Genomic DNA, 72,089 nt, shown 5'->3' with positions numbered 1-72,089 from the left:
GAGAATAGACATGCTTAAAACGTCAACATAAAGTTGGTGAGATATAGGTTTAATGCCGGCAGCAATATATATATATAGACCACAAGATTTCATATGTAAACATTTTAATAAAAATATTCTAAGTGGTTGAGCACTTGGTAACCATACTTAACATTTAATCACGTCGCATATTCCCTTTATTATGAAATCTTACTACACCGTACCAAGTGTAGTCACGAAACGAAGTACTGTGCAACCGTTGAATACTGGTCGTCCAGTCCGGTTGGGGTTGTCAGGCCCGATAGATCTATCAACAGGATTCGCGTTTACAATACCGCTGTAAATAACAGTTACCAAGCTACAGGGAAGTATGCCAGTGGTACAACTCAACGTAGAATATATTTTTCAGTTACTTGTGTCCATATCGTAAAACATAAAATACATGTATTCTCATCCCGAAATACTTAGAGTTTAAAAGTGGGACTATATACTCACTTTCGTCTTGAAGATATATATAATTTGACTTGGTCTCCGGTTGATATCACGAACCTATCCATATATAATATATCAATACCTTTTCTTTTTAAACAACGTCACATATATATACTTGTTATACTTTTAATACTTTTAATAATTCCTTAGTCCGTAGTTAGCAGTTCGTTGTTAGTAATTCAATTTTAATGGTTCATTTTTAGATGTTTAATAAACCCCAAACGAAATAAATAAAACCCCCAACGTATATGTATTGGTCGAGATTAATCTTGACCCACGGTACCGGTGTTGTTAAATGACGTGTTGCGTACATAAAGTACCGGTGTTGTCAAATGACGTGTTGCGTACAAACATGGGATCTTATGATTAATCTTCTCGTATTGTTTACGGGTGATCCTGAACCATATAAAATTGAATTATGAGTACATATATATAAAATATCATGTTATCTTAGAAATATGTGATTTTATTTAATTTTTCCCAATTATTTTCGTGGCTAAACTAGTCTTGGATATCCGATTTTGTTTCGGTCATAGTTTCTTCGTTACAACTCTGTTTTCGTTGATTCAACTTGCCATCTCCTTGGATCGAGTCCCTCTTTAAGTCTATGAACTGTAAATACCTTAGTTTGTATTCAAAATCACACGGCATAGGTGAAACTTTAGTGAAACTTATGAAGTTAAACATTTTTGTTACAAAAATATCATTTAATGACCATTTTTCTAAAAATACTTATACTTTGAATTAAATCATGAAATTTTTATGTGTTATCATATTCATAGTAAAAATCATTTTTTCAGAACATAAACCTCCAATTCAAAGTTTAAGATGGTTTTTAATTATCCAACCCAAAACAGTCCCCGGTTACACTCCGACGTCGTAAAAACAGTTTTTAAGGTATTCTTTGAAAAACCAAGTTTTACCTTGTTAAGTTAGCATATATTTAAGTTATATTACAGGTCTTGAAGTATTTTAAAAGTTAAGTTAGAAGGATCTATTTAGTTTGCAAACAAGTTTGAAAACTTTCAAACTATGTTCTTGTTGTTAAACTTTTATACCACAAAATAAGATAGCTATATATATATGAATCGAATAAGGTTATGAACATAGATTCTACCTCAAGTTCCTTGGACAAGGTTGCTGTAAAAGAGGAGTAAGAACCTAGAACTAAAAGGGTGATGGAATTGGATGAAAGATTGGAAGTAAGTTTGTGTTCTTGGAAGGATTTCTTGAAGTGTTTTTGTAAGGTTTTCTTATGAGGTTTAAGTGTTGTTTTTGAAGCTAAATGATGGGGAAAATGCTTGGAGATGATCAAGTATGAAGTTAAGAGTATTTTGAGAGAGAAATAGAAGTGTAAGTATGAGAAAATGGGGTGAAGAAATGGTGTGCATGCATAAAAACGTTTTTAGGTTATAAAGGAAAAAAAAGATACCTAACTTTGTTTTCTTGCTAAATAATTCATGCTACTTGACAAATGGTTGGTTCCACATGTTTCTTAATCATTTAAGGCTGCTAAGGAGCAGATTTTTATTGGTATATACCAATAGTAAATACATCTAGAAGCTGCGTATGATACGGGTACATATACCCTAGGTATACGTATAGAAATCTTTGAGGAAACGGAACGAGGATTCAAATATAGCTATCTTTTGTAAATATACTTATATGGTTTTATGTATTTAAGTTCTTAAAAGTGATTAAATACATTACTTATACGATATATGTATAAACATTATAAGTCTTAAGTATTTATGTCAAATAACGTTACGTATGGTTATCGTTTTGAAAACTTAAGTTAGTAGTTTCAAAATATACTTATAACTTATTGTTATTAATACAAAATGAGATATTAAAACATTCATTAATCATGTTTAATATATATATATTCATATATATACACAAACGTATAATTATCATATATTGTATAGTTCGTGATATCATCGGTCAAACTAGACGGTCAAACGTTGTGTAAAACTCTTTTCGAAAACATAAGTCTCAACAATTTGGATTGCTTATCATGTTGGTAAGGTTTAATTTATGTAAATATTAATCTTATAAATATAGAACGATCGAAAAAGTGCGGGTCGTTACAGATTGGGATTTGAAAATATCCGAAAAAACCATCAAGAAAACAATAGTAACTATTTCCGGCTAATCTTTCCAACATTTGATCAATGAAAGGTAAGGGAAAGTGATCTTTTCTGGTGGCGTCATTTAATTTTCTATAATCAATACAAACACGCCATCCTGTTACAGTCCTAGTAGGAATAAGCTCATTTTTTTCATTTGTGATGACAGTCATGCCACCCTTCTTAGGTACGCATTGAACTGGGCTTACCCATGGACTATCAGAGATTAGATAAATTAAACCTGTCATCAAGCAGTTTAATAATTTCTTTCTTAACAACATCTTGCATATTAGGATTTAGTCTTCTTTGGCGTTGCACATACGTTTTATGACCTTCTTCCATAAGGATTTTATGTGTGCAATACGAAGGACTTATGCCTTTAATGTCATGAATCTTCCATGCAATAGCTGGTTTATGAGCTTTTAGCACAGAAATGAGTTGAGATTTTTCATTTTCAGTAAGAGAAGACGATATTATTACAGGTAATTCAGATTCACCATGTAAATAAGCGTGTTCCAAATGGTTTGGAAGTGGCTTTAACTCTAATGTTGGTGGTTCTTCTATCGATGATTTGTATCGATATCTGTCTTCCTCTTTTAGCATTTGAATTTCTTCTGTTGTTGGTTCATATCCATTAGTCATAAGTGTAGCTAACATTTCAGCTTCATCAATTGGTTCAGTTCCTTCTCCTAAAGAACATTCTCCTGTTCCTTGTAATTCTGGAAATTTTTCTAACAATTCTGCATGTGAATCTATAGTTTGAATATAATAACATGTATCATCTGTAGATTGCGGTTGTTGCATGGCTCTATCCACAGAAAAGGTAACACTCACGTCTATTATTGCTTTAGCCGTGTTTAAGAATGGTCTTCCTAATATGAGAGGAACTCGAGAATCTTCTTCCATGTCCAGAATAACAAAATCTACTGGAAATACTAAAGTACCAACTTTAACTAGCATGTTTTCCATTATCCCTCTAGGATATTTTACTGATCGATCGGCTAGTTGTATGCTTATTCTTGTTGGTTTCAATTCTCCAAGGTCTAGTTTAGCGTATAATGAATATGGCATTAAATTTATACTAGCACCTAAGTCTGGCAATGCTTCTATTGAACTAAGACTACCCAGAAAACATGGAATCGTGAAACTTCCTGGATCTGATAATTTTTCTGGTATCTTATTCAACAGCACTGCAGAACAATTAGCATTCATAGTAACAGTTGTAACGACCCGAAAATTTCCGACCAAATTTAAACCCTAATCTCTATATGTTTCCGACACGATAAGCAAAAACCCCATTTTTGAGTCTAGAAAGTCTGGAATACATATTTGAATAATTAGTTACCCTTTTGACCAAGCCTGATGATTCACGAACATCTATGTGTATATACGCAATATACTTATTAATTGATAACATTAACAAAGTATTAGATATGTAATAATTCAATTATATTTTGCATAGTTAGTAAACATTACATTAGTAGTAAATTGTAAAATTATTATATTAAATATAACTACAAGTTGAAATTATATTTGTATAATATTATGATTATTTTTTTTATTGTTAACATTAATATACTAGTATTATTAATATCATTATTCTAAAATATAAAAATAGAATTCATGTAATTTGTTATATTTTTTTTTGGAACTAATATCTTTATTAATTATTATCATTAAACTTATTAAACATTATTATCATTATTATTATTAACAACATCATATTATTATTGTTATTATATAATTATCATTAATAAGATTATTATTATTATCTTTATTATTATTATTATCATTATTAGAATTAGTATTATTAATAAACTTAATTATTTATAAATATTAATTATATTATATTTATGAATCATAAAAGGATCAGATATATAGGAGTGTAATTCGTTTCATGTCACAATCAAAGTTTTGATTTTTGATTCCCTTGTCTATAAATCAAATAAAGTTTACAGCAAGCCAACAAAGTTTGTTAGCTATTATTTTCAACTTTATTTTATATTACTGCTCCTCATTGATTTCATCTACCGAACACTTCAGCTATAAAACAATCAAATACCCAGGTTAAATGTTTAGAGTCATTCAGATATCTTCATCTTCAATTACAACAACCCAAACACTATCGATCCCTGTTTTGGTTGTCTATAAACACCACCACAATCAACAACTACAAAAACCGCCACACTTCACATCCACCATCTCTCTATCACCCTTAACCCTCATTTTAATGAACTCATTAATTATATCGATCACCACAACTTTATTTTGTTCATCACTACCTTGAAAATCACCATGATCTCCCTTGCAAAACCGTCTCAGGCTGCTGTATACTCAGCTTTCTGTTGATCGAGCATACACAAACCCATTTGAATCACCATCTTCACGAACCTGCAATTTCAAATACAACCACCATCATGACTACTATATTCTGATTTCCTTTTTATCAAAATTCATGGAAAACCCACTCTCTAGCAACTCAACACCACAATACACACTCAATAACCTACACCATCTATTTTCTACCTTTCCGGCTGTTGCAAGCAACCACCAAACCAAACACCCATGCTGCTATATTCGTTTCTGTTTCATACGATCATCAACTAGACCACCTCAAAGAAAATCAACCATCCTCCACCCGTTCTATATATCACTCTCTCTCTATTGCCATACACGACTACTGTTGTATCTTTTATCTCTGTTTCATCCACCACAGCACCACCTTGTAAACCATCGAAAGCTACTCAAACAGTGAGTTCACGATAAAGAAAATCTACAGTGCCTCCGTTTTCTATATTTATGCTTCTGGTTCACCGAAATTCAACCATGCTATCTTTGCTCTTCTTCTTCGGAACCCTATCTCTCTCCCTCACTTATTTTTTTTTCTCACCATAACAATCCGCCACCCAAGACCATCGTTACAATTGTCCTCATTCTTTTCTGCGTTATTCCTATTACAACAATGAGATTATATGATACAAGGATATGGGTGAAATAATAATGCATTAAAAGTGTTAACAACTCAAGGTGGGACTAGGTTTATGTTGTTGGCCGACAAATTTCAAAGTAAATAACCCCACTTGATTAGTAAAAGAATCGATTAATTGGTTTGGTGGACCACGTATACCTATTTGTTTGGCCAAGCACTTGTGGTGTTAGTAGATGACTTTTGCAAGTTCTATTTAGGAAAATGGTCGATGAATACAAAACATAGAGAAACAAAAATCTCAACCGAATCCTCCATCTGTTTTATGATGTACCGATGGTTAATGGACCGTAAGAATTGATAGTTTGTTGGGTTTGTATATTGTTATATGGGCCGTAAAAGTTGGACAGTTGGGCTCCTTGTTTCACTAAACTGAAATCCAACCAAATATTGTTTCAGTTGGGCCGAAGTGATTTGGGCCGTTGCTTGTTTTGCCCTGCTGTCTGCTCGAGAGTAAAAGCTGCTGTTGCAGCTGTACAAAAATTGATGATACATAAGGATGTGATAGGATGATAATAATAAGGATGATTGTATATGATATAAAATAGATTAGATGATGATATAAGTTAGGATTAAAAGGATGAGTATGAGGAGTGAAAACAATATAATGATAGGATCATGATATGCATCAATGGTTACTACTTGTTCTATGATGTTCGTTATTGTTGCTAGTAGAGAACACAATGATGATCGATAAAACGCACAATCATTTTCCTTGCTCGACTACTTGAATGGTTCGTGAATCTGAGGCCAACCCTATACTTGTTCAATGATGTTATATGTATTTTTACTACAAAATATATTAGGTGAGTATATAGTCCCACTTTTAAACTCTAAATATTTCGGGATGAGAATACATGTATTTTATGTTTTACGTTATGGACACAAGTAACTGAAAAATATATTCTACGTTGAGTTGTACCACTGGCATACTTCCCTGTAGCTTGGTAACTAATATTTACATCGGTATTGTAAACGCGAATCCTGTTGATAGATCTATCGGGCCTGACAACCCCAACCGGACTGGACGACCAGTATTCAACGGTTGCACAGTACTTCGTTTCGTGACTACACTTGGTACAGTGTAGTAAGATTTCATATTAAAGGGAATATGCGACGTGATTAATTGTTAAGTATGGTTACCAAGTGCTCAACCACTTAGAATATTTTTATTAAAATGTTTATATATGAAATCTTGTGGTCTATATTTATATCGCTGTCGACATTAAACCTATATCTCACCAACTTTATGTTGACATTTTAAAGCATGTTATTCTCAGGTTTGAATTAAGTCTTCCGCTGTGCATTATCTCGTACTAAGGATACTACTTGAGGCCATTAAGGACTTATATCATAAGGCGTTGCATTCGAGTCATTGAAGTTCATAGAGACTATTATTAAGTAAATGGCGGTTTAGGTCATTTGAATATTATGAAATGTCAGGCAAATATGTCAATTATGGATGTAACTATAGATTGCCTTATAAGAATAAATGCAACGTTTGTAAGATGTATCATATAGAGGGCAAGTACCTCGCAATGTTATCAACTATTGTAATTCGTTTGTAATCAATATGGACAACGACCGGATGATTAGTTTCGGATCCTTTCAGTTGGTATCAGAGCGTTGGTCTTAGTGAACCAGGCCTTGCATTAGTGTGTCTAACTGGTAGTTGTTAGGATACATTAGTGAGTCTGGACTTTGACTGTGTCTGCCTGTCAAAAGTTTTGCTTATCATTTCTAGTCGGAAATCATCTGCTTATTATCCTTAGGAAATTGCCTGCCTATCATTCTTAGGTCTAGACACGTTCTACTGCATCTAGTGCATCGATAGTGTATAGACGAAATTCATATCTTAGCGTATCTGATAATTTCTATCTTGGAGTATCTGTAGATTTGCCTGTCATATGCCGTAGGTTCCTCTGTAGGCTACGAAATCTTTTGTATTATATGTAGATATTCTATGAAGTTAGAATATCATCCGATATCTGAAAATCATTTCACATCGAAGATCCCTCCCAATCACCAAATTGCTCACTTGGCGATAAACCTGAAGCACTTACCGGCGAACCTGTTCGAGAAACCTTTTTCTTTGTCATTTCTAGATTTTCTCGTCACGATTATATACTATCCCATGTTTCGAATCTTATTCATCCGCTCGCTTCAATCGTCGATCATCCCGACATAATATAAGAAGTTAACAAACTACATGCTCGAGTAATGGCTTTGGAGAATCTAGTGCGGAGGTTACAAGCACCAACAGCATAATCCGTACCACCATCATCAACGCCGACAATACTCTTATCACCCTCAGCCACAACCGCGTCGTAAACTTCAACATCACAACCTGTACCTCGGATATCAACCTCACATGCCTCAATATCACCATCTGTACTTCGAGCGTGATCTCCGTTCTATATATCGTTCTACATCAATTATCTTCGCTCTAAGTATCGTTCTACCTCATTTATCTTCGTTCAACAAGGCGATTATATAATCTCTAATGTTTTAGAGAATATGTAATTTAGTATTAACGATAAATCAAATGAGTTTAATACCTTACTGACTCATTAAATTCATGATTGCATCCGATGAAATTGTAATTAAAAATTCTTTCGTACAAACTGTTAATGATGAAAATATTTTAACGGGTGGGTAGTACCCGAGGAATATTTAGAATTCACATTAATAAGTTACACTGTACATTCTTCGAATCTGATTCAACGATCATTTACTATCCTACTTACAACCACCAATACACGTATCCGTTCACCACAGAATAACCATTTCTATTCAAATTTTATATTCGGATTTTGACCTATCAGAATCCAACAAGTGGCATAAAGAAGAAAACATTGGACAAAATAAAATTTGTTAGAAACAGACGAGTTAAATAAATTGAAATATTGTTAGGAATCCACGCTAACTGTTCCTAGCTAACTGTTCCCGGCTAACATTTAATTTATTGCAATTTACATTCTCGCAATTTTATTTATCGTCATTTAATTTCTGTTATTTACTTTTACGCACTTTAAATAATGGGACACGTATACAAGGTTTCGACTTATCATATTGACCCATCTATATATATATTTCGGAACAACCATAGACACTCTATATGTGAAGGTGGGAGTTGGCTATACAGGGTCGGAGTTGATTCCAAAATATATATATATACTTTGAGTTGTGATCGACACTGAGACCGGTACACGGGTCACGATACGTATTAATTAATTATGTATATTAAATTATATGTGAATATATTGAACTGTTGAACTATTGAATCATTGGACAATCGGACTATTAGACTGCTAACCATGGACAAGTAAAATGAATTAAAATATTGACTATAACATATGAAACTAAACAATTCTTCAAGTTTGCCACTTGATTTCATCTCAAACCTCATTTGTACCTCGACAATTACAATCCATATTCAAACTGATCATGATTCTTGAAAACACCTCGATCGAGAAGTTGAACCCGCCGCACCTTGTCTACAGAAGAAAGATTTATGCATACAGTTATGCACCTGACAAACTTTCGAAACCGAGGATATAGTTAAAACATATCCGCGTCAAATTTCTTATCATTCATTAGTAAAAACAATCTTACGATTCCTTTCAAAGTAGCCAATTTTGTCACAGCTCCATTTCGACTTCTCAGCAAGACTACTCTCATTACAACCTCAATATATATATACACGTTGTTCTTCCGCCATCGTTACCAGAGAATATTTTATATTCCACGACATCATGTATCGGCAGCTCGTCATCCCTTTGGCAAAATCAATAATTAGTATTTTAAAAATCTCGTAGAACTTCTTCAGTTATACCTATAGCGTTTATCCCTAAGAATTTCATACTTCGAACGTGAAGTTTCTGAAAAACACCATGAACTGCGAACTAGTACTTGGAATGCTGATGAAGCAGCAAAAACTGTAAACGACTTTAACAGCCAAAAGTTTACGATGAAGTACAGCATGTTGGAAAAGCTCAGAAAAAGAGAAGGGTTGAAACTGGAAAACGGATTGAGCAAAGTATGAAGGAGACCGTGGACAAATTATGAAAACTAAACCCGACTTCAAAGGATTCAAATGATTCAGTGCCTGCTGAAATCGTTAGTAAGAACCCTACTCTTTATTCTAAACCTTTTCGGATGATATTTTTCATCAACATTTTATCTTAGAGATTATAAGATATTTTCATATCTTCCGTTATGCATATTCTTCAAATTTCTGGAGATATTATTCCCATCTGAAATGATTTATCACTTCGTAACATCTGCGTTACAACATAAAAGAAACTGTGTTAGTTTCTAAATTCTGAAATCTCAATAAGAATATTTTGAAGTAGTGTTGGGAACTGGTGCATGAATTAGTATAATATAATGAAACTTGATCAACTTCATTATATTACAGTAAGTCATGTTGAATTTCTAATGGAATGTGATGATTCACAGTACCATCATCATGTGCCATGATACACGGCTCTTACATTCTATCCAAATTCCAAACATATTAAGAACATATTATCTTGATAGTTCTATCTTTCCAGAATATTCTGGTAATTTGACAAATCAAAATCGTGCCATTACCATTCCTTTCTAAGAGCATTAGCTATGTTCATTCCAAATTTCATACCTACGAATTCCGGATCATTGCTCGCTTGACTCAAGGACGGGAAGAAGAAACGAAGGGAGTAGTTTTATAAGTGAGATATCCGACAAAGAAATCACAACAGATTTGCCGCATTAAATCAAAGGAGATCCTGTTTCCTAAATCACCGAAGAACCAAATCTTATTACGTAAGATTTTTCCATAAAATCCGGAAATCAATCCTAATCACGTCATCGGTTAAAACAATTTCATATTTACCCATTTCACTCTTTTGTGATAGCTTCACTCGTACGCTTCACATAATCGAATCGTTTTATCCATATCTTCCAATAATGATAAAACTCTATTATTACCTTATATTCGTCATGAAAACATTCCTATTGTTATTTATGACAACCTCTACCAAATTTCGGGGACGAAATTTCTTTAACGGGTGGGTACTGTAACGACCCGGAAATTTCCGACCAAATTTAAACCCTAATCTCTATATGTTTCCGACACGATAAGCAAAAACCCCATTTTTGAGTCTAGAAAGTCTGGAATACATATTTGAATAATTAGTTACCCTTTTGACCAAGCCTGATGATTCACGAACATCTATGTGTATATACGCAATATACTTATTAATTGATAACATTAACAAAGTATTAGATATGTAATAATTCAATTATATTTTGCATAGTTAGTAAACATTACATTAGTAGTAAATTGTAAAATTATTATATTAAATATAACTACAAGTTGAAATTATATTTGTATAATATTATGATTATTTTTTTTTATTGTTAACATTAATATACTAGTATTATTAATATCATTATTCTAAAATATAAAAATAGAATTCATGTAATTTGTTATATTTTTTTTTGGAACTAATATCTTTATTAATTATTATCATTAAACTTATTAAACATTATTATCATTATTATTATTAACAACATCATATTATTATTGTTATTATATAATTATCATTAATAAGATTATTATTATTATCTTTATTATTATTATTATCATTATTAGAATTAGTATTATTAATAAACTTAATTATTTATAAATATTAATTATATTATATTTATGAATCATAAAAGGATCAGATATATAGGAGTGTAATTCGTTTCATGTCACAATCAAAGTTTTGATTTTTGATTCCCTTGTCTATAAATCAAATAAAGTTTACAGCAAGCCAACAAAGTTTGTTAGCTATTATTTTCAACTTTATTTTATATTACTGCTCCTCATTGATTTCATCTACCGAACACTTCAGCTATAAAACAATCAAATACCCAGGTTAAATGTTTAGAGTCATTCAGATATCTTCATCTTCAATTACAACAACCCAAACACTATCGATCCCTGTTTTGGTTGTCTATAAACACCACCACAATCAACAACTACAAAAACCGCCACACTTCACATCCACCATCTCTCTATCACCCTTAACCCTCATTTTAATGAACTCATTAATTATATCGATCACCACAACTTTATTTTGTTCATCCACTACCTTGAAAATCACCATGATCTCCCTTGCAAAACCGTCTCAGGCTGCTGTATACTCAGCTTTCTGTTGATCGAGCATACACAAACCCATTTGAATCACCATCTTCACGAACCTGCAATTTCAAATACAACCACCATCATGACTACTATATTCTGATTTCCTTTTTATCAAAATTCATGGAAAACCCACTCTCTAGCAACTCAACACCACAATACACACTCAATAACCTACACCATCTATTTTCTACCTTTCCGGCTGTTGCAAGCAACCACCAAACCAAACACCCATGCTGCTATATTCGTTTCTGTTTCATACGATCATCAACTAGACCACCTCAAAGAAAATCAACCATCCTCCACCCGTTCTATATATCACTCTCTCTCTATTGCCATACACGACTACTGTTGTATCTTTTATCTCTGTTTCAGCCACCACAGCACCACCTTGTAAACCATCGAAAGCTACTCAAACAGTGAGTTCACGATAAAGAAAATCTACAGTGCCTCCGTTTTCTATATTTATGCTTCTGGTTCACCGAAATTCAACCATGCTATCTTTGCTCTTCTTCTTCGGAACCCTATCTCTCTCCCTCACTTATTTTTTTTTCTCACCATAACAATCCGCCACCCAAGACCATCGTTACAATTGTCCTCATTCTTTTCTGCGTTATTCCTATTACAACAATGAGATTATATGATACAAGGATATGGGTGAAATAATAATGCATTAAAAGTGTTAACAACTCAAGGTGGGACTAGGTTTATGTTGTTGGCCGACAAATTTCAAAGTAAATAACCCCACTTGATTAGTAAAAGAATCGATTAATTGGTTTGGTGGACCACGTATACCTATTTGTTTGGCCAAGCACTTGTGGTGTTAGTAGATGACTTTTGCAAGTTCTATTTAGGAAAATGGTCGATGAATACAAAACAGAGAGAAACAAAAATCTCAACCGAATCCTCCATCTGTTTTATGATGTACCGATGGTTAATGGACCGTAAGAATTGATAGTTTGTTGGGTTTGTATATTGTTATATGGGCCGTAAAAGTTGGACAGTTGGGCTCCTTGTTTCACTAAACTGAAATCCAACCAAATATTGTTTCGGTTGGGCCGAAGTGATTTGGGCCGTTGCTTGTTTTGCCCTGCTGTCTGCTCGAGAGTAAAAGCTGCTGTTGCAGCTGTACAAAAATTGATGATACATAAGGATGTGATAGGATGATAATAATAAGGATGATGGTATATGATATAAAATAGATTAGATGATGATATAAGTTAGGATTAAAAGGATGAGTATGAGGAGTGAAAACAATATAATGATAGGATCATGATATGCATCAATGGTTACTACTTGTTCTATGATGTTCGTTATTGTTGCTAGTAGAGAACACAATGATGATCGATAAAACGCACAATCATTTTCCTTGCTCGACTACTTGAATGGTTCGTGAATCTGAGGCCAACCCTATACTTGTTCAATGATGTTATATGTATTTTTACTACAAAATACATTAGGTGAGTATATAGTCCCACTTTTAAACTCTAAATATTTCGGGATGAGAATACATGTATTTTATGTTTTACGTTATGGACACAAGTAACTGAAAAATATATTCTACGTTGAGTTGTACCACTGGCATACTTCCCTGTAGCTTGGTAACTAATATTTACAGCGGTATTGTAAACGCGAATCCTGTTGATAGATCTATCGGGCCTGACAACCCCAACCGGACTGGACGACCAGTATTCAACGGTTGCACAGTACTTCGTTTCGTGACTACACTTGGTACAGTGTAGTAAGATTTCATATTAAAGGGAATATGCGACGTGATTAATTGTTAAGTATGGTTACCAAGTGCTCAACCACTTAGAATATTTTTATTAAAATGTTTATATATGAAATCTTGTGGTCTATATTTATATCGCTGTCGACATTAAACCTATATCTCACCAACTTTATGTTGACATTTTAAAGCATGTTATTCTCAGGTTTGAATTAAGTCTTCCGCTGTGCATTATCTCGTACTAAGGATACTACTTGAGGCCATTAAGGACTTATATCATAAGGCGTTGCATTCGAGTCATTGAAGTTCATAGAGACTATTATTAAGTAAATGGCGGTTTAGGTCATTTGAATATTATGAAATGTCAGGCGAATATGTCAATTATGGATGTAACTATAGATTGCCTTATAAGAATAAATGCAACGTTTGTAAGATGTATCATATAGAGGGCAAGTACCTCGCAATGTTATCAACTATTGTAATTCGTTTGTAATCAATATGGACAACGACCGGATGATTAGTTTCGGATCCTTTCAACAGTCGATAGTTCTTCCATTTTCTTTCTATTTGTGATTAGATCTTTCAAAAATTTAGCATATCTAGGCATTCCTGAAATCACATCAATGAAAGGAAGATTGACATTTATTTGTTTAAACATATCCAAGAATTTGGATTGCTCGGCTTCAAGTCTCTCTTTTCTCATTTTACTCGGGTAAGGAAGTGGTGGTTGGTATGGTTTAACATAAGGTTTTGCCTTAACTGTGTTATCTTCATTAACCTTTTCAACTGCCGGTTCTGTTTCCTTATCTTGCTCAGGTTGTGGTGCCTGTGGAGTAGGAATAGAATCATTAGAAATTACAGGCATTTCAGGTGGTTTAAGTGTAATACCACTTCTTGTGGTAATGGCTTTAGCTGTTTCATTCCGGGGGTTAGCATTTGTATCGCTAGGTAGACTTCCTGGTTTTCTTTCACTTATTAACCTGGCTAGGTTACTTACTTCTTGTTCCAGATTTTGAATAGAAGCTTGTTGATTTCTAAATGCTTGAGCATTTTGTTCATTCGTTTGTTTCTGAGATGTGAAAAACTGCGTTTGAGATTCAACTAGCTTCGACATCATGTCTTCTAAATTTGGCTTTTTATCATCGGTTTGTGGTGGTTTGTTTTGAAAAATAGGTCTTTGCTGATTGTAAATATTATTAGATACTTGTTGATTGCTAGGACCTTGTTGATTGTTGTATGGAACATTTCGGTTATAATTCTGATTTTGATTGTAGATTGGTCTTGGCGGTTGATAATTATTCTGATAATTATTTCCAGGCCTTTGGTTCATGTATGAAACATTCTCTCTTTGTTCCATTATTTGTTCAATACTGAGACAATCTTTTGTCAAATGTAGTCCTCCACACTGCTCACAACTAATTCGTATTGAGTGAATATCTTTAGTCATCTTTTCCATTCGTCTTTCTACAGCATCTATCTTTGCAGAAATGGAATCAAAGTCATGGCTAGAATCGGCTCTAGATGCTTTATATGATCTAACGATATCTTTTTCTTGGTGCCACTCACATGAGTGGGAAGCAGTGTTATCAATAATTTTGTAAGCTTCGGTTGCGGTTTTCTTCATAATGGAACCACCAGCTGCTATATCGATGTCTTTTCGTGTAGTGATGTCGCATCCTTGGTAGAATATTTGTACTATTTGATAAGTGTCTAAATCATGTTGCGGACATCCTCTCAATAATTTTCCAAATCTTGTCCATGCCTCATATAGAGTTTCATTTGGCTTTTGTGTGAACGTAACAATTTCTCCTTGAAGTCTCACAGCTTTAGATGCCGGAAAGAATTGTTTAAGAAATTTTTCAACTAAAACATCCCATGTATCAATCGCCCCTTCAGGTAACGATTCTAACCAATCTTTGGCTTCTCCCTTTAAAGTCCAGGGAAATAACATGAGATATATCTGTTCATCCTCCAATTCTCTAATTTTAAATAGAGTACAGATCCTATTAAAGGTACGAACATGTTCGTTTGGATCTTCCTTCGGCGCACCACTAAATTGGCATTGATTAGTTACCATGTGTAGGATTTGTCCTTTGATTTCATAATCTGGCGCATTAATGTCTGGTTGAGTAATTGCATGACCTTGGCCAGTGCGTTTAGCTCTCATTCGGTCTTCCATACTTAGAGGTTCCAGATTCTCCATGATTGAATTTGTTGAGTCTGAATCACTAGAGGATTCTGATTTAATGGGTTGTTCCTCGACAATCTCTGTTTGAATAATTGGTGGTTCCGGAGGAAAGATTAATGGTTCAGGATCTCTGAATTGTCCCTGAATATTCTCCGGATTCTCAATTGTGAGGTCGGGTTCAAAAAATGGATTATCGGAAATTTGAATTGGAGTACTTGGTCGACTGGATGACGATTCTAAAGAAAAATCAACGGCAACAATATTGGCTAGATGTCTTGATCGAGTTACAGGTGGTGAACGTATAAAAGGTGGTGAACGTTTTGCTCGGTGCATTCACTGAATATCCTATTAGTTATAAAAATAAAAATTATATAAGTTATCAAATTTAATAGACTTTTCTGATTTTGCCCACGTTTCGAATAGCCAATAGATGCAGCAGGTAGCCAGGACCCTTTAAATCGGAAGCCCACAACTCGCCACTAACAAATCCAACTATTACTACGAACCAGAAAAATTTGGATGTCTATCAATTTAACCGCTTAAAATAATTTTTTGTCGAAATTTAAAGAAATTTTAGAGAAGAAATAGAAAATTCTATGTCCTAAAAACTAGAGCGGTGAAAAATAAGAAAGAAAAAGAGTGCGTCGAAAAATAAAAATAAGAAAATAAGCGTCGAAAAATAATAAAAAGAAAATAAAGCGTCGAAACTTAAAAGTCTAAAAACTAAATATAAAAACTTGCGTCTAAAGGTATTAAAGCTTAAAAGGAATTCTATATCCAAAACGGCAATATCTTAAAAAGTACGAAAATTTATAAAACGGCGTCGCAAAATTCTAAAGCACCTAAATCTTAATCTAAAGAAAAAGTACTTAAGGGATTTTACGGCAAATCCTAAAAATCTAGAAATAAAAATAACTATGGCAAAAACTATGACTTAAAACTAAATACGAACGAAAAATACAAATATTATGTTAAAACAAATAAAAAGATACAAAATATAAAAATAAACTTATAATTGTAAAAAGTACAAATTTTTTTATAAAAATATTATTTTTATATTATTTATTTTATAAAAGTATTGATTTTTAAAACTAATAAAACTATTTTAAACTAAATATTACAAATTTATTTAAACTAAAATTAATTAATTTAAAACTAAACCCTAATTAGGGTTTTAATTAATTAATAATAATAATTAAAACTCCGTAATTAATGCAGAAACAAAAACTCCGTAATTAATGCAGAATCAAGTCAACCCTGGCGTGTCAGATCAGGCTATGCGATCGCATGGTCTTTGCGTTATAAATCCATGCGGTCGCATGGAGTAGGGTTTCGGGCCAGAATCTGGGCTGCTACAGTGTAGCCCAATTACTTATATATATATATATATATATATATATATATATATATATATATATATATATATATATATATATATATATATATATATATATATATATAATTTTCTATTTTTATAAAATATTTATATAAATAAAAACTTATATTTGAAGAACTAAAATAAAAATAAAGAAACTTTATAATTTTATATATATTTAACAAACTATTAAAAATATATAATTTTTTGTTTTTGTTTTTATATTTTTGTATTTTTAAAAATTAAAACATATTTTTCACAAAAGCGTATTTTTACAAAAGTAAACTAAGAATCTTTAAAAATCATTGTTTTTAATATAACATTTCGCTTCCGGCGTTTAAGTAGTTCCCCGGCAGCGGCGCCAAAAATACTTGATGTTATGCTAGGTGTGTACAAAATAGTAGTATTTTTACAAGGAAATACTATTAAATACGATACAATTTTACACAAGTTATTTATTTATTTATAGAGTGATATACCTAAACCTTGCTACAACACTTATAGGCAGTGTACCTAATCGTATAGTAGTGTAGTTTTTAGTAAGTCCGGTTCGTTCCACAGGGATCTTAGCCAAGTTTAACGCTATATTTTTAAAACTATATTTGTATAAATATAAATATATATAAGTAGTATTATTATTATAAAAAAGGGGTTTTTACCGTTTAATGACCGGTTGTAAAATATTAAATATATAAAAGACTTAATTTAAAGTGTAAAGTAAATGACAATAATTAAAATTGCGATAATTAAAAAGTACGATAATTAAAATGACAATAAATTAAAGTGCGATAATTAAAAAGTACGATAATTAAAATGACAATAAATTAAAGTGCGATAATTAAAAGTGCATTAAATATGAAATAAAGGAATTATGCTTATTTAAACTTCCGTAATCATGATGTTTGACGTGTTGATTTTAGTTTATTACCATGGGTTAATTGTCCTTTGTCCTGAATTATTCAATATGTCCGTCTGGTTTTTGTCCATAACAGTCCATCAGTCATAAATATAAAGTGCGAGTGTCCTCGTCAAATTATCCTTATATCCGAAGTCAAATATTCCAACTAATTGGGGACTTAAACTATAATTACACCAAGTGTCCTTGTATATAATTCACCCCTGTTTTAATAAGTCCATTGACTATTAATCCATTCCCGTGTCCGGTTAAATGAACGATTATTAGTACTTATAAATATCCCGACCATCGTGTCCGATCGAGTGTATATGGTTATTTATAGGTACGTCCAATTGTAAATCTTTATATTAAATCAATAAACTATCATTTAATTAAACAAATATAAAGCCCATTAATAGCCCATAGTCTAATTTCCACAAGTGTTGTTCTTTTGTCCAAACCCCAATTATGGTACAAAGCCCAATAACCCCGTCTTTAATATTTAGCCCAACATCATGATTACTTCGATTTAAATAAGCATAATAATAACTTAGCTACGAGACATTAATTTAAAAAGGTTGAACATAACTTACAATGATTAATAATAGCGTAGCGTTACACAGACAGAATTTCGACTTACACCCTTACAACATTCGCTAACATACCCTTATTATTAAAATTAAAATTAAAATTAAAATTAAAATTATAATATATATATATATATATATATATATATATATATATATATATATATATATATATATATATATATATATATACGTTTGAGAGGGAGATAGATAAAGATGTGTTAAGTTCAACCAAAAACTGCGAAATTTATAGGATGTCAGGTGATACTATTCACCATGCGATCGCATGGCCTCTTTTTCCAGCTCAGGTACTCTTGGCTCCTAGCTTGCCGACACTTATAAATATAAATATAATATATATAATTTTTATATAATTATATTTATATTATATTATATTTATATGCATAGTTGACTTGTAATTTTAGCTCCGTTGCGTCGCGCGTTGAGAGTTGACTCTGGTCCCGGTTCCGGATTTTCGAACGTCCTTTCGTACTATTTAATATCTTGTACTTTGCGTTTTGCGTCTTGTACTTTTGTAATTTTGAGACGTTTCTCATCAATAATTTGAACCACTTTGATTATACTTTGTACTTTTTAGCTTTTTGGTCGTTTGCGTCTTCAAATCGTCGAATCTGTCTTTTGTCTTCTCCTTTTATTATTTAAACGAATATCACTTGTAAATAGAACAATTGCAACTAAAAGCTTGTCTTTCTTGAGGGATAATGCTATGAAATATATGTTCGTTTTTAGCATTATCAATCCAGCTGGCCATGCAATCGCATGGCCTGGAAGCACAAAATTCATGCGATCGCATGGAGCCCTGTAGCTGCCCAAGTCCTATAAATAGCAATGTTTTCGGCCGAATTATACACACCATCTTCAATCTCTTCTCTCAGTTTATATTTATATTTATATTTTAATTATAATTTTAATATTAAGTTAATAATAAATAATAATAAGGTTATTGTAGCGAATGTTTTAAGGTTTGTAAGTCGAAATTCTGTCCGTGTAACACTACGCGATTAATACTCATTATAAGTTATGTTCAACCTTTTTAAATTAATGTCTCGTAGCTAAATTATTATTATGCTTATTTAAGCCGAAGTAATCGTGATGTTGGACTAAATATTAAGTTTGGGTTATTGGGCTTTGGACGATAATTGAGGTTTGGACAAAAGACCGACACTTGTGGAAATTAGACTATGGGATATTAATGGGCTTTATATTAATTAAATGATATCTCGTTGATTTAATATAGAGATTTATAATTTGACGTATTTATATTTAACCACGTACGCTTGACTGGGTACGGTGGGCGGGATATCTATAAATACTAATAATTATTCATTTGACCGGACACGGGGATGAATTAATAGTCACTGGACTCATTAAAACAGGGGTGGATTACATTCAAGGGTAATTGGTGTAATTGTTAACAAAGTATTAAAACCTTGGATTACACGCTGTCGATAACCTGGTGTATTCATTAAATAAAGTATTAAGACCTTGTTAAAGTTTAAGTCTCCAATTAGTTGGAATATTTTACTTCGGGTATAAGGTTAAATTGGTGAAGACTCTCGCATTTTATAATTATGACCGATGGACTATTATGGACAAAACCAGATGGACATATCGAATAATCTAGGACAAAAGGACAATTAACCCATGGTAATAAATTAAAATCAACACGTCAAACATCATGACTCTCGCATTTTATGATTACGCTTTAAATTAAGTTATATTTATATTTTGCATTAGACCTTAAAATCGACAAACCGGTCATTAAACGGTAAAACCCCCTTTTTATAATAATAATAATACTACTATATTACTTATATATATTTATACAAATATAGTTTAAAATATTTATAGCGTTAAACTCAGCTAGCTCCCTGTGGAACGAACCGGACTTACTAAAAACTACACTACTCTACGATTAGGTACACTGCCTATAAGTGTTGTAGCAAGGTTTAGGTATATCCATTCAATAAATAAATAAATAACTTGTGTAAAATTGTATCGTATTTAATAGTATTTAGTAGTAAAAATTAATAGTATTACGTACTACACCTCGCACACATCAAGTATTTTTGGCGCCGCTGCCCGGGACGCCATAGAAAGCTATAATAAAAAAAATTAGTTTTTAAGCTATTTTTGTAAAAATATATTTACATAAGTTTCAAAAATATAAAAACATAAAAAAAAATATTTATCTATATTTTTAAGAGTTTAAATTAAAAAGTTTTTTTTTTTAGTTACAAAAACTAATAAGTTTTTTTATAAGTTTTAGTTATATTATATTTTCTATAAACTAAGAAAATAAAAAAATCAAAGTAATAAGTAAAAAAAATAATAATAAAACACAGAACCTATCGAATTGTGGCCTGCATCTATCTGAACCTGCATAGCCATGCGACCGCATGGTTTCTACACATAAACCCCATGCGATCGCATTGGGTGGTCTGACACGTCTATTCCTAGTACGACAGAATTAGGGTTTGATGTTTAATAATTATTATTATTAATTAATTAGTTAATTAGGGTTTTAATTTAATATAATTAGTTTAAGTTTAGTTTTAATTAATTTTAAGTTTTAATTAGTTTTATTAAATATAAAATTAATAATTTTATAAAATAATAATATAAAAATAATATTTTTATAAAAATAAGTAATTTTATCATTTTTTTGTCTCTTTTTATAAATTGTATATTTTAATCTTTTTATTTGTAATTTGTATTTTTATCGTTCGTAATTAGTTTTAAGATTAGTTTTTGCCGTAGTTCTTTTATATATCTAGATCTTTAGGCTTTGCCGTAAAATCTCTTAAGTGCTTTTTCTTTAGATTAAGATTTAGGCGCTTTAAAATTTTACGACGTCGCGTATCGCTTTAATTTTAAATAAATTTTAGTGCCTTTTTAAGTTGTTACCGTTTTGGATATAGAATTCCTTTTAAGCTTTAATTTCTTTAGACGCAACTTTTAATATTTAGTTTTTAGACTTTTAAGTTTCGACGCTTTACTTTCTTATTCTTATTTTTCGGCCTTTTATTTTTCGACGTTTTTCGACGCACTCTTTTTCTTCCTCTTATTTCTCGACCCTCTAGTTTTTAGGACATAGATTTTATCTTCAAAATTTTGACGAAAAATTATTTTAAGCGGTTAAATTGATAGACATCCAAAATTTTCTGGTTCGTAGTAATAGTTGGATTTGTTAGTGGCGAGTTGTGGGCTTCCGATTTAAAGGGTCCTGGCTACCTGCTGCATCTATTGGCTATTCAAAACGTGGGCAAAATCAGAAAAGTCTATTAATTTGATAACTTATATAATTTTTTTTATAACTAATAGAAAATTCAGTGAATGCACCGAGCAAAACGTTCACCACCTTTTATACGTTCACCACCTGTAACTCAATCAAGTCATCTAGCCAATATTGTCGCCGTTGATTTCTCTTTAGAATCATCATCAAGTCGACCAAGTACTCCGACTCAAATTTCCGATAATCCATTTTTTGAACCCGACCTCACAATTGAGAACCCGGAGGATATTCAAGGACAATTCAGAGATCATGAACTACTAATTATTCCTCTTGAACCACAAATCATTCAACCAGAGATTGTCGAGGAAGAAACCATTAAATCAGAATCCTCTAGTGATTCAGATTCAACAAATTCAATCATGGAAAATCAAGAACCTCTAAGTATGGAGGATCGAATGAGAGCTACACGCACTGGCCAAGGTCATGCAATTACTCAACTAGACATTAATGCGCAAGATTATGAAATCAAAGGACAAATCCTACACATGGTAACTAATCAATGCCAATTTAGTGGTACGCCGAAGGAAGATCCAAACGAACATCTTCATAACTTTAATAGGATTTGTACTCTATTCAAAATCAGAGAAGTTGAGGATGAACAGATCTATCTCATGTTATTTCCCTGGACTTTAAAGGGAGAAGCCAAAGATTGGTTAGAATCGTTACCTGAAGGGGCGATTGACACATGGGATGTTTTAGTTGAGAATTTTCTTAAAAGATTCTTTTCGGCATCTAAAGCCGTGAGACCTCAAGGAGAAATTGTTACGTTCACACAAAAGCCAAATGAAACATTATATGAGGCGTGGACAAGATTTGGAAAGTTGTTGAGAGGATGTCCTCAACATGGTTTAGACACTTATCAAATAGTACAAATATTCTACCAAGGATGCGACATTGCTACACGAAAAGACATCGACATAGCAGCTGGTGGTTCCATTATGAAGAAAACCGCAACTGAAGCTTACAAAATTATTGATAACACAGCCTCCTACTCACATGAGTGGCACCAGGAAAAAGATATTCCTCATTCATCTAAAGCGGCTAGAGCCGATTCTAGCTGATAGTGTTCCAAATGAACATATATTTAGTAGCAATATCGTTCCAATATGTAAAGTTTTTAAATGTAATTTCCTTATTTTTAGTTGTAATAGTTAAATAAATAAGTGCGAAGACGAAAGACGCAAATCGCTCGAAAATGAAGATTTAAAGACAAAAACGAAGATTTGAAAGACCAAAACGTCCAAAAAGCTCAAATGTACAAGATACAATTCAAAAGGTTCAATTTATTGATGAAGAACGTCTAAAAATGACAAGAGTACAAGTTACAAAACGCAAAGTACAAGATATAAAATTGTACGAAAGGACGTTCGAAAATCCGGAACTGGGACATGAACCAACTCTCAACGCTCGACGCAACGGTGTAAAAATTACAAGTCAACTATGCACAAGAATAAAATATAATATTTAAATAATTCATAATAAGAATAATATTAAATAATAAAAAGTTGTTAATTGAGCATAGTTCAGGGGTCGTAAATGAAAATTTGAATTCTAATTTGCCTATAAAACGAACGATATGTAACGATGAATAAGGGGAAGAACTTTTTTCTCCGATCTTTTTTTTCTTCTTCTATCTTTTTCTTATTTTTCTATCTATCAAATATCAATATCTATATTTATAATTCTCTATCATAATGTTAATGTAATCAGATATAACAATAATCTTAATTTTAATTTTAAATTATGATAATAATAAGATTTATGATAGAGATCGTTTGAGTGTGTAAGTCGAAATTCTGTCCGTGTAACGCTACGCTATTTTTAATCATTGTAAGTTATGTTCAACCTTTTTACATTAATGTCTCGTAGCTAAGTCGTTATTATGCTTATTTAAAATGAAGTAATCATGATGTTGGGCTAATTACTAAAATTGGGTAATTGGGCTTTGTACCATAATTTGGGGTTTGAACAAAAGAACGACACTTGTGGAAATTGAACTATGGGCTATTAATAGATGGGGGGTATTGTCTAATTGAGTGATAACTCATTGGAGTCTGTCGAACCTATCTTCAAATTAATTAACCTAATAATTAATAATGATTATGGTTGTCCTATTTAGTGATGTTCATATGGAATCTGTTATAATCATTTAATTAATCAATTGGGTTGGGTAATTGATTATTCATTCTGATCAAGTGGATGAATTAATATTCATAAACTAATTAAAACAGGGGTGGATTACATACAGTGATAACTGGTGTAATTGTTGACAGAAGTGATAACTGCGTCACAGTTTAAATCCTTAATCAGTTGGAATATTTGACTTCGGGTATAAGGGTAATTTGACGAGGATACTCGCACTTTATATTTATGACCGATGGACTATTATGGACAAAAACCAGATAGATGTATCAAATAAACCAGGACAAAGGACAATTAACCCATGGTAATAAATTAAAATCAACACGTCAAACATCATGATTACGGAAGTTTAAATAAGCATAATTCTTTTATTATATTTCTCATCGTATCTTTATTTACTGTCATTTTATTACTCGCAATTTTATTTTCTGTCATTTTATTTATCGCAATTTATTTTACGCACTTTAATTTTTGTCATTTATTTTTACGCTTAAAATCGACAAACCGGTCATTAAACGGTAAAACCCCCATTTTATAATAATACTACTACTTATTTATATATATATTTTTATAAATAAACTTAATAATATAGCGTTAACTTCACCAGCTCCCTGTGGAACGAACCGGACTTACTAAAAACTACACTACTCTACGATTAGGTACACTGCCTATAGTGTTGTAGCAAGGTTTAGGTATATCCCATCCGTAAATTAATAAAACTTGTGTCATATTTTGTAGTATTTTGTATTAAAAATAATACTATTTCGTACCCTCACGCTACATCATCAAGTTTTTGGCGCCGCTGCCGGGGAGCGCTAAAACGCTATATTTTTAATTATAATAATATTGAAATAAAATATAATAATATAATAATATTGAAATAGAATATAATAATATAATAATATTGAAATAGAATATAATAATATAAAAATATTTAAGAATAAAAATTTACGTAAATTTTAAAAAAAAAAAGTCGTATTTATTAAATACTTCAGGGGTATATTATGTAACTTATAATTAATAATTGCTATCATGTCGCTTTCATGTGAATAGTAAATTAATTAATTAATTTCATTTACTATTCATGAATAGTAAATGAATTAAAAAAAAAAAAAAAAAAAAGTTTTAAAAAAAAATTATAATTATAAAAAAATTATTAATTTGTAAAAAAAAAAAAAATCGTTTTTAAAAAAAAAAAAAAAAAAAAAAAAAAAAAAAAAAAAAAAATTGTGTAAAAAAAAAAAAAATCGTTTTTTTTTTAAAAGAAAAAAAAAATCGTTTTTAAAAAAAAAAAAATTTGTAAAAAAAAAATAAAAATCGTTTTTTTTTAAAAAAATTTAAAAAAAAAAAAAAAAAAAAAAAAAAAAACGTAAAAAAAAAAAAAAAAAAAAAAAAAAAAACAAAAAAAAAAAAAAAAAAAAAAAAAAAAAAAAAACGTAAAAAAAAAAAAAAAACGTAAAGAAAAAAAAAAAAAAAATTACTAAAAAAAAAATATATATATTTTTAAAATTTTGTCTATAAAAAAAAAAATGTTTTTTTAGTTTTATTACCTTTAGATTTTTAGACTATAGTCGCAACTTTTAGTATTAAGTTTAGTTTTGCCATAGTTATTTTTACCTCTAGAATTTTTAGGCTTTGCCGTAAAATCCCTTAAGTGCTTATTCCTTAGACTAAGTTTTAGGTGCTTTAGAATTTTACGACGCCGTATTTCGCACTACTTTCTTATTTTTATTTTTCGACGCCTATTTTTCGACCTTTTATTTTTCGACATTTTTCGACGCGCAATCTATTTCTTTCTTATTTCTCGCCATTCTAGTTTTTAGGACTTAGAATTTTTTTCTACTTCTTCTCTAAATTTCTTAAAATTACGAAAATTTATTTTAAGTGGTTAAATTGATAGACATCAAAATTTTCTGGTTCGTAGTAATAGTTGGATTTGTACGTGGACCGGGTTATTGGAGCCAAACAGTCCTCAATTATATTGAGACCAAACGAATCCTGCCCCTCTGCTGCATCTTTTGGCTATTCGAAACGTGGGCAAAATCAGAAAAGTCTATTGGTTGGATAACTTATTATAATTTTTCTTTCCTTTTTAAAAACTAATAGGATATTCAGTGAATGCACCGAGCAAGACGTTCGCCGCCGGTCATACGTTCACCACCTGTAACTCGATCAAGACATCGTTTAACGAATATCGCCGCCGTTGATTTTTCTTTAGAATCGTCATCAAGTCGACCAAATCCTCAAACTCAAATTTCCGATAATCCAGTTTTTGAAACAAACCTCACAATTGAGAATCCGGAGAATATTCAGGAACGGTTTGTAGATCCCGAACCATTAAATTTTCCTCCGGAACCACCAATCATTCAAACAGAGATTATTGAGGAAAGAAACCATTAAATCAGAATCCTCTAGTGATTCGGATACAACAAATCCAATCATGGAAAATCTAGAAACTCTAAGTATGGAAGACCGAATGAGAGCTACACGCACTGGCCAAGGTCACGCCATTATTAAACCAGAAGTTAATGCTCCAGATTATGAAATCAAAGGACAAATTCTAAACATGGTAACTAATCAGTGCCAATATAGTGGTGCGCCGAATGAAGATCCAAACGAACACCTTCGTACGTTTAAAAGAATTTGTACACTATTCAAAATCCGAGAAGTGGAAGATGAGCAGATCTATCTCATGTTGTTTCCCTGGACTTTAAAGGGAGAAGCCAAAGATTGGTTAGAATCGTTACCTGAAGGGGCGATTGACACATGGGATGTTTTAGTTGAAAAATTTCTTAAACAATTCTTTCCGGCATCTAAAGCCGTGAGACTTCAAGGAGAAATTGTTACGTTCGCGCAAAAGCCAAATGAAACATTATATGAAGCGTGGACAAGATTCGGAAGGATGTTGAGAGGATGTCCTCAACACGGATTAGATACTTTTCAAATAGTACAAATCTTCTATAAAGGCGTAGACATCGCCACACGAAAAGACATCGACATAACCGCTGGTGGATCCATTATGAAGAAAACCGCAACTGAAGCTTACAAAATTATTGATAACACAGCCTCCCACTCACATGAGTGGCACCAAGAAAAAGATATCTTTCGATCATCTAAAGCGGCTAGAGCCGATTCTAGCCATGACTTTGATTCCGTTTCCGCAAAAATAGATGCTTTCGAAAGACGAATGGAAAAGATGAATAAAGATATTCACGCAATACGAATCAGTTGTGAGCTATGCGGTGGACCACACTTATTGAAAGATTGTCACATTGAACCAACATTGGAACAACGAGAGAATGTTTCCTATATGAACCAAAGGCCTGGAAATAATTATCAAAATAATTATCAACCGCCAAAGCTAAACTTCAATCGAAATCAAAACATTCTTTACAATCCAAAAGGACCCGAAAATAACTGGTATAACCAACAAGGTCCGAATAACCAACCAACTCAAAATAACACTTTCAATCAACAAAGACCTGGCTTATATAAACCACAACAACAAACCGAAGAGAAAAAGTCAAATATGGAAGACGTGGTATTCAAGCTAGTTGAATCTCAAACACAATTTATTGAAACTCAAACCCAAACGAACGAGAGATTTGATCAGTCATTAAGAACTCAACAAGCTTCCATTTTGAATCTAGAAAAACACGTAGGTACTCTTGCTAGCATGATGAGTGAGAGGGAACAAGGAAAGCTACCGAGTAATACTGAAGTAAATCCTCGGAATGAGAATGTTAATATGGTTTCAACGAATTCTGAAAAACCAGCACCAGAAGATGGGAAGGTTTTAGATGAGAGTAACAATGAAGAAGTTACACCACCACCACCCGAGTATGTAAAGCCAGTGGTGGCACCATACAAACCACCCATCCCGTTTCCAAGAAAAGGAGTTGAGTATGAGCAAGTGATAGGTAATAAAGATTGTGATACCTCTGGAAAGAAGAAGAAGAAAAAGAATAAGAAAGTGCAAGAAACAAAAGCCGTAAATATAAACCCGGTGAAGACAGTTCCACCAAAACCTCCACCTAGGGTAGGTGATCCGGGTGAATTTATTGTTCCTTGTCTACTTAGTGATTGTGTCATGTATGATGCACTAGCAGATTTAGGTGCGAGTGTGAGTGTTATGCCTCTTTCCTTATATAAGAGATTAGGTGTAGGTGAGTTAAGTCCAACGGATATGAGTGTTCGACTCTTTGATCAAACCATTAAGCACCCAGTTGGAATTGCTGACAAACTACCCGTTCAAGTAGGCAATTTAACCTTTCTAGTCGAATTTATTGTCATTGACATAGAAGAGGACCCAAACATTCCTCTAATTTTAGGTCGGCCATTCTTAGCGTCCACCAAGGCGTTATTTGATGTAGGAAATGGAAGAATGACACTTAAAAGTGGTGACAAATCGATCACCTTTATGATTCGAAAGTCTAAATCTCCACCAACCAAAACCGTTGAACCAATAAAAACGATTGGTAATAACCATGTTGTTTTACCAACTCCAACGGCAGTGCTTAGCAATAATGAAACGCCTAAGTGTGGGAAAAATGAAGTAACACCTAATGATAACCCAATAACAAAGGACCCCGTTGTTGATACGAAATTAGATGACCCCGTTATTAACAGTTCAATGAAGAAACTTTTTAAACGGGCTATTGATGCTAGAAGTAAGGGGAACTTTAAGTTATGTAACCGGTTAGTATCCAATCTGTCGCCTAAAGAAAAGGCGAAACTAGTTGAATTATGGGATATTACGGAAGAAGCCGGGCAATGGCTTAAAGAGAAAGTCACAGATATGCAAGTTGATTATGGGCCAAGAGAAATTGACGATGAAGCTAATCACAATTTCGACACCACAGCTACCTAAGTGTGGGGAGATTCAAATGTTCTAAAAAAGAAAATGCTGTCTAGAGTTAGTTGTTCTGTTCTCGTGTAGTTCCGAGAATGGAATCCGATTGGTCTTTTCCGCTAGCAGACACTAAAGAACTAGTTTTCTCCCCCCATTCTGAATTTTTGTTTTTTTTTTTTAGGTTTTTATATGAAATTAATATGCTTTTAAGTTTTGTGTGATATTTAAAAACAAAATTTACTTTATTTCATTAAGTTGAAAAAAAAAAAAATGATTTATAAAATTCGTCGTAAGTTGAAGACTAGGTCATAGAGCCGAAATTACTTTACCCGAGGGCGGGGCGACAAATTTTGTTATCATTATTTTTAATTTTATTGATTTAAAGTATGCCAAAAATATTATACTTTATAAATTTTTGAAAAGTGGGGTTATAAACCAAACTTCAAAAATATATATACATATATATATGTTTGTATTTTATCTTATGTACAAAACAGAGTAAAACAATGCACTTTCAAAGACTGTCATTAAAGTTAAGCAAAAGGTACTAATTTTGATGACAAGACGCAAAACAACAAATATGATATAACAAATGAAGGAATGAACGATGAGGCGCCATCTATCATTCGACGAGCTTTGTAATTACAAACTCGGTATTTTTAATCACTTTTCTACGCTAATCACCCTCATGAATTTAAATTATAGTCTGATTTCATGCAAATGAGGGCATTGCATGATCTTAAGTGTGGGGAAGGGTTATAAATTCTCTCAGGTTTATACTTGGTTTATTTGCCAAATTTTGTGAAAATTTGAAAAATTTTCAATTAAATGAAGTCAAAATCATGTTTATACATATTTATGAACGGTGAAAACTAGGTGATAATACCGAAATTATCGTTACCTCGGAAAGGACATAAATTGAGAAACACCCTAAAACGCTTGAATTCATTTAAAATGAAATAAAAGAAAATAAAAAGGCAAAGAAAGAAACTAAGTGTGGGAAGAATGTACCAAGTCATTCAATTTAAAACAAATATCACATATTTTTGTACAAGATTATTGCAGGTACTTTTGCTTTGGACGATACTAATCAGTTTTACCCGGTTTACTGTAATACATTTGAAAGAAAGATGGATCTACACGATGAATCAATTCCATCATTAAAAGGAAGTAAAGTCTTCCGAAAAAGACACGCGCTTCTTGATTTAGGTCATGAAGTTGTCGTCCAGACCAGCTGTAGGTTGACGAAAAATCTAGAAAAGTCATCTCTAAAATCAGCAGGAAATCCACGGACCTCAGCATCAAACAGGGTCGCCAAGTGGTCAGATTTATCCTAACCATGAGAAGGATTTATCTCGTACAATGGGGAGGCACCGTGCAAATTAGCTTGATAAGACTAATGAATCAGATCCCCAGAAAAGGATAATCTCCTTAAAGATTAAAAATCAGCTTTTAAGACTGATAATACTCAATCCTAGAGATTGACCTTAAAGATTGAGAATTCAAACTCATGGAATTCGATGATATCTAAACTCGAGCATGAACGAGAAAATATTTTGATCAAAAATACAAACCGATTTGTTTTCTGAAAAACCATTTTCAATGCGTTCATTACCATTGAACGTAAAATCCTAAGAAATTCACCTGGAATTCATTAGGTCACCTGAACAAAATCGGGTGTCAACCGTAAGAACGGTGGTTGCATAGCATGGTCGGAGACAGGACCTTGTGCCAGAGCAAAAAATCATAGGATGATCTTTACTATCGCTCCTACCAAGGATAGTTCTAGCATCCAACACGTTAAAAGACCATAATCATCTGCATGTCACGGGACATTGCCTTAACAGTTTCTTGTTCATCGCTTTCCTTTACAACCGGACGGTAGTTTGCCGAAAGGTAATATACGGAACAAGTAAACTGGATGTGTGCTTTCCGATACCGGGATAGCAGTGGATTACACGAACCTAAATGTTTTTAGCCAAAATATTGATCCACAAATATATTTTGCAACACCGATGGTGGGTCAAATCAGAAAACTTGTCTAGGGTAAAATCTAGCTTGAATTTTTAAAAGATCAAATGTTTTCATAAAGATCCAATTTCCTAAAGGATCTAAATTTTTATAGTCATGTGGGACTGTAAACCGCCTTTCAAATGTGCACTTTTCTTTGGAAACCGAAAGTAAATCGGCTATTTGATTGCAAGTGTCGTTGACCTAAACCCAAGGCAACTGTGGATGACACACCCACCTTTAACCATCATTACTGTCATTGTTTATACCGCTATATCAAAATCACTGATGTACAAAATGTGATGAATAAAAAAGTGATTCATGTATGTTTTTATTTCAAGTTCTGTATTGCTTGAGGACAAGCAACGCTCAAGTGTGGGGATATTTGATAGTGTTCCAAATGAACATATATTTAGTAGCAATATCGTTCCAATATGTAAAGTTTTTAAATGTAATTTCCTTATTTTTAGTTGTAATAGTTAAATAAATAAGTGCGAAGACGAAAGACGCAAATCGCTCGAAAATGAAGATTTAAAGACAAAAACGAAGATTTGAAAGACCAAAACGTCCAAAAAGCTCAAATGTACAAGATACAATTCAAAAGGTTCAATTTATTGATGAAGAACGTCTAAAAATGACAAGAGTACAAGTTACAAAACGCAAAGTACAAGATATAAAATTGTACGAAAGGACGTTCGAAAATCCGGAACTGGGACATGAACCAACTCTCAACGCTCGACGCAACGGTGTAAAAATTACAAGTCAACTATGCACAAGAATAAAATATAATATTTAAATAATTCATAATAAGAATAATATTAAATAATAAAAAGTTGTTAATTGAGCATAGTTCAGGGGTCGTAAATGAAAATTTGAATTCTAATTTGCCTATAAAACGAACGATATGTAACGATGAATAAGGGGAAGAACTTTTTTCTCCGATCTTTTTTTTCTTCTTCTATCTTTTTCTTATTTTTCTATCTATCAAATATCAATATCTATATTTATAATTCTCTATCATAATGTTAATGTAATCAGATATAACAATAATCTTAATTTTAATTTTAAATTATGATAATAATAAGATTTATGATAGAGATCGTTTGAGTGTGTAAGTCGAAATTCTGTCCGTGTAACGCTACGCTATTTTTAATCATTGTAAGTTATGTTCAACCTTTTTACATTAATGTCTCGTAGCTAAGTCGTTATTATGCTTATTTAAAATGAAGTAATCATGATGTTGGGCTAATTACTAAAATTGGGTAATTGGGCTTTGTACCATAATTTGGGGTTTGAACAAAAGAACGACACTTGTGGAAATTGAACTATGGGCTATTAATAGATGGGGGGTATTGTCTAATTGAGTGATAACTCATTGGAGTCTGTCGAACCTATCTTCAAATTAATTAACCTAATAATTAATAATGATTATGGTTGTCCTATTTAGTGATGTTCATATGGAATCTGTTATAATCATTTAATTAATCAATTGGGTTGGGTAATTGATTATTCATTCTGATCAAGTGGATGAATTAATATTCATAAACTAATTAAAACAGGGGTGGATTACATACAGTGATAACTGGTGTAATTGTTGACAGAAGTGATAACTGCGTCACAGTTTAAATCCTTAATCAGTTGGAATATTTGACTTCGGGTATAAGGGTAATTTGACGAGGATACTCGCACTTTATATTTATGACCGATGGACTATTATGGACAAAAACCAGATAGATGTATCAAATAAACCAGGACAAAGGACAATTAACCCATGGTAATAAATTAAAATCAACACGTCAAACATCATGATTACGGAAGTTTAAATAAGCATAATTCTTTTATTATATTTCTCATCGTATCTTTATTTACTGTCATTTTATTACTCGCAATTTTATTTTCTGTCATTTTATTTATCGCAATTTATTTTACGCACTTTAATTTTTGTCATTTATTTTTACGCTTAAAATCGACAAACCGGTCATTAAACGGTAAAACCCCCATTTTATAATAATACTACTACTTATTTATATATATATTTTTATAAATAAACTTAATAATATAGCGTTAACTTCACCAGCTCCCTGTGGAACGAACCGGACTTACTAAAAACTACACTACTCTACGATTAGGTACACTGCCTATAGTGTTGTAGCAAGGTTTAGGTATATCCCATCCGTAAATTAATAAAACTTGTGTCATATTTTGTAGTATTTTGTATTAAAAATAATACTATTTCGTACCCTCACGCTACATCATCACTAGCCATGACTTTGATTCCATTTCCGCAAAGTTAGATGCTTTCGAGAGACGAATGGAAAAGATGACTAAAGATATTTACGCAATACGAATTAGTTGTGAACAGTGTGGAGGACCACATTTGACAAAAGATTGTCTCAGTATTGAACAAACAATGGAACAAAGAGAGAATTTTTCATAAATGAACCAAAGGCCTGGAAATAATTATCAAAATAATTATCAACCGCCAAGACCAAACTACAATCAAAATCAGAATTATAACCAAAATGTTCCATACAACAACCAACAAGGTCCTAGCAATCAACAAGTATCTAACAATACTTACAACCAGCAAAGACCTATTTTTCCAAATAAACCACCACAACCGATGATAAAAAGCCAAATTTAGAAGATATGATGTCGAAGCTAGTTGAATCTCAAACTCAATTTTTCACATCTCAGAAACAAACTAATGAACAAAATGCTCAAGCATTTAGAAATCAACAAGCTTCTATCCAAAATCTGGAACAAGAAGTAAGTAACCTAGCAAGGTTGATAGGTGAAAGAAAACCGGGGAGTATACCTAGTGATACAAATGCTAACCTCCGGAATGAAATAGCTAAAGTCATTACCAAAAGAAGTGGTATTACACTTATACCACCTGAAATGCCTGTAATTTCTGATGAAGCTATCCCTACTACACAGGCACCATAATCTGAGCAAGATAAGGAAACAGAACCGGTAGTTGAAAAGGTTAATGAAGATAACACAGTTAAGGCAAAGTCTTATGTTAAACCATACCAACCACCGGTTCCTTACCCGAGTAAAATGAGAAAAGAAAGACTTGAAGCCGAGCAATCCAAATTTTTGGATATGTTTAAACAAATAAATGTCAATCTTCCTTTCATTGATGTGATTTCAGGAATGCCAAGATACGCTAAATTCCTGAAAGATCTAATCACAAATAGAATGAAAATGGAAGAACTATCGGCTATTACAATGAATGCTAATTGTTCTGCAGTGCTGTTGAATAAGCTACCAGAAAAATTATTAGATCCAGGAAGTTTCACAATTCCATGTTTTCTGGGTAGTCTTAGTTCAATAGAAGCATTGGCAGACTTAGGTGCTAGTATAAATCTAATGCCGTATTCACTATACGTTAAACTAGACCTTGGAGAATTGAAACCAACACGAATAAGTATACAACTAGCCGATCGATCAGTAAAATATCCTAGAGGGATAATGGAAAACATGCTAGTTAATGTTGGTACTTTAGTATTTCCAGTAGATTTTGTTATTCTGGACATGGAATAAGATTCTCGAGTTCCTCTCATATTAGGAAGACCATTCTTAAACACGGCTAAAGTAATGATAGACGTGTTCGGTAAGAAACGACCCTAAGTATAGAGGACGAGAGTGTTACCTTTTCTGTAGATAGAGCCATGCAACAACCGCAATCTGCAGATGATACATGTTATTATATTCAAACTATAGATACACATGCAGAATTGTTAGAAGAATTTCCAGAATTACAAGGAACAGGAGGATGTTCTTTAGGAGAAGGAACTGAACCAATTGATGAAGCTGAAATGTTAGCTACACTTATGGCTAATGATTACGAACCAACAACAGAAGAACTTTAAATGCTAAAAGAGGAAGACAGATATTGATATAAATCATCGATAGAAGAACCACCGATATTAGAGTTAAAGCCACTTCCAAACCATTTGGAATACGCTTATTTACATGGTGAATCTGAATTACCTGTAATAATATCGTCTTCTCTTATGGAAAATGAAAAATCTCAACTCATTTCTGTGCTAAAAGCTCATAAACCAGCTATTGCATGGAAGATTCATGACATTAAAGGAATAAGTCCTTCGTATTGCACACACAAAATCCTTATAGAAGAAGGTCATAAAACATATGTGCAATGCCAACGAAGACTAAATCCAAATATGCAAGATCTATTAAACTGCTCGATGCAGGTTTAATTTATCCAATCTCTGATAGTCCATGGGTAAGCCCAGTTCAATGCGTACCTAAGAAGGGTGGCATGACAGTCATCACAAATGAAAAAGATGAGCTTATTCCTACTAGGACTGTATCGGGATGGCGTGTTTGTATTGATTATAGAAAATTAAAAGACGTCACCAGAAAAGACCACTTTCCCTTACCTTTCATTGATCAAATGTTGGAAAGGTTAGCTGGGAATAGTTACTATTGTTTTCTTGACGGTTTCTCCGGATATTTTCAAATTCCAATCGCACCCGAGGATCAAGAAAAAACCACATTCACGTGCCCTTATGGTACTTTTTCTTACAAACGCATGCCATTTGGACTTTGCAACGCCCCTGAAACCTTTCAAAGGTGTATGATGGCAATTTTTCACGACATGATAGAAGAATGCATGGAAGTTTTCATGGATGACTTTTCAGTCTTCGGTGATTGATAATGCTAAAAACGAACATATATTTCATAGCATTATTCCTCAAGAAAGACAAGCTTTTAGTTGCAATTGTTCTATTTACAAGTGATATTCGTTTAAATAATAAAAGGTGAAGACAAAAGACAGATTCGACGATTTGAAGACGCAAACGACCAAAAAGCTCAAAAGAACAAAAGACAATCAAAAAGGTTCCAATTATTGATAAGAAACGTCTCGAAATCACAAGAGTACAAGATTCAAAACGCAAAGTACAAGATATTAAATTGTACGCAAGGACGTTCGAAAATTCGGAACCGGGACCAGAGTCAACTCTTAACGCTCGACGCAACGGACTAAAAATTACAAGTTAACTATGTATATAAATATAATATAATATATAATTAATTATATTAATTATATATATATTATATATATATTATTAAAACCGTCGGCAGCAAGAAACTCCAAGGGTGTGAGCTGTAAATATATCTCCGCGACTCGCGGAGTTTTAAGGGCATTTTGCCGCGAGTCGCGGAGCCCCAATTTTCAACTCTGGCTATAAAGCCAACCGAATTCTGATCAAATTTCATATCTTTTTTCTTCTCATTCATACGAGTAATATATATATATATAATTTATATTTTAATTTTAATTTTAATTTTAATTCTAATAATAAGGGTATGTTAGCGAATGTTGTAAGGGTGTAAGTCGAAATTCTGTCCGTGTAACGCTACGCTATTTTTAATCATTGTAAGTTATGTTCAACCTTTTTACTTTAATGTCTCGTAGCTAAGTTATTATTATGCTTATTTAAAACGAAGTAATCATGATGTTGGGCTAATTACTAAAATTGGGTAATTGGGCTTTGTACCATAATTGGGGTTTGGATAAAAGAACGACACTTGTGGAAACTAGACTATGGGCTATTAATGGGCTTTATATTTGTTTAACTAAATGAAAGTTTGTTAATGTTAATATAAAGATTTACAATTGGGCGTCCCTATAAATTACCATATACACTCGATCGGACACGATGGGCGGGGTATTTATATGTACGAATAATCGTTCATTTAACCGGACACGGGAATGGATTAATAGCCACTAGAATAATTAAAACAGGGGTGAAATTACATTCAAGGGTAATTGGTGTAATTGTTAACAAAGTAGTAAAACCTTGGTTTACACGCAGTCGATAACCTGGTGTATTCATTAAACAAAGTATTAAAACCTTGTTACAATTCGAATCCCCAATTAGTTGGAATATTTATCTTCGGGTATAATAATAATTTGACAAGGACACTTGCAATTTATATTTATGACTGATGGACTGTTATGGACAAAAACCAGACGGACATATTAAATAATCCAGGACAAAGGACAATTAACCCATGGGCATAAAACTAAAATCAACACGTCAAACATCATGATTACGGAAGTTTAAATAAGCATAATTCTTTTATATCATATTTAATTTCCTTTATTTTATATTTAATTGCACTTCTAATTATCGCACTTTTATTTATTTTATTTTATCGCACTTTTAATTATCGTACTTTTTAATTATCGCAAGTTTATTTTATCGCACTTTTATTATTCGCAATTTCATTATCGTTATTTACTTTACGCTTTAATTTAAGTCTTGTATTTATTTTATATTTTACATTAGGTTTTAACTGCGACTAAAGTCTTAAAATCGACAAACCGGTCATTAAACGGTAAAAACTCCCCTTTATAATAATAATATTACTTATATATATATTTGTATTTTTATAAAAGTAAACTAATATAGCGTTGAGCTTTGTTTAAAGATTTCCCTGTGGAACGAACCGGACTTACTAAAAACTACACTACTGTACGATTAGGTACACTGCCTATAAGTGTTGTAGCAAGGTTTAAGTATATCCATTCTATAAATAAATAAATATCTTGTGTAAAATTGTATCGTATTTAATAGTGTTTTCCTAGTAAAATAATAACTATTTTATATACACCTCGCTTCACATCAAGTTATTTTTGGCGCCGCTGCCGGGGAAAAACTCTTAAACGCCGGAAACGCAACGCTAATATAAAAAAAAAAAAAAAGATTTTTAGTTACTTTTATTAAAAATTCGCTTTTGTAAAAATACGTTTTAATTATTCAAAAATATAAAAAGAAAAACAAAAATATATGTATTTTTAAGATTTTGTAAATATTTAAGTTTTATAAGTTTCTTTATTTCTATTTTAGTTTATAAAAATATAAGTTTTATTTTAAAATCGTTTATTTAAATTAAAAACAGAAAACATAAAATAAAAAAAAAAAAAAAAATAAAGAAAAAACGCGTAAAAACACAAAGCTGTCAACTGAATTCCTGAACCCCGCGACTCGCGGGGTGTTCTTCTTTATTTGCCGCGACTCGCGGAGCTACTCTGACACACGGACAAAAACCCTAATCAAGCATTGATTACGGGTTATTTTTAATTATTATTATTATTAAAACCTAATTATTATTATTCTTATTATTAGTTTTAATTTTACTTTTACTTTTTATTTATATATTTTAGTATAATAAGTTTAATAAAATTATAAAATTAATAGTTTTATTAAATAAATAATATAAAAATAATATTTTTATAAAAATTGTACTTTTTACAACTTTTTGTATATTTTTATATTTTGTCCCTTTTTAATCGTTGTAGCGTAATATTTGTATTTTTTAGCTCATATTTAATTTTAAACTTAAGTTTTTGCTATAGTTATTTTTACTCCTAGATTTTTAGGCTTTGCCGTAGAATTCCTTAAGTGCTTTTTCTTTAGACTAAGATTTAGGTGCTTTAGAATTTTGCGACGCCTTTTTAAGTTTTAGTTTCTTTTTAAGTTATTTCCATTTGGGATTTAGTTTTTCCTGTAAGCTTTAATATTTTTAGACCTTTTACTATGTATCAATTATCATTCCAATTAGTAATATCAATTTGCGATTATAATTTTAAGTTAGTTGTAGTAATAAGGTTAAATTAGTTAAGTATTTTTAAGTTTTTATAAGTTTCTTTTATTTTTCCGTCACCTTTTATTTTTCAACCATTTTTCTTTTTCGACCTTTTGCGACGAACTCTTTGTCTTTCTTATTTCTCGCCATTCTAGTTTTTAGGACTTAGAATTTTATTCTACTTCTTATCTAAATTTCTTAAAATTACGAAAATTTATTTTGAGTAGTTAAATTGATAGACATCAAAATTTTCTGGTTCGTAGTAATAGTTGGATTTGTACGTGGACCGGGTTATTGGAGCCAAACAGTCCTCAATTATATTGAGACCAAACGAATCCTGCCCCTCTGCTGCATCTTTTGGCTATTCGAAACGTGGGCAAAATCAGAAAAGTCTATTGATTGGATAACTTATTATAATTTTTTTTTCCTTTTAAAAACTAATAGGATATTCTGTGAATGCACCGAGCAAGACGTTCACCACCTTTTGTACGTTCACCACCTGTAACTCGATCAAGACATCGTTTAACAAATATAACCGCCGTTGATTTTTCTTTAGAATCGTCATCCAGTCGACCAAGTACTTCAGTTCAAATTTCCGATAATCCATTTTTTGAACCCGACCTCACAATTGAGAATCCAGAGAATATTCAGGAACGGTTCGTAGATCCTGAACCATTAAACTTTCCTCCGGAACCACCAATCATTCAAACAGAGATTGTTGAGGAACGAACCATTAAAACAGAATCATCTAGTGATACCGAGTCAACAAATTCAATTATGGAGAATCTGGAACCTTTAAGTATGGAAGACCGAATGAGAGCTAAACGCACTGGCCAAGGTCACGCAATTACTCATCCAGACATTAATGCGCCAGATTATGAAATCAAAGGACAAATTTTACACATGGTGACTAATCAATGCCAATTTAGTGGTGCGCCGAAGGAAGATCCAAATGAACATCTACGTACCTTTAATAGGATCTGCACACTATTTAAAATACGAGAAGTGGAGGATGAACAGATATATCTCATGTTATTTCCCTGGACTTTAAAGGGAGAAGCCAAAGATTGGTTGGAATCGTTACCTGAAGGGGCGATTGATACATGGGACGTTTTAATTGACAAATTTCTTAAACAATTCTTTCCTGCATCTAAAGCCGTAAGACTTCAAGCAGAAATTGTTACGTTCACACAAAAGCCAAATGAAACTCTATATGAGGCGTGGACAAGATATGGAAAGTTATTAAGAGGATGTCCGCAACATGGTTTAGACACCTGTCAAATAGTACAAATATTCTACCAAGGATGCGACATCACTACAAGGAAAGATATAGATATAGCAGCTGGTGGTTCTATTATGAAGAAAACCGAAACTGATGCTTACAAAATTATTGATAATACTGCTTCCCACTCACATGAGTGGCACCAAGAAAAAGATATCATTAGATCATCTAAAGCAGCTAGAGCCGATTCTAGCCATGACTTAGATTCCATTTCGGCAAAGATAGATGCTTTCGAGAGACGAATGGAAAAGATGACTAAAGATATTCATGCTATAAGAATTAGTTGTGAGCAGTGTGGAGGACCACATTTGACAAAAGATTGTCTCAGTATTGAATTAACAATGGAACAAAGAGAGAATATTTCATACATAAACCAAAGGCCTGGAAATAATTATCAGAATAATTATCAACCGCCAAGACCGATTTACAATCAAAACCAGAATTATAACCGAAATATTCCATACAACAACCAACAAGGTCCTAGCAATCAACAAGTATCCAATAATACTTACAATCAGCAAAGACCAAATTTTCAAAACAAACCACCACAACAAACCGATGATAAAAAGCCGAATTTAGAAGATATGATGACGAAGCTAGTTGAAACTCAAACGCAGTTTTTCACATCTCAAAAACAAACTAATGAACAAAATGCTCAAGCATTTAGAAATCAACAAGCTTCTATTCAAAATCTAGAACAAGAAATAAGTAACCTAGCAAGGTTAATAGGTGAAAGAAAACCGGGAAGTCTACCAAGCGATACAAATGCTAACCCCCGGAATGAAACAGCTAAAGCTATTACCACAAGAAGTGGTACAACACTTAAATCACCTGAAATACCTGTAACTTCTGATGAAACTATTCCTACTCCACAAGAACCACAACCTGATCAAGATAAGGAAAAAGAACCGGTAGTTGAAAAGGTTAATGAAGATAACACAGTTAAGGATAAACCTTATGTTAAACCATACCAACCACCACTTCCTTACCCGAGTAAAATAAAGAAGGAAAAACTTGAAGCCGAGCAATCCAAATTCTTGGATATGTTTAAACAGATAAATGTAAATCTTCCTTTCATTGATGTGATTTCAGGAATGCCTAGATATGCTAAATTCTTGAAAGATCTAATCACGAATAGAAAGAAAATGGAAGAACTCTCGGCTGTTACTATGAATGCTAATTGTTCAGCAGTGCTGTTGAATAAGATACCAGAAAAATTATCTGATCCAGGAAGTTTCACAATTCCATGTTTTCTGGGTAGTCTTAGTTCAATAGAAGCATTGGCAGATTTAGGTGCTAGTATAAATCTAATGTCGTATTCACTATACGCTAAACTAGACCTTGGAGAATTAAAACCAACCAGAATAAGCATACAACTAGCCGATAGATCAATAAAATATCCTAGAGGGATAATGGAGAACATGCTAGTTAAAGTTGGTACTTTAGTATTTCCAGTAGATTTTGTTGTTTTGGACATGGAAGAAGATTCTCATGTTCCTCTCATATTAGGAAGACCATTCTTAAACACGGCTAAAGCAATGATAGACGTGTTCGGTAAGAAACTGACCCTAAGTATAGAGGATGAGAGTGTTACCTTTTCAGTTGATAGAGCAATGCAACAATCACAATCTGCAGATGATACATGTTATTATATTCAAACTATAGATGCACATGCAGAATTATTAGAAGAATTTCCAGAATTACAAGGAACGGGAGAATGTTCTTTAGGAGAAGGTAATGAACCAATTGATGAAGCTGAAATGTTAGCTACACTTATAGCTAATGGATATGAACCAACAACAGAAGAAATTCAAATGCTAAAAGAAGAAGACAGATATCGATATAAATCATCGATAGAAGAACCTCCGAAATTAGAGTTAAAGCCACTTCCAAACCATTTGGAATACGCTTATTTACATGGTGAATCTGAATTACCTGTAATAATATCGTCTTCTCTTACTGAAAATGAGAAATCACAACTCATTTCTGTGTTGAAAGCTCATAAACCAGCCATTGCATGGAAGATTCATGATATTAAAGGAATAAGTCCTTCGTATTGCACACATAAAATCCTTATGGAAGAAGGTCATAAAACGTATGTGCAACGCCAACGAAGACTAAATCCTAATATGCAAGATGTAGTTAAGAAAGAGATTATTAAACTGCTAGATGCAGGTTTAATTTACCCAATTTCTGATAGTCCATGGGTAAGCCCAGTTCAATGCGTGCCTAAGAAGGGTGGCATGACTGTCATTACAAATGAGAAAAATGAGCTTATTCCTACTAGGACTGTAACAGGATGGCGTGTATGTATTGATTATAGAAAATTAAATGACGCCACCAGAAAAGATCACTTTCCCTTACCTTTCATAGATCAAATGTTGGAAAGATTAGCCGGAAATAGTTACTATTGTTTTCTAGATGGATTTTCCGGATATTTTCAAATTCCAATAGCACCCGAAGATCAAGAGAAAACCACATTCACGTGCCCTTATGGTACTTTTGCTTACAAACGCATGCCATTTGGACTTTGTAACGCCCCTGCAACCTTTCAAAGGTGCATGATGGCGATTTTTCATGACATGATAGAAGAATGCATGGAAGTATTCATGGATGACTTTTCAGTCTTCGGTGATACATTTAAATCATGTCTAGTTAATCTGGAACGAATGCTAATTAGATGCGAAAAATCAAATCTAGTACTTAATTGGGAGAAATGCCATTTCATGGTTAAAGAAGGCATCGTTCTTGGACATAAAATTTCAAAAGAAGGAATTGAAGTGGATAGAGCTAAAGTAGATGTAATTGCTAAACTTCCACATCCCACCAATGTTAGAGGAGTTAGGAGTTTTCTAGGGCATGCCGGTTTTTACCGACATTTCATAAAAGATTTTTCTAAAATTGCCACTCCTATGAATAAACTCCTAGAAAAGGATGCGCCATTCATCTTTTCAGATGAGTGTATCAAATCTTTTAATATTCTTAAAGAAAAACTCACTAATGCACCAATCATGATAACACTAAATTGGAATCTACCATTTGAACTAATGTGCGATGCAAGTGATTTTGCAATGGGAGCCGTTTTAGGACAAAGGATTGAAAAACGATTTCAACCTATATATTATGCTAGTAAGACGTTACAAGGAGCACAAACGAACTATACAACTACTAAAAAAGAACTCCTTGCTATTGTCTTTGCTTTTGACAAATTTCGATCATATCTCGTTCTAGCAAAAACGGTGGTCTATACCGACCATTCTGCTCTTAGATACCTATTTTCAAAACAAGATGCTAAACCAAGATTAATCCGTTGGATCTTACTCTTACAAGAGTTTGATATTGAAATCCGAGATAAAAGAGGAGCAGAAAATCTCGCCGCTGATCATCTTTCTCGTCTTGAAAATCCCGAATTAGAAGTTCTAAATGAATCGGCCATACAAGACAACTTTCCTGATGAATATCTATTGAAGATAGATTATAAAGAAATCCCATGGTTTGCAGACTATGCAAACTACTTAGTTTGTGGATTCCTTGAAAAAGGATTATCGTACCAAAGACGAAAGAAATTCTTCAGTGATATAAAACACTATTTCTGGGAAGATCCACATCTGTTTAAAAGTTGTCCCGATGGAATAATACGCCGATGTGTATTTGGAGATGAAGCTAGTAAAATTTTAAACCATTGTCACACAGGACCAACAGGAGGGCATTATGGGCCTCAACTAACAGCAAGAAAAGTTTATGAAGCTGGATTCTATTGGCCTACAATTTACAAAGACGCACACCTTCTTTGCAAATCCTGTGATGCATGTCAAAGGGCCGGAAAAATAAGTCAACGTGATGAAATGCCACAAAATGTCATCCAAGTATGTGAAGTATTTGACATTTGGGGTATTGACTTTATGGGTCCATTTCCAAAATCTCATAATAATCTATATATACTCGTAGCCATTGATTATGTATCTAAATGGGCGGAAGCACAAGCTCTCCCAACTAACGATGCACGAGTTGTAGTCAACTTTTTAAAACGTCTTTTTGCAAGGTTTGGAACACCGAAAGCTTTAATAAGTGATCGGGGTACTCATTTATGTAACAATCAACTTGAGAAAGTTCTTAAAAGATATGGAGTAACTCATAAAATCTCCACCGCATATCATCCACAAACAAGTGGACAAGTTGAAAATACCAACCGAGCTTTAAAACGTATTCTAGAGAAAACCGTAGGATCAAATCCGAAGGAATGGTCCATTAAATTGGAAGATGCACTCTGGGCTTTTAGAACAGCCTACAAAACTCCAATTGGAACCACACCTTTTAGACTTGTTTATGGAAAAGCATGTCATCTTCCAGTAGAAATTGAACACAAAGCATTTTGGGCTTTAAAGACATGTAATCTTGATTTACATGAAGCCGGACGTCTACGATTAAGTCAACTAAACGAATTAGAAGAATTAAGACATGAAGCATACGAAAATTCGTTAATCTATAAAGAAAGAACGAAGAAATGGCATGATAAAAGAATCAGAAGTTCAAAAGAATTCAAAGAAGGAGACAGAGTTCTTCTTTTCAATTCACGATTCAAGCTATTTCCTGCAAAATTGAAATCAAGATGGTCTGGACCATTCATAGTCAAAAGAGTTTTCCCATACGGAACGATAGAATTGATAAATTCAAATGGGATTGAATTTAAAGTTAATGGTCACAGAGTTAAACATTACATACATGGTCCGATGGAAGTCGACAACGAAGTTAATCACAATTTCGACACCACAGCTAACTAAGTGTGGGGAGAATCAAGTCTTTAAAGGATAATATGTATTTCTGTTAGAGTTAGATTGTCTGTTTTCGTGTAGTTCTCGAAAATGGAACACGTATGGTCTTTCCCTAGCAGACCCTAAAGAACTAGTCTTCTCCCCCCATTCTGAATTTTTATTTTTTTTAGGTTTTTACAAAATGAAGACTGCCTGTGAATTAAACCATGGTCTAATGCTACACGCTTTGATCACTAAACGTAATAATGACATACTACCGAGTGAATTAGTATCAGTAATCAGAGAAAGAATGGACGGAGTTAGAAAAGGATCCAGATGCGAAGATAATAAGTTACAATTTGGTAAAGGAAAATCAAAATCCGCAGCGAAAAGAAGAGCACGACACCTAGAACGATGTCACAAATGCGGAAAATGGTCACATGGAGGTAAATGTTCAAATAATCAAACCTATTCAAATACCGAATTTGTTACTTTATGCAGAGACGGACCGTTCATATGTTTAGAAGAAAAGACAATGAATGCTCGAGGTTACGCCTATGCAGCCATGGAAAATCAATTAAACCGACTATCTTATGAATATAATAGATCATATAACTAAGAAATCTATTTCACAGGTATGTCTGTACAGTTTTTATTTTTATTTTTATTTTTAACCTTTTGATAATAAACGCTAATTTGTTCGCTAAAAAGTATTAAATTGGTATTGAATAAAATTAGGTTTGGCGACCGAAATTATTAATATCATTCAAAAATTTATTACATCACTGCGAAATTTAACGTTTATTCTTAAGGTATAAATATCTTTAATCAATCAACCCAAAATATTTCAAAAATTCGTCATGAGTTAAATTAGGTCTTGGAACCGAAATTACTTTACCGAAAAGAGGGGCGCATATTTTTGATAATATTTGATTGATTAAAGTGGGATAAAAAGACAAAAAGATTTTTAATTTTTTTTTTTACCATGTTTTTAAAATTAATATTTAAATCTTAAATTAATATTGTAAACTTTGTAAAAACAATATATTTAAAATTGTAAATATTTGAAAAATTAATATAAGTGTGGTATGAATTTATGAATTTTTAAATTAAGTTTGGTGTGAATTTTTAATTTTTAAAATATGAAATTTAAATTTTATGCATTTCAAATTTTAAGTTTGGTGTGAATTTTTAATTTTTAATTTTGAATTTTATATTTAAGTTGTGTGAATTTAAAAACAAAAATTTACTTTATCTCATTAAGTTAAGAATATGATTTTTAAAATTCGTCGTAAGTTGAAGACTAGGTCTTTGAACCGAAATTGCTTTACCCGAGGGAGGGACGAGAACTTTTATTATCATTATTTTTAATCTTATTGATTTAAAGTATGCCAAAAACATTAAAAAACCCAAAAATCTTAGCTTTTAAAACAATCGCTACAAAAAGACAAATTTTAAAATTTTGTCGAAGGACGGACTAGGACATCGATCCGAAACGACCTCGTCCTAAATAACAAGGGAAACAAAATTTTAAAATTAATTTCTTAATTGTTTTATAAGTTAAAGATTATAAAAAAAAAAAAAAAAAAAAAAAGGGTAAACTCCGCGACTCGCGGAGTTTGCAGTGCAAAACCTCCGCGACTCGCGGAGGGACCAAAACTCAGAAAAAAAATAAAACGCAAAAACTGATCAGTTTACTCCCCAAAACAAAAACATACTGCAAAACTGCACGCGAAAAGCTCCGCAAAAACACGAAAATCACCCCCAAAAATCTCAATTTTTAACCGTTAATCACCAAATTTTTTGCTAAAATCATGTTGAGAAGGATGATATCTAAGAACTACTCAAGAAAAACGGTAAATTTCTACACCTAAACACCATTTAATTCGAATTTTAGTGTTCTTGAGCTATTTTTTCCCCAATTTGATTTTGATGCTTTTTAGTGTAATTAGACTTAAATTGTTTATGTATTATGCTTGTATAACCTAGATTGATGTTGTTTAACATGATTAGAAGCCTTAAACTTCAAATTTTGAATAATCTAGGGTTTGTGTTCTTGAGCAATTTGGGGCTTTTTGATATAAACAGGTTATGGCCGATTTTTGTCATGAATTGTTGCTAAATTGAGTAGTATAACATGTCTAGGTAGTTAAATGATCCAAACTTTGAGCCTAAACATTAATTTGAGAATTAAAGTGGACTTTTTCAAGTCTAAAATTCATGAACTTGATTTTTGAAAGATAATGCCATTTGAGACTTGTTTATTTTCTAGTAATGATTATTTTGACATGTTATTTGAGTTGAATGCTTATGAACTTGGCGAAAATTTTCGTATATGCTTATTTGAAAAAGTGTAGATTTGATAAAAATGTGGAAATAAGCTTAAGTTTGATATAAATTGATAATGTCATTGTAATTATTTTGATTAGTGATTTTGCTGACACTAATGCATATTTGGATGCACAAAATTTGTGTTTGATGTGTTTTGCAGAATGAAAGGGGTGAATCTTCATCCCAAGCCCGCCATGCTCCTGCTGAGAACTTGGAACAACAGGAGGTAGATAACTACTACAAGCAGGATGTACCTCATCCAGTCATGACCTTTTCAGATATGCACTTGGAACAGTTGCACCCGAACCTGAGATTTGACAGACTTTGGATAGATTATCCAAAATATCAACGGGGTTTGCATACTCTTCATTCCAAGGTTGTTGAGGTACCGAGGGTCATAGAATGGGGACCCTTAGAAGCTGTAGAATTGGCCGGACCAATTAGGGAATTACTTGTACAGAGGTATGGTAATTCTTCTTTTAGTGACTGGATATGTTTATTCACCATACGCAGACCTGTATATAAAGTATGGTGTGAAGAGTTGTTATGTAGTATAGAGTTGAATGATCGGGTAGCTAGTTTAACCGATCGTTCTTTTATTAGATTTTTGTTAGGCGGTTCGATGCGCCACATGTCTTTACTGGACATGGCTCAGGCTTTACGTATATATACGCCTGAGGAGTTAGCGTCTGCCGATTGTAGAGGATTGATACTAAACGGTAGAAGGATAGATGAGAATTTTGATACACACGGTGTGTGGAGTCAAATGACAAGCCATCACCGTTTCAAAGGGGGAAACTACTCTTATTTGGATATAGATAGAGCCGAATTAAGAGTAATACATAGGTTTTTAGCTAATTCGATTACACAAAGGGGTAAAAACAAAGAAAAGGTAAATGAACAAGATTTGTTTTACCATATGTGTATTCGAGACCCACACAGCGCTGTAAGTATACCATATTGTGTGGGTTATTATTTATCAGCTATGGTTCGGGGGATGCGTCCACATAGCATAATAGGAGGTGGTATTTTTATTACTTTGATTGGTGAATATCTCGGTGTGGATATAAGTCGGGGGGGATTATTAGTAGAAGAGCCGGAACCCCGCGACACTATAGGTTTAAATGTATACCATGGTGCGAAAGTTTTGAAGCGGCGAAATAACGCCGCAGTACGATACCATGGTAGACATCCACAGGTGGAGAGAAACCAGGAACAAGGTAATGTAGGAGGGGGGAATGAGATGCAAGAAATGCATAGGTTTATAGCTTCTCAGGAATACAAAAATGCTAGACAGAGAGCATTTGAAGATTGGCAAGTTCATCAGAACCAGATCATAGCGCATTGCCAACATATAGGTAGAAACTATATTCCTACACCGAAACCCGTCTTCCCTCCTTGGTCGATAGAGATGCAGCCACCATATCCTACGTATGACCCTGCCGAAGCATTCTATAGCACTTATGGTTATGCGTGGAACCCCTATTGGTACCAATATCATCCTTAGTTTACTTATTATTTTTTATTATTTTGTAATTTGTAATTATTGATACATTTAATATTTTTTGTTAATATTGTAATCATTTTTATAATTTCTAACTTTTATTCTTAGATTTTAATAATTTTTGAATGTGGGGTAATAAACCAAACTTCAAAAATATGTATATATGTTTGCAGTTTATCTTATGTATACAACAGGGTAAAACAACGCATTTTCAAAGACTGGCATTAAGTTCAGCAAAAGCAAGTAATTTTGACGACAAGATGCAAAATATATGTGAAATAACAACAAGACGAAATGAACAAATGATGTGCACCATTTATCATTCAGCAAACAAACGCCAATATATTTGGAAACTTTGGTAAAAATTTAATCATTTTCACACAAATCACCCTCAATAATTTAAATTGTTACTGATTTCTTGCAAATGAGGGCATTGCAAGATCTTAAGTGTGGGAAGGGGTTAAATTCTTTCGGATTTTAACTTTCGGATTTTAAAAATTTTTTACTTTATACACTTGGTTACCATTAAAAATACTAGTAAAGCAGTAGTTGTATTAGAATCTAGTGCTCTCTGATTAAAAAAGAACAGCCCTAGTCTTATATACTGACTACCCAATTCTAGTAAAATTTTTCAATTAAATGAATTCAAATCATGTTTATACATATTTATGAACGATAAAACTAGGTTTTAACACCGAAATTATTGTTACCTCGGAAAGGACATAAATTGAGAAACAAACTAAAATGTTAAAATTCATTTAAAATGGAATAGAGGACGATAAAAAGAAAAATAAAAAGCCAAGTGTGGGAAAATTTACCAAATTATTTTAAACATATGCCACATATATTTGTAACAAATAACTGAAAATACTTTTGCTTTGAACTAAACTAAACTGTTTTACCCAATGAAAGAAAAGAAGAGATGGATCTACACGATGAATCAATTCCATCATTAAAAGGAAGTAAAGTCTTCCGAAAAAGACACGCGCTTCTTGATTTAGGTCATGAAGTTGTCGTCCAGACCAGCTGTAGGTTGACGAAAAATCTAGAAAAGTCATCACTAAAATCAGCAGAAAATCCACGGACCTCAGCATTAAACAGGGTCGCCAAGTGGTCAGATTTATCCTAACCATGAGAAGGATTTATCTCGTACAATGGGGGGGCACCGTGCAAATTAGCTTGATAAGACTAATGAATCAGATCCCCAGAAAGGATAATCTCCTTAAAGATCAAAAATCAGCTTTTAAGCCTGATATTACTCAATCCTTGTGATTGACCTTAAAGATTGAGAATTACAAACTCATGGAATTCAATGATATCTAAACTCGAGCTTAAACGAGAAAATATTTTGATCAAAAATACAAACCGATTTGTTTTCTGAAAACCCTATTTTCAATACGTTCATTACCATTGAACGTAAAATCCTAGGAATTCACCTGGAATTCATTAGGTCACCTGAACTAAATCGGGTGTCAACCGTAAGAACGGTGGTTGCATAGCATGGTCAAAGACAGGACCTTGTGCCAGACCGAAAAATTATAAGGGTGAGCTTTACTATTGCTCCTACCAAGGATAGTAATTGCGTCCGACACGTTATAGACCATAATCAAAAGCATGTCACGGGACATTGCCTTAACAGTTGCTTGTTCAACGCTTTCCTTTACAACCGGACGGTAGTTTGCCGAAAGGTAATATACGGAACAAGTAAACTGGACGTGTTGCTTTCCAAATACAAGGTTAGCAAGTGGGTGACACAAAACCGCAAGTTTTGAGCTAAAATTTTCAAATCTGAAACCCACCAAACCCACAAAAATATTTTGCAAACACCGGTAAAGGGTTATTCCGGAAAACTTATCTAGGGTAAAAACTAGATTTCAAAAGATCAAATGTTTTCATAAAGATCCAATTTCCTTAATGGATCTAAATTTTTATAGTCATGTGGGACTGTAAACCATATCGTTATTACCATTGTTTATACCGCCGTATAGAAATCACTGATGTACAAAGTATGAAGAATAAAGAAGTGATTCTAGTATTTCAAGACAATATTGCTTGAGGACAAGCAACGCTCAAGTGTGGGAATATTTGATAATGCTAAAAACGAACATATATTTCATAGCATTATTCCTCAAGAAAGACAAGCTTTTAGTTGCAATTGTTCTATTTACAAGTGATATTCGTTTAAATAATAAAAGGTGAAGACAAAAGACAGATTCGACGATTTGAAGACGCAAACGACCAAAAAGCTCAAAAGAACAAAAGACAATAAAAAAGGTTCCAATTATTGATAAGAAACGTCTCGAAATCACAAGAGTACAAGATTCAAAACGCAAAGTACAAGATATTAAATTGTACGCAAGGACGTTCGAAAATTCGGAACCGGGACCAGAGTCAACTCTTAACGCTCGACGCAACGGACTAAAAATTACAAGTTAACTATGTATATAAATATAATATAATATATAATTAATTATATTAATTATATATATATTATATATATATTATTAAAACCGTCGGCAGCAAGAAACTCCAAGGGTGTGAGCTGTAAATATATCTCCGCGACTCGCGGAGTTTTAAGGGCATTTTGCCGCGAGTCGCGGAGCCCCAATTTTCAACTCTGGCTATAAAGCCAACCGAATTCTGATCAAATTTCATATCTTTTTTCTTCTCATTCATACGAGTAATATATATATATAATTTATATTTTAATTTTAATTTTAATTTTAATTCTAATAATAAGGGTATGTTAGCGAATGTTGTAAGGGTGTAAGTCGAAATTCTGTCCGTGTAACGCTACGCTATTTTTAATCATTGTAAGTTATGTTCAACCTTTTTACTTTAATGTCTCGTAGCTAAGTTATTATTATGCTTATTTAAAACGAAGTAATCATGATGTTGGGCTAATTACTAAAATTGGGTAATTGGGCTTTGTACCATAATTGGGGTTTGGATAAAAGAACGACACTTGTGGAAACTAGACTATGGGCTATTAATGGGCTTTATATTTGTTTAACTAAATGAAAGTTTGTTAATGTTAATATAAAGATTTACAATTGGGCGTCCCTATAAATTACCATATACACTCGATCGGACACGATGGGCGGGGTATTTATATGTACGAATAATCGTTCATTTAACCGGACACGGGAATGGATTAATAGCCACTAGAATAATTAAAACAGGGGTGAAATTACATTCAAGGGTAATTGGTGTAATTGTTAACAAAGTAGTAAAACCTTGGTTTACACGCAGTCGATAACCTGGTGTATTCATTAAACAAAGTATTAAAACCTTGTTACAATTCGAATCCCCAATTAGTTGGAATATTTATCTTCGGGTATAATAATAATTTGACAAGGACACTTGCAATTTATATTTATGACTGATGGACTGTTATGGACAAAAACCAGACGGACATATTAAATAATCCAGGACAAATGACAATTAACCCATGGGCATAAAACTAAAATCAACACGTCAAACATCATGATTACGGAAGTTTAAATAAGTATAATTCTTTTATATCATATTTAATTTCCTTTATTTTATATTTAATTGCACTTCTAATTATCGCACTTTTATTTATTTTATTTTATCGCACTTTTAATTATCGTACTTTTTAATTATCGCAAGTTTATTTTATCGCACTTTTATTATTCTCAATTTCATTATCGTTATTTACTTTACGCTTTAATTTAAGTCTTGTATTTATTTTATATTTTACATTAGGTTTTAACTGCGACTAAAGTCTTAAAATCGACAAACCGGTCATTAAACGGTAAAAACTCCCCTTTATAATAATAATATTACTTATATATATATTTGTATTTTTATAAAAGTAAACTAATATAGCGTTGAGCTTTGTTTAAAGATTTCCCTGTGGAACGAACCGGACTTACTAAAAACTACACTACTGTACGATTAGGTACACTGCCTATAAGTGTTGTAGCAAGGTTTAAGTATATCCATTCTATAAATAAATAAATATCTTGTGTAAAATTGTATCGTATTTAATAGTGTTTTCCTAGTAAAATAATAACTATTTTATATACACCTCGCTTCACATCAGTGATACTTTTGAAACATGTCTAGTTAATCTTGAACGAATGCTTATTAGATGCGAGCAATCAAATCTAGTTCTTAATTGGGAAAAATGTCATTTCATGGTTAAAGAAGACATCCTTCTTGGTCATAAAATTTCAAAGGAAGGAATTAAAGTGGATAGAGCTAAAGTAGATGTAATTGCTAAACTTTCACATCCCACCAATGTTAGAGGAGTTAGGAGTTTTCTATGGCATGCCGGTTTTTACCGACGTTTCATAAAAGACTTTTCTAAAATTGCCACTCCTATGAATAAACTCCTTGAAAAGGATGCTCCATTCATCTTTTCGGATGAATGCATCAAATCTTTTAATATTCTTAAAGAAAAACTCACTAATGCGACGATCATGATAACTCCAAATTGGAATCTACCATTTGAACTCATATGCGATGCAGGTGATTTTGTAATGGGAGCCATTTTAGGTCAAAGGATTGAAAAACGATTTCAACATATCTATTACGCTAGTAAGACGTTACAAGGAGCACAAACGAATTACACAAGTACTGAAAAAGAACTCCTTGTTATTGTCTTTGCTTTTGAAAAATTTCGTTCATATCTCGTTCTAGCTAAAACGGTGGTCTATACTGATCATTCTGCTCTTAGATACCTATTTTCAAAACAAGATGCCAAACCACGATTAATTCGTTGGATCTTACTCTTACAAGAATTTGATATTGAAATTCGAGACAAAAAGGGAGCAGAAAATCTCGCCGCTGATCATCTTTCTCGCCTTGAAAATCCTGAATTAGAAGTTCTAAATGAATCGGCTATACAAGACAACTTTTCTTATGAATATCTATTGAAAAACGATTATAATGAAATTCCATGGTTTGCAGACTATGCAAACTACTTAGTATGTGGATTCTTTGAAAAAGGGTTGTCGTACCAAAAATGAAAGAAAATCTTTAGTGATATAAAACACTATTTCTGGGAAGATCCACATTTATTTAAAAGTTGTCCCGATGGAATAATACGCCGATGCGTATTCGGAGATGAAGCTAGTAAAATCTTAAACCATTATCACACAGGACCAACAGGAGGGAATTATGGGCCTCAACTCACAGCAAGAAAAGTCTACGATGCTGGATTCTATTGGCCTACAATTTTCAAAGACACACACCTTCTTTGTAAATCTTGTGATGCATGTCAAAGGGCCGGAAAAATAAGTCAACGTGATGAAATGCCACAAAATGTCATTCAAGTATGTGAAGTATTTGACGTTTGGGGTATTGACTTTATGGGTCCATTTCCAAAATCTCATAATAATCTCTACATTCTCGTTGCCATTGATTATGTATCTAAATGGGCAGAAGCACAAGCTCTCCCAACTAACGATGCACGAGTTGTAGTCAACTTCCTAAAACATCTTTTTGCTAGGTTCGGAACACCGAAAGCTTTAATAAGTGATCGGTGTACTCATTTTTGTAATAATCAACTTGAAAAAGTTCTCAAAAGATATGGAGTAACTCATAATATCTCAACCGCTTATCATCCACAAACAAGTGGACAAGTTGAAAATACCAACCGAGCATTAAAATGTATTCTAGAGAAAACTGTAGGGTCAAATCCGAAGGAATGGTCTATGAAATTGGAGGATGCACTCTGGGCTTTTAGAACAGCCTACAAAACTCCAATTGGCACCACACCTTTTAAACTTGTTTATGGAAAAGCATGTCACCTTCCAGTAGAAATTGAGCACAAAGTATTTTGGGCTTTGAAGATATGTAATCTTGATTTGCATGAAGCCGGTTGCCTACGGTTAAGTCAACTAAACGAATTAGAAGAATTAAGACATGATGCATATGAAAATTCGTTAATCTATAAGGAAAGAACGAAGAAATGGCATGATAAAAGAATCAAAAATTCAAAAGAATTTAAGGAAGGAGACAGAGTTCTTCTTTTCAATTCACGATTCAAACTATTTCCTGGAAAGTTGAAATCAAGATGGTCTGGACCATTTATAGTCAAAAGAGTTTTCCCATATGGAACAATAGAATTGATAAATTCAAATGGGATTGAATTTAAAGTTAATGGTCACAGAGTTAAACACTATATTCATGGTCCGAGGGAAGTTGACAATGAAGTCAATCATAATTTCACCACCCAAGAAAACCCTCAGAATGAAAACATAAATATGTTTTCAACGACATATGAAAAGCCAAAAGTGGAAGATGAGGAGGCTTCAAATTGGAGTGATGATGAAGAATTTCTATATAAACCTCCCATTCCAAGAAACGAAGAAAAATGTGAACAAGAAGTTCAAGTAGAAGTGAAAGAACCAAGAAAAGATCACCCGGAAAAGGTTAACAAACCAACTCTACTTACTAAAGTAGGAGACCCAGGTGAATTTATCATTTCTTGCTTGCTTAATGATGGTGCTATGTATAATGGGCTCGCAGATTTAGGAGCAAGTGCAAACGTTATGCCTCTTTCCTTATACAAAAGATTATGTGTGGGTAAATTAAGACCAACCAGAATAGGTGTTCAATTATTTGATCAAACCATTAAACACCCGGTTGGAATAGCCAATAATTTACTTGTTAAAGTGGAAAATTTGACATTTGTTGCAAATTTCATAGTTATTAATATGGAGGAAGACCTTGATATTCCTCTAATTTTAGGTCGCCCATTTTTAGCAACCACCGAGGCATTCTTTGATGTAAGAGAAGGTAGAATGACACTTAGGGATGGTGATAAATCGGCCACCTTTGTGAATTGAAAGTTTCAATCTTCACCAACCAAAACTGTTGAACTAATAAAAATGCCTAAGTGTGAGGAAGATGAAGCAACACCCAATGATGACCTGATAACACAGAACCCTGTTGTTGATACAAAATTAGATGGACCCGTTTTTAATAGTTCAACGAAGAAACTTTATAAACGGATTCAAGATGCTAGGATTAAGGGAAACTTTAAGTTATGTAACCGATTAGTATCCAATTTGTCGCCTAAAGAAAAGGCGATGTTAATTGAATTTGTGAATGTTACAGAGGAAATCAACAAATGGCTTGAAGCAAAAGTCAGAGATATGCAAGTTGTTGATGTTCCAATTGAAGTTAATAATGAAGTTAATCACAATTTCGATACCACAGCTAACTAAGTGTGGGGAGATTCAAATGTTTTAAAGGATAATATAATGCTGGCTAGAGTTAAATTTTCTATTTTCGTGTAGTTCTCGAGAATGGAATCCGAATGGTCTTTCCCTAGCAGACCCTAAAGAACTAGTCTTCTCCATCCATTCTGAATTTTTGTGTTTTTAGGTTTTACGAGATGAAGAATTCCTTTGATCTGACCCATGGTCTACTACTACACGCTATGATTACTAAATGTAATAATAACACCTGAACTGGTATCATTCATAAGAGGTAAAATGGACGAAGTAAGGAGAGAACTCAGGAACAATCATAATAAGATACATTTTGGTAAAGGAAAATCAAAATCCGCAACAAAAAGAAGAGCACGACACCTTGAAAGATGCCATAAATTCCGAAAATGGTCACACAAAGGGAAATGTTCGAACAATCAAACACATTCCAATACCGAGTTCGTTACTTTATGCAGAGAAGGACCGTTCATATGTTTAGAAGAAAAGTTATTGAAGAATCGAGGTTACGCTTATACAGCAATGGAGAACCAAATCGAACGACTCTCCTATGAGTCGACTAAAGCATGTCTCTGAGAATTCTATCTCACAGGTAAATATGTACAGTTTTTATTTGTTTTTATTTATTGCTTTTAACCTTTTGATAATAAACGCTGAATCGTTCGCTATAAAGTATTAAATTGATATTCAATAAAATTAGGTATGCGAAACCGAAATTATTGATATCATACAAAAATTTAATGCATCACTGCAAAATTTACTGTTTATTCTTAAGGTATAAATATCTTTAATCAATCAATCCAAAATATTTCAGAAATTCGTCAGGAGTAAAACTAGGTAATATAGCCGAAATTACTTTACCCAAAAGAGGGACATATATTTTTGTTAATATTTGATTAATTAAAGTGGGATAAAAGACCAAAAAGATTTTTATTTTTACCTTGTTTTTAAAATTAATACGGAGTAGATAACTATATTATTTTTAAATGTAAGTTTGTAAACTAATGAATATAAATATTATTAATATTTATATGAAATTTGATGCATTTTAAATTTAAGTTTGGTGTGATTTTAAAAACAAAAATATACTTTATTTCATTAAGTTAAAAAAACGATTTCTAAAATTCGTTGTGAGTTGAAGACTAGGTCGTTGAACCAAAATTGCTTTACCCGAGGGCGGGACAAGAAATTTTATTATCATTATTTTTAATTTTATTGATCTAAAGTATGCCAAAAACATTTAAAAAACCCAAAAATCTTTGCTTTTAAAACAACGCTTCAAAATGACAAAGTTTAAAATTTAGTCGAGGGACGAACTAGGTAAACGTACCGAAACGCCCTCAATCTAAAAAGAAACAAAATTTTAAATTAATTAATTAATTGTTTTATAATGAAATGTCCCGTTCTTATTGATTAAAAACGTTCCATATTAATTGATTTCGTTGCGAGGTTTTGACCTCTATATGAGACGTTTTTCAAAGACTGCATTCATTTTTAAAACAAACCATAACCTTTATTTCATAAATAAAGGTTTAAAAAGCTTTACGTAGATTATCAAATAATGATAATCTAAAATATCCTGTTTACACACGACCATTACATAATGGTTTACAATACAAATATGTTACATCGAAATCAGTTTCTTGAATGCAGTTTTTACACAATATCATACAAACATGGACTCCAAATCTTGTCCTTATTTTAGTATGCAACAGCGGAAGCTCTTAGTATTCACCTGAGAATAAACATGCTTTAAACGTCAACAAAAATGTTGGTGAGTTATACGTTTAACCTATATATATATATATATATATATATATAGATATATATATATATATATATATATATATATATATATATATATATATATATATATATATATATATATATATATATATATATATATCAAATTGTAACAATAGACCACAAGATTTCATATTTCAATACACATCCCATACATAGAGATAAAAATCATTCATATGGTGAACACCTGGTAACCGACATTAACAAGATGCATATATAAGAATATCCCCATCATTCCGGGACACCCTTCGGATATGATATAAATTTCGAAGTACTAAAGCATCCGGTACTTTGGATGGGGTTTGTTAGGCCCAATAGATCTATCTTTAGGATTCGCGTCAATTAGGGTGTCTGTTCCCTAATTCTTAGATTACCAGACTTAATAAAAAGGGGCATATTCGATTTCGATAATTCAACCATAGAATGTAGTTTCACGTACTTGTGTCTATTTTGTAAATCATTTATAAAACCTGCATGTATTCTCATCCCAAAAATATTAGATTTTAAAAGTGGGACTATAACTCACTTTCACAGATTTTTACTTCGTCGGGAAGTAAGACTTGACCACTGGTTGATTCACGAACCTATAACAATATATACATATATATCAAAGTATGTTCAAAATATATTTACAACACTTTTAATATATTTTGATGTTTTAAGTTTATTAAGTCAGCTGTCCTCGTTAGTAACCTACAACTAGTTGTCCACAGTTAGATGTACAGAAATAAATCGATAAATATTATCTTGAATCAATCCACGACCCATTGTATACGTATCTCAGTATTGATCACAACTCAAACTATATATATTTTGGAATCAACCTCAATCCTGTATAGATAACTCCAACATTCACATATAGAGTGTCTATGGTTGTACCGAAATATATATAGATGTGTCGACATGATAGGTCGAAATATTGTATATGTGTCTATGGTATCTCAATATTACATAATATACAATACAAGTTGATTAAGTTATGGTTGGAATAGATTTATTACCAATTTTCACGTAGTTAAAATGAGAAAAATTATCCAATCTTGTTTTACCCATAACTTCTTCATTTTAAATCCGTTTTGAGTGAATCAAATTGCTATGGTTTCATATTGAACTCTATTTTATGAATCTAAACAGAAAAAATATAGGTTTATAGTCAGAAAAATAAGTTACAAGTCATTTTTGTAAAGGTAGTCATTTCAGTCGAAAGAACGACGTCTAGATGACCATTTTAGAAAACATACTTTCACTTTGAGTTTAACCATAATTTTTGGATATAGTTTCATGTTCATAATAAAAATCATTTTCTCAGAATAACAACTTTTAAATCAAAGTTTATCATAGTTTTTAATTAACTAACCCAAAACAGCCCGCGGTGTTACTACGACGGCGTAAATCCGGTTTTACGGTGTTTTTCGTGTTTCCAGGTTTTAAATCATTAAGTTATCATATCATATAGATATAGAACATGTGTTTAGTTGATTTTAAAAGTCAAGTTAGAAGGATTAACTTTTATTTGCGAACAAGTTTAGAATTAACTAAACTATGTTCTAGTGATTACAAGTTTAAACCTTCGAATAAGATAGCTTTATATGTATGAATCGAATGATGTTATGAACATCATTACTACCTCAAGTTCCTTGGATAAACCTAATGGAAATGAGAAAAATGGATCTAGCTTCAAAGGATACTTGGATGGCTTGAAAGTTCTTGAAGCAGAATCATAACACGAAAACAGTTCAAGTAAGATTTTCACTCGAAATAAGATTGTTATAGTTATAGAAATTGAATTAAATTTTGAATATGATTATTACCTTGTATTATAAAGATAACCTACTGTAAGTAACAAAGGTTTCTTGATCTTGGATGATTACTTGGAATGGATTTAGAAAACTTGGAAGTAAACTTGCAATCTTGGAAGTATTCTTGATTTTATGAAACTAGAACTTTTGGAATTTATGAAGAACACTTAGAACTTGAAGATAGAACTTGAGAGAGATCAATTAGATGAAGAAAATTGAAGAATGAAAGTGTTTGTAGGTGTTTTTGGTCGTTGGTGTATGGATTAGATATAAAGGATATGTAATTTTGTTTTCATGTAAATAAGTCATGAATGATTACTCATATTTTTGTAATTTTATGAGATATTTCATGCTAGTTGCCAAATGATGGTTCCCACATATGTTAGGTGACTCACATGGGCTGCTAAGAGCTAATCATTGGAGTGTATATACCAATAGTACATACATCTAAAAGCTGTGTATTGTACGAGTACGAATACGGGTGCATACGAGTAGAATTTTTGATGAAACTGAACGAGGATGTAATTGTAAGCATTTTTGTTAAGTAGAAGTATTTTGATAAGTGTCTTGGAGTCTTTCAAAAGTGTATGAATACATATTAAAACACTACATGTATATACATTTTAACTGAGTCGTTAAGTCATCGTTAGTCGTTACATGTAAATGTTGTTTTGAAACCTTTAGGTTAACGATCTTGTTGAATGTTGTTAACCCATTATTTATTATAACAAATGAGATGTTAAATTGTTATATTATCATGATATTATGATATATAATATATCTTAGTATGATATATATACAGTTAAATGTCGTTACAACGATAATCGTTACATATATGTCTCGTTTCGAAATCATTAAGTTAGTAGTCTTATTTTTACATATGTATTTCATTGTTAATACACTTAATAATATATTTACTTATCATTTAACATAATTAACCAAGTGTATCAATATCTTAATATGATTCATATGTACCTAGTAAGACGTTGTTATAACGATAATCGTTATATATATCGTTTTCGAGTTTCTTAAATTAATAGTCTCATTTTTATGTATATAACTCATTGTTAAAATACCTAATGAGATACATACTTATAATAAAATCATGTTAACTATATATATAACCATATATATGTCATCGTATAGTTTTTACAAGTTTTAACGTTCGTGAATCACCGGTCAACTTGGGTGGTCAATTGTCTATATGAAACCTATTTCAATTAATCAAGTCTTAACAAGTTTGATTGATTAACATGTTGAAAACACTTAATCATGTAAATAACAATTTCATTTAATATATATATAAACATGGAAAAGTTCGGGTCACTACATTACCTACCCGTTAAATAAATTTCGTCCCGAAATTTTAAGCAGTTGGAGGTGTTGACGTATCTTCTGGAAATAAATGCGGGTATTTCTTCTTTATCTGATCTTCACGCTCCCAGGTGAACTCGGGTCCTCTACGAGCATTCCATCGAACCTTAACAATCGGTATCTTGTTTTGTTTAAGTCTCTTAACCTCACGATCCATTATTTCAACGGGTTCTTCAATGAATTGAAGTTTTTCATTGATTTGGATTTCGTCCAACGGAATAGTGAGATCTTCTTTAGCAAAACATTTCTTCAAATTTGAGACGTGGAAAGTGTTATGTACAGCCGCGAGTTGTTGAGGTAGCTCCAGTTGGTAAGCTACTGGTCCGACACGATCTATAATCTTGAATGGTCCAATGTACCTTGGATTTAGTTTCCCTCGTTTACCAAATCGAACAACGCCTTTCCTAGGTGAAACCTTAAGCATGACCATTTCTCCAATTTCAAACTCTATATCTTTTCTTTTACTGTCCGCGTAGCTCTTTTGTCGTCTCTGGGCGGTTTTCAATCTTTGTTGAATTTGGATGATTTTCTCGGTAGTTTCTTGTATTATCTCCGGACCCGTAATCTGTCTATCCCCCACTTCACTCCAACAAATCGGAGACCTGCACTTTCTACCATAAAGTGCTTCAAACGGCGCCATCTCAATGCTTGAATGGTAGCTGTTTTGTAGGAAAATTCTGCTAACGGTAGATGTCGATCCCAACTGTTTCCGAAATCAATAACACAAGCTCGTAGCATGTCTTCAAGCGTTTGTATCATCCTTTCACTCTGCCCATCAGTTTGTGGATGATAGGCAGTACTCATGTCTAGATGAGTTCCCAATGCTTGCTGTAATGTCTGCCAGAATCTTGAAATAAATCTGCCATCCCTATCAGAGATAATAGAGATTGGTATTCCATGTCTGGAGACGACTTCCTTCAAATACAGTCGTGCTAACTTCTCCATCTTGTCATCTTCTCTTATTGGCAGGAAGTGTGCTGACTTGGTGAGACGATCAACTATTACCCAAATAGTATCATAACCACTTGCAGTCCTTGGCAATTTAGTAATGAAATCCATGGTAATGTTTTCCCATTTCCATTCCGGGATTTCAGGTTGTTGTAGTAGACCTGATGGTTTCTGATGTTCAGCTTTGACCTTAGAACACGTCAAACATTCTCCTACATATTTAGCAATATCGGCTTTCATACCTGACCACCAAAAATGTTTCTTAAGATCCCTGTACATCTTCCTCGTTCCAGGATGTATTGAGTATCTGGTTTTATGAGCTTCTCTAAGTACCATTTCTCTCATATCTCCAAATTTTGGTACCCAAATTCTTTCAGCCCTATACCGGGTTCCGTCTTCCCGAATATTAAGATGCTTCTCCGATCCTTTGGGTATTTCATCCTTTAAATTTTCTCTTTTAAAACTCCTTGTTGCTCCTCCTTTATTTGAGTAGTAAGGTTAGTGTGAATCATTATATTCATAGATTTTACTCGAATGGGTTCTCTGTCCTTTCTGCTCAAGGCGTCGGCTACCACATTTGCCTTCCCCGGGTGGTAATGAATCTCAAAGTCGTAATCATTCAACAATTCAATCCACCTACGCTGCCTCATATTCAGTTGTTTCTGATTAAATATGTGTTGAAGACTTTTGTGGTCGGTATATATAATACTTTTGACCCCATATAAGTAGTGCCTCCAAGTCTTTAATGCAAAAACAACCGCGCCTAATTCCAAATCATGCGTCGTATAATTTTGCTCGTGAATCTTCAATTGTCTAGACGCATAAGCAATCACCTTCGTCCGTTGCATTAATACACAACCGAGACCTTGCTTTGATGCGTCACAATAAATCACAAAATCATCATTCCCTTCAGGCAATGACAATATAGGTGCCGTAGTTAGCTTTTTCTTCAATAATTGAAACGCCTTCTCTTGTTCATCCTTCCATTCAAATTTCTTCCCTTTATGCGTTAATGCAGTCAAGGGTTTTGCTATTTTGGAGAAATCTTGGATGAATCTTCTGTAGTAACCAGCCAATCCTAAAAACTGGCGTATGTGTTTCGGAGTTTTCGGGGTTTCCCACTTTTCAACGGTTTCAATCTTTGCTGGATCCACCTGAATACCTTCTTTGTTCACTATGTGACCGAGGAATTGAACTTCTTCCAACCAAAATGCACACTTTGAAAACTTAGCGTACAGTTTTTCTTTCCTCAATACTTCTAGCACTTTTCTCAAATGTCCTTCGTGCTCTTGATCATTCTTTGAGTAAATAAGTATGTCATCGATGAAAACAATGACAAACTTGTCAAGATATGGCCCACACACTCGGTTCATAAGGTCCATGAACACAGCTGGTACGTTAGTCAATCCAAACGGCATAACCATAAACTCGTAATGACCATAACGCGTCCTAAAAGCAGTTTTTAGAATATCATCCTCCTTTACTCGCATTTGATGATATCCAGAACGTAAATCGATCTTCGAATATGCCGACGAGCCTTGTAGTTGATCAAATAAGTCGTTAATTCTCGGCAGTGGATAACGGTTTTTGATGGTAAGTTTGTTCAACTCTCTGTAGTCAATACACAACCTAAATGTACCATCCTTCTTCTTGACAAACAAAACAGGAGCTCCCCATGGTGATGTGCTTGGTCAAATGAAACCACGTTCTAATAGTTCTTGCAGTTGGCTTTGCAGTTCTTTCATCTCGCTGGGTGTGAGTCTATAAGGAGCACGAGCTATTGGTGCAGCTCCTGGTACAAGATCTATTTGAAATTCAACAGATCGATGTGGAGATAGTCCCGGTAATTCTTTCAGAAATACATCGGGAAATTCTTTTGCGACGGGAACATCATTGATGCTCTTTTATTCAGTTTGTACTTTCTCGACGTGTGCTACAATAGCATAGCAACCTTTTCTTATTAGTTTTTGTGCCTTCAAATTACTAATAAGATGTAGCTTCATGTTGCCCTTTTCTCCGTACACCATTAAGGGTTCTCCTTCTTCTCGTACAATGCGAATTGCATTTTTATAACATACGATCTCTGCTTTCACCTTCTTCTGCCACTCCATGCCAACAATTACATCAAAACTCCCTAACTCTACTGGTATCAAATCAATCTTAAATATTTCGCTACCCAGTTTAATTTCTCGATTCCGGCATATATTATCTGCTGAAATTAATTTACCGTTTGCTAATTCGAGTAAAAATTTACTATCCAACGGCGTCAATGGACAACTTAATTTAGCACAAAAATCTCTACTCATATAGCTTCTATCCGCACCCGAATCAAATAAAACGTAAGCAGATTTATTGTCAATAAGAAACGTACCCGTAACAAGCTCCGGGTCTTCCTGTGCCTCTGCCGCATTAATATTGAAAACTCTTCCACGGCCTTGTCCATTCGTGTTCTCCTGGTTCGGGCAATTTCTAATAATGTGGCCCGATTTTCCACATTTTTAACAAACTACATTGGCATAACTTGCTCCGACACTACTTGCTCCGCCATTACTCGTTCCGACACCATTTGTTCCTTTCGTTCTGTTAACCCCTGGTCCGTAGACCTCACACTTCGCTGCGCTATGACCATTTCTTTTACACTTGTTGCAAAATTTGGTGCAGAACCCCGAGTGATACTTTTCACACCTTTGGCATAGCTGCTTCTAATTGTTGTTGTTGTTGTTACGGTTGTTATTGTTGTTGGGATGATTATTGTAGTTGCTGTTGTTGTTGTTGTTGTTGTTGGTCCATTTGTTGTAGTTGCGATTGATGTTGCGATTGTTGGGATAATTGTTGCGTTTATTGTTGTAATTACTGTTGTTGATGTATTGGTGATTCTTATCACCATTTTCCTCCCACTTTCTTTTGACTTGCTTCACATTGGCCTCTTCAGCCATCTGTTCTTTAATTCTTTCCTCAATCTGGTTCACTAGTTTGTGAGCCATTCTACATGCCTGTTGTATGGAGGCGGGCTCGTGTGAACTTATATCTTCTTGGATTCTTTCCGGTAATCCTTTCACAAACGCGTCGATCTTCTCTTCCTTATCTTCGAACACTCCCGGACACAATAGGCACAATTCTGTGAATCGTCTTTCGTACGTGGTAATATCAAATCCTTGGGTTCGTAACCCTCTAAGTTCTGTCTTAAGCTTATTGACCTCGGTTCTGGGACGGTACTTCTCGTTCATCAAGTGCTTGAATGCTGACCACGGTAGTGCGTACGCATCATCTTGTCCCACTTGCTCTAGATAGGTATTTCACCATGTTAACGCAGAACCTGTGAAGGTATGCGTAGCGTACTTCACTTTGTCCTCTTCAGTACACTTACTTATGGCAAACACCGATTCAACCTTCTCGGTCCACCGTTTCAATCCGATCGGTCCTTCGGTTCCATCAAATTCCAAAGATTTGCAGGCAGTGAATTCTTTGTAGGTACATCCCACACGATTTCCTGTACTGCTAGATCCAAGGTTATTATTGGTATGTAGCGCAGCCTGTACTGCGGCTATGTTTGAAGCTAGAAAAGTACGGAATTCCTCTTCATTCATATTCACGGTGTGTCGAGTAGTCGGTGCCATTTCCTTCAAAATAGTCAAATGGAACAAGTTAATCATACAGAATATTAAGAGTAGTTAATAGTATTTCGTAGTATAATATGAACTCATTTATAAAAGCTTTTTCTTCATATTAGCGTTTCATAAGTTTAAATTCGGGTAGTACCTACCCTTTAAGTTCATACTTAGTAGCTAATATACAATTCAACTACTACAATTCTATATCAAAAACTGATTATAATAATATTTCGCGTTCAAACTTTTATACAATATTTTACAAACTTACAATACCGCTTATTTTACATAAAGCATGAAATATAGCACACAATAACTTTGATACAAGATAGTTGTGAAGATAATTCTAGCTAGTACACAAGTCGTTCAGCAAAGGCAATAAAGACACGTAATTTATACGTCCAGGAACAAGTCATGCATTCTGGTTTTACTAGGACTACTTTCCATCCTTGGTCTTGTGGAACATAACTGTTATGGCCGTTGATAAGACAGCATGTTGTAACGTCGTCAAAGGGACGAGGGTTACGTAATGACCAACAGTCTCGTAATAACCTAAAAACCTCATTTCTTACCCCAATTACCGACTCCGTCACTTGTGGGAACGTTTTGTTTAATAGTTGTAGCCCGATGTTCTTTTTCTCACTTTGGTGAGAAGCGAACATTACTAACCCGTAAGCATAGCATGCTTCTTTATGTTGCATGTTAGCCGCTTTTTCTAAATCATGAAGTCCTATATTCGGATACATTGAGTCAAAATAATTTCTTAACCCGTTGCGTAAAATAGCATTTGGGTTCCCCGCAATATATGCGTCAAAGTAAACACATCGTAACTTATGGGTTTCCCAATGTGATATCCCCCATGTTTCAAACGAAAGTCTCTTATAAACCAAGACATTCTTGGAACGTTCTTTGAATGTCTTACAAACTGATTTCGCTGTAAATAGTTGTGCCGAAGAATTCTGACCGACTCTAGACAAGATTTCATCAATCATGTCTCCGGGTAGGTCTCTTAAAATATTGGGTTGTCTATCCATTTTGTGTTTTTATACTGTAAAATAGACAAGAGTTAGATTCATAAAAAAAATACTTATTAATACAAGCAATTTTTACATATATCATAAAGCATAAGCACACTATATTACATATATTACACCACACGAATACAACTATCTTATTCCGACTCGCTCGTTTCTTCTTCTTCGGTTTTGGTTCATTTTGCCAAGTTTCTAGGGATATATGATGTTCCCCTAATACGAGCTGTCGTTTTCCACAACGGTTTAGAAAAACCTGGTGGTTTAGAGGTTCCCGGGTCATTGTTACAACTTAAGGGCTTCGGGGGTTGACGATACATATAAAGTTCATCGGGGTTGGAATTAGATTTCTATATTTTTATGCCCTTTCCCTTATTATTTTCTTTTGCCTTTTTAAATTCAGTTGGGGTAATTTCTATAACATCATCGGAATTCTCGTCGGAATCCGATTCATCGGAGAATTGGTAATCCTCCCAATATTTTGCTTCCTTGGCGGAAACACCATTGACCATAATTAACCTTGGTTGGTTGGTTGAGGATTTTCTTTTACTTAACCGTTTTATTATTTCCCCCACCGGTTCCTCCTCTTCCGGTTCTGATTCTTCTTCCGGTTCTTCTTCGGGAACTTGTGAATCAGTCCAATATATATTCGACTCTTCGTTATTATTAGGTGAGTCAATGGGATTTGTGCTAGAGGTAGACATCTATCACACAATATCAAACATGTTAAGAGATTAATATATCACATAATATATACATATTAATAATATATAGTTTCCAACAAAAATATTAAGCAATCATTTTTAAAGAAAACACGGTCGAAGTCTAGACTCACTAATGCATCCTAACAAACTCGATAAGACACACTAATGCAAATTTTCTGGTTCTCTAAGACCAACGCTTGGATACCAACTGAAATGTCCCGTTCTTATTGATTAAAAACGTTCCATATTAATTGATTTCGTTGCGAGGTTTTGACCTCTATATGAGACGTTTTTCAAAGACTGCATTCATTTTTAAAACAAACCATAACCTTTATTTCATAAATAAAGGTTTACAAAGCTTTACGTAGATTATCAAATAATGATAATCTAAAATATCCTGTTTACACACGACCATTACATAATGGTTTACAATACAAATATGTTACATCGAAATCAGTTTCTTGAATGCAGTTTTTACACAATATCATACAAACATGGACTCCAAATCTTGTCCTTATTTTAGTATGCAACAGCGGAATCTCTTAGTATTCACCTGAGAATAAACATGCTTTAAACGTCAACAAAAATGTTGGTGAGTTATAGGTTTAACCTATATATATATATATATATATATATATATATATATATATATATATATATATATATATATATATATATATATATATATATATCAAATTGTAACAATAGACCACAAGATTTCATATTTCAATACACATCCCATACATAGAGATAAAAATCATTCATATGGTGAACACCTGGTAACCGACATTAACAAGATGCATATATAAGAATATCCCCATCATTCCGGGACACCCTTCGGATATGATATAAATTTCGAAGTACTAAAGCATCCGGTACTTTGGATGGGGTTTGTTAGGCCCAATAGATCTATCTTTAGGATTCGCGTCAATTAGGGTGTCTGTTCCCTAATTCTTAGATTACCAGACTTAATAAAAAGGGGCATATTCGATTTTTATAATTCAACCATAGAATGTAGTTTCACATACTTGTGTCTATTTTGTAAATCATTTATAAAACCTGCATGTATTCTCATCCCAAAAATATTAGATTTTAAAAGTGGGACTATAACTCACTTTCACAGATTTTTACTTCGTCGGGAAGTAAGACTTGGCCACTGGTTGATTCACGAACCTATAACAATATATACATATATATCAAAGTATGTTCAAAATATATTTACAACAATTTTAATATATTTTGATGTTTTAAGTTTATTAAGTCAGCTGTCCTCGTTAGTAACCTACAACTAGTTGTCCACAGTTAGATGTACAAAAATAAATAGATAAATATTATCTTGAATCAATCCACGACCCAGTGTATACGTATCTCAGTATTGATCACAACTCAAACTATATATATTTTGGAATCAACCTCAACCCTGTATAGCTAACTCCAACATTCACATATAGAGTGTCTATGGTTGTACCGAAATATATATAGATGTGTCGACATGATAGGTCGAAACATTGTATATGTGTCTATGGTATCTCAAGATTACATAATATACAATACAAGTTGATTAAGTTATGGTTGGAATAGATTTGTTACCAATTTTCACGTAGCTAAAATGAGAAAAATTATCCAATCTTGTTTTACCCATAACTTCTTCATTTTAAATCCGTTTTGAGTGAATCAAATTGCTATGGTTTCATATTGAACTCTATTTTATGAATCTAAATAGAAAAAGTATAGGTTTATAGTCGGAAAAATAAGTTAGAAGTCATTTTTGTAAAGGTAGTCATTTCAGTCGAAAGAACGACGTCTAGATGACCATTTTAGAAAACATACTTCCACTTTGAGTTTAACCATAATTTTTGGATATAGTTTCATGTTCATAATAAAAATCATTTTCGCAGAATAACAACTTTTAAATCAAAGTTTATCATAGTTTTTAATTAACTAACCCAAAACAGCCCGCGGTGTTACTACGACGGCGTAAATCCGGTTTTACGGTGTTTTTCGTGTTTCCAGGTTTTAAATCATTAAGTTATCATATCATATAGATATAGAACATGTGTTTAGTTGATTTTAAAAGTCAAGTTAGAAGGATTAACTTTTATTTGCGAACAAGTTTAGAATTAACTAAACTATGTTCTAGTGATTACAAGTTTAAACCTTCGAATAAGATAGCTTTATATGTATGAATCGAATGATGTTATGAACATCATTACTACCTCAAGTTCCTTGGATAAACCTACTGGAAATGAGAAAAATGGATCTAGCTTCAAAGGATACTTGGATGGCTTGAAAGTTCTTGAAGCAGAATCATGACACGAAAACAGTTCAAGTAAGATTTTCACTCGAAATAAGATTGTTATAGTTATAGAAATTGAATTAAAGTTTGAATATGATTATTACCTTGTATTATAAATATAACCTACTGTAAGTAACAAAGGTTTCTTGATCTTGGATGATTACTTGGAATGAATTTAGAAAACTTGGAAGTAAACTTGCAATCTTGGAAGTATTCTTGATTTTATGAAACTAGAACTTTTGGAATTTATGAAGAACACTTAGAACTTGAAGATAGAACTTGAGAGAGATCAATTAGATGAAGAAAATTGAAGAATGAAAGTGTTTGTAGGTATTTTTGGTCGTTGGTGTATGGATTAGATATAAAGGATATGTAATTTTGTTTTCATGTAAATAAGTCATGAATGATTACTCATATTTTTGTAATTTTATGAGATATTTCATGCTAGTTGCCAAATGATGGTTCCCACATGTGTTAGGTGACTCATATGGGCTGCTAATAGCTGATCATTGGAGTGTATATACCAATAGTACATACATCTAAAAGCTGTGTATTGTACGAGTACGAATACGGGTGCATACGAGTAGAATTTTTGATGAAACTGAACGAGGATGTAATTGTAAGCATTTTTGTTAAGTAGAAGTATTTTGATAAGTGTCTTGGAGTCTTTCAAAAGTGTATGAATACATATTAAAACATTACATGTATATACATTTTAACTGAGTCGTTAAGTCATCGTTAGTCGTTACATGTAAATGTTGTTTTGAAACCTTTAGGTTAACGATCTTGTTGAATGTTGTTAACCCATTATTTATTATAACAAATGAGATGTTAAATTGTTATATTATCATGATATTATGATATATAATATATCTTAGTATGATATATATACAGTTAAATGTCGTTACAACGATAATCGTTACATATATGTCTCGTTTCGAAATCATTAAGTTAGTAGTCTTATTTTTACATATGTATTTCATTGTTAATACACTTAATAATATATTTACTTATCATTTAACATAATTAACCAAGTGTATCAATATCTTAATATGATTCATATATACCTAGTAAGACGTTGTTATAAAGATAATCATTATATATATCGTTTTCGAGTTTCTTAAATTAATAGTCTCATTTTTATGTATATAACTCATTGTTAAAATACCTAATGAGATACATACTTATAATAAAATCATGTTAACTATATATATAACCATATATATGTCATCGTATAGTTTTTACAAGTTTTAACGTTCGTGAATCACCGGTCAACTTGGGTGGTCAATTGTCTATATGAAACCTATTTCAATTAATCAAGTCTTAACAAGTTTGATTGCTTAACATGTTGGAAAAACTTAATCATGTAAATAACAATTTCATTTAATATATATATAAACATGGAAAATTTCGGGTCACTACATATAAGTGAAAGGTTTTATATAAAAAAAACCCTACACCCCATGCGATCGCATGGGGTTTGCACTAGGAACCCATGCGATCGAATGGCCACCCTGGACAGATCAGAATCAAAAAGGGCACGAGCTACTTCTGTCTTCCACAAAACACACACACATACATACAAAAATACTCTCAAAACACCCCTAAATTCATCATTTGTTCATCAAAATTCACCAAATTTCTTGCTATAATCCGCTCTAATCATGCGTTTGTTCAGAAGTTTTTCAAAGAAGGTAACGATTCCACCCCTAAAACTCTTTAAATTTGAATTTTAGTGTTCTTGAGCAAACTTTTACCTAATTTGATTTTGATGATTTCTACCTTAATTAGAGTTAAATTGTTAGTATATTATGCTTGTATAACCTAGATCGATGCTATTTAACATGATTTGAAGCCTTAAAATTCAAATTTTTAGAAATCTAGGGTTTGTGTTCTAGAGCAATTTGGGGCTTTTTGATATAAACAGGTTATGGCCGATTTTTGTTATGGATTATTGCTAAATTAAGCAGTGTAACATGTTTAGGTTGCTAAATGATCCAAACTTCGATCCTAAACATGATTTTTGAGCATCAAAGTGGACTTTTTAAGTCTAAAATTCATGAACTTGATTATATTGATATAAATGCCATTTGAAACTTGTTTAATTGATAGTAATGGTTATTTTAACATGTTATTTGAGTTGAATGCTTATGAACTTTGTATACGTTTTCATATATGCTTATTTGAAAAATTGTAAAATTGATAAAAATATGAAAATGAGTATAAGTTTAATATGGATTAAACATGTTATTGTAATTGTTTTAATTTGTTATTTTGTTAACACTAATGCATATTTGGATGCACAAATTTTGTGTTTAATGTGTTTTACAGAGAAATACAGATACGGACGGTGCATCATCGTCTAGACAACCTGAACAAGAACCTGATCAAGAACCACAACCGGAACCACAACCTGAACAACAACAACAACAACAACAACAACAACAACAACAACAACATTATGATCAACACGTGCCATACTATGAACCAGAACCACAATTTTTTATTGCTTACATAGTATTTCCCGTTCACCATGTAATAGAACACTCAAGAATTCATGAACAGGAGTTACATCCCAATCTAAGATTTAATAGAAGCTGGAGAGATTACCCAACATACCAACGTAACAAATTTAAGCTTTGCACCAAAAATGTGGAAGTACCAAGGGTAATAGATTGGGAGCCTTTGGAAAGGGTCAACCTAGCTAACTCAGTTAGGCTATTACTAATCCAAAGGTATGGCAACTCTTCTTTTCCTGATTGAAAACATTTATTTACCACTCATAGGCCTGTATATAAGGAGTGGTGTGTTAAGCTAATGAGTACTATAGCCTTAAATAAGGATGTAGATAGGTTAGACGATAAGACTTTTCTTAAATTTTTACTTGGAGGTAGGATGTACAAGATGTCCATGATAGACATGGCTAGGGCTTTATAGATTTACACCCCCACTGAATTATTATCACCTGATTG

Source organism: Rutidosis leptorrhynchoides, chromosome 4 (assembly GCF_046630445.1).
Source record: "Rutidosis leptorrhynchoides isolate AG116_Rl617_1_P2 chromosome 4, CSIRO_AGI_Rlap_v1, whole genome shotgun sequence".
Lineage (NCBI taxonomy): Eukaryota > Viridiplantae > Streptophyta > Magnoliopsida > Asterales > Asteraceae > Rutidosis > Rutidosis leptorrhynchoides.
The sequence above is the reverse complement of the archived record's forward strand: the minus strand, read 5'-3'. Positions refer to the sequence as shown.